This window comes from Chiloscyllium plagiosum, unplaced genomic scaffold (genome assembly GCF_037043375.1).
Source record: "Chiloscyllium plagiosum isolate Xiang-an unplaced genomic scaffold, Cpla_swu_hap1 HiC_scaffold_36, whole genome shotgun sequence".
NCBI lineage: Eukaryota > Metazoa > Chordata > Chondrichthyes > Orectolobiformes > Hemiscylliidae > Chiloscyllium > Chiloscyllium plagiosum.
In genome coordinates this window covers 51,533,103-51,602,710 of record NW_028270174.1, presented here as the reverse complement: position 1 = coordinate 51,602,710, position 69,608 = coordinate 51,533,103, and positions in this window count along the sequence as shown.

The following is a 69,608-nucleotide window of genomic DNA, read 5'->3' as shown; positions in this document are numbered from 1 at the left end:
TCGCGCTACACTGTCAGATAATCCACACGGGGGACGTGCTGCCCAGTTGGCGGGTCAGTACTGAGAGATTTCTGCACTGTCAGATGGTCAGTACTGATGGAGTGCTGCACTGTCAAAGATCAGTACTGAGGAGTGCCGCATTGTCAGAGGGTCAGTACTGAGGGAGTGCTCCACTGTCCCTGGTTCAGTACTGAGGGAGTGCTGTGCTGTCACAGAGTCAGTACTGAGGGAGTGCTGCATTGTCAGAGGGTCAGTACTGAGGGAGTGCTGCACTGTCTGAGGGTCAGTACTGAGGGAGTGGCGCACTGTCAGTGGGTCAGTACTGAGTGAGTACTGAGAGAGTGCTGCATTGTCAGAGGGTCAGTACAAAAGATGTGCTGAACTATCGGAGGTTGAGTACTGATGGAGTGCTGCATTGTCAGAGGGTCAGTAGTGAGGGAGTTCAGCACTGTCAATGGGTCAGTGCTGAGGGAGTGCTGCATTGTCAGATGGTCAGTACTGAGGGAGTGCTGCACTGCCAGAGGGTCAGTGCTGGGGGAGTGCTGCACTGTCAGTGAGTCAGTCCTGAGCGAGTGCTGCACTGTCAGTGGGTTAGTACTGAGGGAGTGCTGCATTGTCAGATGGTCAGTACTGAGGGAGTGCTCCACTGTCAGTGGGTCAGGACTGAGGGAGTGCTGTGCTGTCACAGAGTCAGTACTGAGGGAGTGCTGCATTGTCAGAGGGTCAGTACTGAGGGAGTGCTGCACTGTCTGAGGGTCAGTACTGAGGGAGTGGCGCACTGTCAGTGGGTCAGTACTGAGTGAGTGCTGCACTGTCAGTGGGTCAGTACTGAGAGAGTGCTGCATTGTCAGTGGGTCAGTACTGAGTGACTGCTGCACTGTCAGAGCGACAGTACTGAGGGAGTGCTGCACTGTCAGAGGTTCAGTACTGGCATAGCGCTAATCTGTCAGATAATCCGTACAGGGGACGTTCTGCCCAGTTGGAGGGTCAGGACTGAGAGATTTCTGCACTTTCAGATGGTCAGTACTGATGGAGCGCTGCACTGTCAGAGGATCAGTACTGAGGGAGTGCTGCACTATCAGAGGGTCAGTACAGAGGGAGTATTAGACTGTCAGAGTGTCAGTACTGAGGGAGTGCCGCATTGTCAGAGGATCAGTCCTGTGGGAGTGCTGAACTCTCAGGGGGTCAGTACTGAAGGAGTGCCGCAGTGTCAGAGTGTCAGTGCTGAGTGATTGCTCCACTGTCAGAGTGTCAGTACTGAGGGAGTGTTGCACTGTCAGTGGATCAGTGGTGAGTGAGTGCTCCACTGTCAGAGGGTCAGTGCTGAGGGAATGCTGCACAGTCAGAGGGTCAGTACTGAGGGAGTGCTGCACTTCAGTGTGTCAGTATCGAGGGAGTATTACACTGTCAAGGATCAGTACTGAGGGAGTGCCGCACTGTCAGAGGGTCAGTACTGCGGGAGTGCTGCACTGTCAGAGGGTCAGTACTGATGGAGTTCCGCAGTGTCAGAGGGTCAGTATTGAGGGAGTGTTGCACTGTCAGAGGGTGAGTACTGAGTGAGTGCTGCACTGTCAGAGAGTCAGTAGTGAGGGAGTGCTGCACTATTAGAGGGTCAGTACTGAGGGAGTGCTGCACTGTCAGAGGGTCAATGCAGAAGGAGTTCAACACTGTCAGAGGGTCAGTACTGAGGGAGTGCCGCACTGTGAGATGGTCAGTACTGAGGGAGTGTTGCACTGTCAGAGGGTCAGTACTGAGGGAGTGCTGCACTGTCAGAGGATCAGTACTGAGTGAGTGCCGCACTGTCGATTGGTCAGTAGTGAGGGAGTGTTGCACTGTCAGTGGGTCAGTACTGAGGCAGTATGCACTGTCAGAGAGTCAGAACTGAGGGAGTGGCGCACTGTCAGTGGGTCAGTACTGAGTGAGTGCTGCACTGTCAGAGGGTCAGTACTGAGGGAGTGCTGCTCTGTCAGTGGGTCAGTACTGAGAGAGCGCTGCATTGTCAGTGGGTCAGTACTGAGGGACTGCTGCACTGTTAAAGCGACAGGACTGAAAGTGTGCTGCACTGTCAGAGTGTCAGTACTGAGGGAGTGCCGCATTGTCAGAGGTTCAGTACTGTGGGAGTGCTGCACTCTCAGGGGGACAGTACTGAAGGAGTGCCGCAGTGTCAGAGGGTCAGTGCTGAGTGAGTGCTCCACTGTCAGAGTGTCAGTACTGAGGGAGTGTTGCACTGTCAGAGGATCAGTGGTGAGTGAGTGCTCCACTGTCAGAGGGTCAGTGCTGAGCGAATGCTGCACAGTCAGAGAATCAGTACTGAGGGAGTGCTGCACTTCAGTGTGTCAGTATCGACGGAGTGTTACACTGTCAGAGGGTCAGCACTGAGGGAGTTCCGCACTGTCAGAGGGTCAGTATTGAGGGAGTGTTGCACTGTCAGAGGGTGAGTACTAAGGGAGTGCTGCACTGTCAGAGAGTCAGTAGTGAGGGAGTGCTGCACTATTAGAGGGTCAGTACTGTGGGAGTGCTGCACTGTCAGAGGGTCAGTACTGTGGGAGTGCTGCACTGTCAGAGGGTCAATGCAGAAGGATTTTTACACGATCAGAGGGTCAGTACTGAGGGAGTGCTGCACTGTCAGAGAGTCAGTACTGTGGGAGTGCTGCACTGTCAGAGGGTCAGTACCTGATGGAGTGTATCACTGTCAGACAGTCAATACTGAGGGAGTGCCGCACTGTCAGAGGGTCAGTACTGAGGGAGTGCTGCACTGTCAGAGGGTCAGTACTGAGGGAGTGCTGCACTGTCAGAGAGTCAGTAGTGAGGGAGTGCTGCAGTATTAGAGGGTCAGTACTGTGGGAGTGCTGCACTGTCAGAGGGTCAATGCAGAAGGATTTTTACACTATCAGAGGGTCAGTACTGAGGGAGTGCCTCACTGTCAGATGGTCAGTACTGAGGGAGTGCCGCATTGTCAGAGGGTCAGTACTGTGGGAGTGCTGCACTGTCAGGTGGGCAGTACTGAGGGAGTGCTGCATTGTCAGAGTGTCAGTACAGTGGGAGTGCTGCACTTTCAGAGTGTCAGTTCTGAAGAAATGCTGCACTGTCAGAGTGTCAGTGCTGAGTGAGTGCTCCACTGTCAGAGTGTCAGTACTGAGGGAGTGTTGCACTGTCTGAGTGAGTAGATTAGATGATTAGATTAGATTAGATTAGATTAGATTAGTACTGCACTGACAGAGGGTCAGTACCTGATGGAGTGTCTCACTGTCAGAAGGTCAATACTGAGGGAGTGGCGCACTGTCAGAGGGTCAGTAGTGAGGGAGTGCTGCGCTGTCAGAGGGTCAAAACTGAGCGATTGCCACACTGTCAGAGGGTCAGTACAAAGAGAGCACCGCACTGTTAGAGGGTCAGTGCTGAGGGAATGCTGCACAGTCAGAGGGTCAGTACTGAGGGAGTGCTGGACTGTAAGAGGATCAGTACTGAGGGAGTGCAGCACTGTCAGTGGGTCAGTGCTGAGGGAGTTTTGCGTTGTCAGAGAGTCAGTACTGAGGGAGTGCTGCATTGTCAGAGGGTCAGTACTGAGGGAGTGCTGCACTGTCAGAGGGTCAGTACCTGATGGAGTGTTTAACTGTCAGAAGGTCAATACTGAGGGAGTGCCGCACTGTCAGAGGATCAGCAGTGAGGGAGTGCTGCACTGTCAGAGGGTCAGTACTGAGGGAGTGCTGCACTCTCAGTGTGTCAGTATTGAGCGAGAGCTGCACTGTCAGTGGGTTAGTACTGAGGGAGTGCTGCATTGTCAGAGGGTCAGTACTGAGGGACTGCTGCACTGTCAGAGCGACAGTATTGAGGGAGTGCTGCACTGTCAGAGGGTCAGTACTGACATAGCGCTACACTGTCAGATAATCCATACGGGGGACGTGCTGTCCAGTTGGAGGGTCAGTACTGAGAGACTTCTGCACTGTCAGATGGTCAGTACTGATGGAGTGCTGCACTGTCAAAGATCAGTCCGGAGGGAGTGCTGCACTGTCAGAGGATCAGTACAGTGGGAGTGCAGCACTGTCAGAGTGTCAGTACTGAGGGAGTGCCGCATTGTCAGAGGATCAGTACTGTGGGAGTGCTGCACTGTCAGGTGGGCAGTACTGAGGGAGTGCTGCATTGTCAGAGTGTCAATACAGTGGGAGTGCTGCACTGTCAGAGTGTCAGTTCTGAAGAAATGCTGCACTGTCAGAGTGTCAGTGCTGAGGGAATGATGCACAGTCAGAGGGTCAGTAATGAGGGAGTGCTGCACTCCAGTGGGTCAGTATCGAGGGAGTGTACACTGTCAGAGGGTCAGTACTGAGGGAGTGCCGCACTGTCAGAGTGTCAGTGCTGAGGGAGTGTTGCACTGTCAGAGGGTCAGTGCTGACTGAGTGCTCCACTGTCAGAGTGTCAGTGCTGAGGGAGTGCTGAACTGTCAGAGAGTCAGTAGTGAGGGAGTGCTGCACTATTAGAGGGTCAGTACTGAGGGATTGCTGCACTGTCAGAGGGTCAATGCAGAAGGAGTTCTACACTGTCAGAGGTTTAGTACTGAGGGAGTGCCCCACTGTCAGAGGGTCAGTTCTGAGGGAGTGCCGCACTGTCAGAGGGTCAGTACCGAGGGAGTGCTGCACTGTCAGAGGGTCAGTAGTGAGGGAATGCTTCACTGTCAGAGGGACAGTACTGAGGGAGGGCTGCACTGTCAGAGGATAAGTATTAAGGGAGTGCTGCACTGTCAAAGTGTCAGGAGTGAGGGAGGGTTGCACTGTTAGAGGGTCAATTCTGAGGGAGTGCCACACTGTCAGAGGGTCAGTACTGAGGGAGGACCGTACTGTCAGAGGGTCAGTGCTGAGGGAATACTGCACAGTCAGAGGGTCAGTACTGAGTGAGTGCTGCACTGTCAGAGGGTCAGTACTGAGGGAGTGTTGCACTGTCAGTGGATCAGTGGTGAGTGAGTGCTCCACTGTCAGAGGGTCAGTGCTGAGGGAATGCTGCACAGTCAGAGGGTCAGTACTGAGGGAGTGCTGCACTTCAGTGTGTCAGTATCGAGGGAGTATTACACTGTCAAGGATCAGTACTGAGGGAGTGCCGCACTGTCAGAGGGTCAGTACTGCGGGAGTGCTGCACTGTCAGAGGGTCAGTACTGATGGAGTTCCGCAGTGTCAGAGGGTCAGTATTGAGGGAGTGTTGCACTGTCAGAGGGTGAGTACTGAGTGAGTGCTGCACTGTCAGAGAGTCAGTAGTGAGGGAGTGCTGCACTATTAGAGGGTCAGTACTGAGGGAGTGCTGCACTGTCAGAGGGTCAATGCAGAAGGAGTTCAACACTGTCAGAGGGTCAGTACTGAGGGAGTGCCGCACTGTGAGATGGTCAGTACTGAGGGAGTGTTGCACTGTCAGAGGGTCAGTACTGAGGGAGTGCTGCACTGTCAGAGGATCAGTACTGAGTGAGTGCTGCACTGTCAGAGGGTCAGTACTGAGGGAGTGCTGCTCTGTCAGTGGGTCAGTACTGAGAGAGCGCTGCATTGTCAGTGGGTCAGTACTGAGGGACTGCTGCACTGTTAAAGCGACAGGACTGAAAGTGTGCTGCACTGTCAGAGTGTCAGTACTGAGGGAGTGCCGCATTGTCAGAGGTTCAGTACTGTGGGAGTGCTGCACTCTCAGGGGGACAGTACTGAAGGAGTGCCGCAGTGTCAGAGGGTCAGTGCTGAGTGAGTGCTCCACTGTCAGAGTGTCAGCACTGAGGGAGTGTTGCACTGTCAGAGGATCAGTGGTGAGTGAGTGCTCCACTGTCAGAGGGTCAGTGCTGAGCGAATGCTGCGCAGTCAGAGAATCAGTACTGAGGGAGTGCTGCACTTCAGTGTGTCAGTATCGACGGAGTGTTACACTGTCAGAGGGTCAGTACTGAGGGAGTGCCGCACTGTCAGAGTGTCAGTACTGAGGGAGTGCTGCACTGTCAGAGGGTCAGCACTGAGGGAGTTCCGCACTGTCAGAGGGTCAGTATTGAGGGAGTGTTGCACTGTCAGAGGGTGAGTACTAAGGGAGTGCTGCACTGTCAGAGAGTCAGTAGTGAGGGAGTGCTGCACTATTAGAGGGTCAGTACTGTGGGAGTGCTGCACTGTCAGAGGGTCAGTACTGTGGGAGTGTTGCACTGTTAAATGGTCATTACTGAGGGAGTGTTGCACTGTGAGGGGGTCAGTACTGAGGGAGTGTTTTACTGTCAGAGGGTCATTGCTGAGGGTGTGTTGCACTGTCAGAGTGTCAGTACTGAGGGAGTGCTGCACTGTAAGAGGGTCAGTACTGAGGGATTACTGCACTGTAAGAGGGTCAGTACTGAGGGATTACTGCACTGTCAGAGGGTCAGTACTTGATGGAGTGTTTCACTGTCAGAAGGTCAATTCTGAGGGAGTGCCGCACTGTCAGAGGGTAAGTATTAAGGGAGTGCTGCACTGTCAAAGGGTCAGTAGTGAGAGAGGGTTGCACTGTCAAAGGATCAATACTGAGGGATTGCCACACTGTCAGAGGGTCAGTACTGAGAGAGGAACGCACTGTCAGAGGGTCAGTGCTGAGGGAATGCTGCACAGTCAGAGGGTCAGTACTGAGGGAGTGCTGGACTGTCAGAGGGTCAGTTCAGAGGGAGTGCTGCACTGTCAGAGGTTCAGTACTGAGGGAGTGCTGCAATGTTAGAGGGTCAGTACTGAGGGAGTGCTGCACTGTCAGAGGGTCAGTAGTGAGGGAGTGCTGCACTGTCAGAGGGACAGTACTGAGGGAGGGCTGCACTGTCAGAGGGTCAGTAGTGAGGGAGTGCTGCACCGTCAAAGGGTCAGTACTGAGGGAGGACCGTACTGTCAGAGGGTCAGTGCTGAGTGAGTGCTCCACTGTCAGAGTGTCAGTGCTGAGGGAGTGCTGCACTGTCAGAGAGTCAGGAGTGAGGGAGTGCTGCAATATTAGAGGGTCAGTACTGAGGGAGTGCTGCACAGTCAGAGGGTCAATGCAGGAGGAGTTCTACACTGTCAGAGGTTCATTACTGAGGGAGTGCCCCACTGTCAGAGGGTCAGTACTGATGGAGTGCTGCACTGTCAAAGATCAGTACTGAGGAGTGCTGCACTGTCAGAGGGTCAGTACTGAGGGAGTGCCGCATTGTCAGAGGGTCAGTACTGTGGGAGTGCTGCACTGTCAGGGTGTCAGTGCTGAGTGAGTGCTCCACTGTAAGAGTGTCAGTACTGAGGGAGTGTTGCACTGTCAGAGGGTCAGTGGTGCGTGAGTGCTCCACTGTCAGAGGGTCAGTGCTGAGGGAATGCTGCACAGTCAGAGGGTCAGTACTGAGGGAGTCCTGCACTTCAGTGTGTCAGTATCGAGGGAGTGTTACACTGTCAGAGGGTCAGTACTGAGGGAGTGCCGCACTGTCAGAGGGTCAGTACTGAGGGAGTGCTGCACTGTCAGAGGGTCAGTACTGAGGGAGTTGCGCACTGTCAGAGGGTCAGTAGTGAGGGAGTGCTGCGCTGTCAGAGGGTCAATACTGAGGGATTGCCACACTGTCAGAGAGTCAGTACTGAGGGAGTGCTGCATTGTCAGAGGGTCAGTACTGAGGGAGTGCTGCACTGTCAGAGGGTCAGTACCTGATGGAATGTTTCACTGTCAGAAGGTCAAGACTGAGGGAGTGCCGCACTGTCAGAGGGTCAGCAGTGAGGGAGTGCTGCACTGTCAGAGGGTCAGTACTGAGGGAGTGCTGCACTCTCAGTGTGTCAGTATTGAGCGAGTGCTGCACTGTCAGTGGGTTAGTACTGAGAGAGCGCTGCATTGTCAGTGGGTCAGTACTGAGGGACTGCTGCACTGTCAGAGCGACAGTATTGAGGGAGTTCTGCACTGTCAGAGGGTCAGTACTGACATAGCGCTACACTGTCAGATAATCCATACGGGGGACGTGCTGTCCAGTTGGAGGGTCAGTACTGAGAGACTTCTGCACTGTCAGATGGTCAGTACTGATGGAGTGCTGCACTGTCAAAGATCAGTACTGAGGGAGTGCTGCACTGTCAGAGGGTCAGTACAGTGGGAGTGCTGCACTGTCAGAGTGTCAGTACTGAGGGAGTGCCGCATTGTCAGAGGGTCAGTACTGTGGGAGTGCTGCACTGTCAGGTGGGCAGTACTGAGGGAGTGCTGCATTGTCAGAGTGTCAGTACAGTGGGAGTGCTGCACTGTCAGAGTGTCAGTTCTGAAGAAATGCTGGACTGTCAGAGTGTCAGTGCTAGTGAGTAGATTAGATGATTAGATTAGATTAGATTAGATTAGTACTGCACTGACAGAGGGTCAGTACCTGATGGAGTGTCTCACTGTCAGAAGGTCAATACTGAGGGAGTGCCGCACTGTCAGAGGGTCAGTAGTGAGGGAGTGCTGCGCTGTCAGAGGGTCAGTACAAAGAGAGCACCGCACTGTCAGAGGGTCAGTGCTGAGGGAATGCTGCACAGTCAGAGGGTCAGTACTGAGGGAGTGCTGCATTGTCAGAGTGTCAGTACAGTGGGAGTGCTGCACTGTCAAAGGGTCAGTAGTGAGAGAGGGTTGCACTGTCAGAGGGTCAACACTGAGTGATTGCCACACTGTCAGAGGGTCAGTACTGAGAGAGGCCCGCACTGTCAGAGGGTCAGTGCTGAGGGAATGCTGCACAGTCAGAGGGTCAGTACTGAGGGAGTGCTGCAATGTTTGAGGGTCAGTACTGAGGGAGTGCTGCACTGTCAGAGGGTCAGTAGTGAGTGAGTGTTGCACTGTCAGAGGGTTATTACTGAGGGAGTGTTGCACTGTCAGAGGGTCAGTACTGAGGGAGTGCTGCACTGTCAGAGGGTCAGTACTGAGGGAGTGTTGCACTGTCAGAGGTTCATTACTGAGGGAGTGTTGCACTGTCAGAGGGTCAGTACTGAGGGAGTGCTGCAATGTTTGAGGGTCAGTACTGAGGGAGTGCTGCACTGTCAGAGGGTCAGTACTGAGGGAGGACCGTACTGTCAGAGGGTCAGTGCTGACGGAATGCTGCACAGTCAGAGGGTCAGTACTGAGTGAGTGCTGGACTGTCAGGGGGTGAGTACACAGGGAGTGCTGAACTGTCAGAGGGTCAGTACTGAGGGAGTGTTGCACTGTCAGAGGGTCATTACTGAGGGAGGGCTGCACTGTCAGAGGGTAAGTATTAAGGGAGTGCTGCATTGTCAGATGGTCAGTACTGTGGAAGTGCTGCACTGTCACAGGGTCAGTACTGAGGGAGTGCTGCACTGCCAGAGGATCAGTGCTGAAGTAGTGCTGCACTCTCAGTGTGTCAGTATTGAGCGAGTGCTGCACTGTCAGTGGGTTAGTACTGAGGGAGTGCTGCATTGTCAGAGGGTCAGTACTGAGGGAGTGCTGCACTGTCAGTGGGTCAGTACTGAGGGAGTGCTGCGTAGTCAGAGAGTCAGTACTCAGGGAGTGCTGCATTGTCAGAGGGTCAGTACTGAGGGAGTGCTGCACTGTCAGAGGGTCAGTACTGACGGAGTGCTGTTTTATCAGTGGGTCAGTACTGAGAGAGTGCTGCATTGTCAGTGGGTCAGTACTGAGGGACTGCTGCACTGTCAGAGCGACAGTATTGAGGGAGTGCTGCACTGTCAGAGGGTCAGTACTGACATAGCGCTACACTGTCAGATAATCCATACGGTGGACGTGCTGCCCAGTTGGAGGGTCAGTACTGAGAGATTTCTGCATTGTCAGAGGGTCAGCACTGAGGGAGTGCTGCACTGTCAGAGGGTCAGTACTGACGGAGTGCTGTTTTGTCAGTGGGTCAGTACTGAGAGAGCGCTGCATTGTCAGTGGGTCAGTACTGAAGGAGTGCCGCACTGTCAGAGGGTCAGTACTGAGGGAGTGCTGCACTGTCAGTGGGTCAATTCTGAGTGAGTGCTCCACTGTCAGAGTGTCAGTACTGAGGGAGTGTTGCACTGTCAGAGGGTCAGTGGTGAGTGAGTGCTCCACTGTCAGAGGGTCAGTGCTGAGGGAATGCTGCACAGTCAGAGGGTCAGTACTGAGGGAGTGCTGCACTTCAGTGTGTCAGTATCGAGGGAGTGTTACACTGTCAGAGGGTCAGTACTGAGGGAGTGCCGCACTGTCAGAGGGACAGTACTGAGGGGGGGCTGCACTGTCAGTGGGTCAGTGCTGAGTGAGTTCTCCACTGTCAGTTTGTCAGTACTGAGGGAGTGTTGCACTGTCAGAGGGTCAGTGATGAGTGAGTGCTCCACTGTCAGAGGGTCAGTGCTGAGGGAATGCTGCACAGTCAGAGGGTCAGTACTGAGGGAGTGCTGCACTTCAGTGTGTCAGCATCGAGGGAGTGTTACACTGTCAGAGGGTCAGTACTGAGGGAGTGCCGCACTGTCAGAGGGACAGTACTGAGTGAGGGCTGCACTGTCAGAGGGTATGTATTAAGGGAGTGCTGCACCGTCAAAGGGTCAGTAGTGAGGGAGGATTACACTGTCAGAGGGTCAATACTGATGGAGTGCTGCATTGTCAGATGGTCAGTACTGTGGAAGTGCTGCACTGTCAGAGGGTCAGTACTGAGGGAGTGCTGCACTGCCAGAGAGTCAGTGCTGAGGGAGTGCTGCACTCTCAGTGGGTCAGTATTGAGCGAGTGCTGCACTGTCAGTAGGTTAGTACTGAAGGAGTGCTGCATTGTCAGAGGGTCAGTACTGAGGGCGTGCTTCACTGTCAGAGGGTCAGTACTGACGGAGTGCTGTTTTGTCAGAGGGTCAGTACTGACGGAGTGCTTCACTGTCAGAGTGTCAGTACTGACGGAGTGCTGTTTTGTCAGTGGGTCAGTACTGAGGGACTGCTGCACTGTCAGAGCGACAGTATTGAGGGAGTGCTGCACTGTCAGAGGGTCAGTACCGACATAGCGCTACACTGTCAGATAATCCATATGGGGGACGTGCTGCCCAGTTGGAGGGTCAGTACCGAGAGATTTCTGCACTGTCAGATGGTCAGTACTGATGGAGTGCTGCACTGTCAAAGATCAGTACTGAGGAGTGCTGCACTGTCAGAGTGTCAGTACTGAGGGAGTGCCGCATTGCCAGAGGGTCAGTGCTATGGGAGTTCTGCACTGTCAGAGGGTCAGTGCTGAGTGAGTGTTGCACTGTAAGAGTGTCAGTACTGAGGGAGTGTTGCACTGTCAGAGGGTCAATGGTGCGTGAGTGCTCCACTGTCAGAGGGTCTGTGCTGAGGGAATGCTGTACAGTCAGAGGGTCAGTACTGAGGGAGTGCTGCACTTCAGTGTGTCAGTATCGAGGGAGTGTTCACTGTCAGAGGGTCAGTACTGAGGGAGTGCCGCACTGTCAGAGGGTCAGTACTGAGGGAGTGCTGCACTGTCAGAGGGTCAGTACTGGGGGAGTTCCGCACTGTCAGAGGGTCAGTATTGAGGGAGAGTTGCACTGTCAGAGGGTGAGTATTGAGTGAGTGCTGCACTGTCAGAGAGTCAGTCGTGAGGGAGTGCTGCACTATTAGGGGGTCAGTACAGAGGGAGTGCTGCACTGTCAGAGGGTCAATGCAGAAGGAGTTCTACACTGTCAGAGGGTCAGTACTGAGGGAGTGCCGCACTGTCAGAGGGTCAGTACTGAGGGAGTGTTGCACTGTCAGAGGGTCATTATTGAGGGAGTGCTGCACTGTCAGAGGGTCAGTAGTGAGGGAGTGCTGCACTGTCAGAGGGACAGTACTGAGGGAGGGCTGCACTGTCAGAGGATAAGTATTAAGGGAGTGCTGCACTGTCAAAGGGTCAGTAGTGAGGGAGGGTTGCACTGTCAGAGGGTCAATACTGAGGGAGTGCCAGACTGTCAGAGGGTCAGTACTGAGGGAGGACCATACTGTCAGAGGGTCAGTGCTGAGGGAATACTGCACAATCAGAGGGTCAGTACTGAGTGAGTGCTGGACTGTCAGAGGGTCAGTACAGAGGGAGTGCTGCACTTTAAAAGGTCAGTACTGAGGGAGTGTTGCACTGTCAGATGGTCATTACTGAGGGAGTGCTGTTTTGTCAGTGGGTCAGTACTGAGAGAGCGCTGCTTTGTCAGTGGGTCAGTACTGAGGGACTGCTGCACTGTCAGAGCCACAGTATTGAGGGAGGGCTGCACTGTCAGAGGGTCAGTACTGACATAGCGCTACACTGTCAGATAATCCATACGCTGGACGTGCTGCCCAGTTGGAGGGTCAGTACTGAGAGATTTCTGCATTGTCAGAGGGTCAGCACTGAGGGAGTGCTGCACTGTCAGAGGGTCAGTACTGACGGAGTGCTGTTTTGTCAGTGGGTCAGTACTGAAGGAGTGCCGCACTGTCAGAGGGTCAGTACTGTGGGAGTGCTGCACTGTCAGTGGGTCAATTCTGAGTGAGTGCTCCACTGACAGAGTGTCAGTATTGAGGGAGTGTTGCACTGTCAGAGGGTCAGTGGTGAGTGAGTGCTCCACTGTCAGAGGGTCAGTGCTGAGGGAATGCTGCACAGTCAGAGGGTCAGTACTGAGGGAGTGCTGCACTTCAGTGTGTCAGTATCGAGGGAGTGTTACACTGTCAGAGGGTCAGTACTGAGGGAGTGCCGCACTGTCAGAGGGACAGTACTGAGTGAGGGCTGCACTATCAGAGGGTAAGGATTAAGGGAGTGCTGCACTGTCAAAGGGTCAGTATTGAGGGAGGATTACACTGTCAGAGGGTCAATACTGATGGAGTGCCACACTGTCAGAGGGTCAGTACTGAGGGAGTGCTGCACTGTCAGAGGGTCAGTATTAAGGGAGTGCTGCATTGTCAGATGGTCAGTACTGTGGAAGTGCTGCACTGTCAGAGGGTCAGTACTGAGGGAGTGCTGCACTGCCAGAGGGTCAGTGCTGAGGGAGTGCTGCACTCTCAGTGGGTCAGTATTGAGCGAGTGCTGCACTGTCAGTGGGTTAGTACTGAAGGAGTGCTGCACTGTCAGAGGGTCAGTACTGACGGAGTGCTTCACTGTCAGAGTGTCAGTACTGACGGAGTGCTGTTTTGTCAGTGGGTCAGTACTGAGGGAGTGCTGCACTGTCAGAGCGACAGTATTGAGGGAGTGCTGCACTGTCAGAGGGTCAGTACTGACATAGCGCTACACTGTCAGATAATCCATATGGGGGACGTGCTGCCCAGTTGGAGGGTCAGTACTGAGAGATTTCTGCACTGTCAGATGGTCAGTACTGATGGAGTGCTGCACTGTCAAAGATCAGTACTGAGGAGTGCTGCACTGTCAGAGTGTCAGTACTGAGGGAGTGCCGCATTGTCAGAGGGTCAGTGCTATGGGAGTGCTGCACTGTCAGGGGGTCAGTGCTGAGTGAGTGCTCCACTGTAAGAGTGTCAGTACTGAGGGAGTGTTGCACTGTCAGAGGGTCAGTGGTGCGTGAGTGCGCCACTGTCAGAGGGTCTGTGCTGAGGGAATGCTGGACAGTCAGAGGGTCAGTACTGAGGGAGTGCTGCACTTCAGTGTGTCAGTATCGAGGGAGTGTTCACTGTCAGAGGGTCAGTACTGAGGGAGTGCCGCACTGTCAGAGGGTCAGTACTGGGGGAGTTCCGCACTGTCAGAGAGTCAGTCGTGAGGGAATGCTGCAATATTAGAGGGTCAGTACTGAGGGAGTGCTGCACTGTCAGAGGGTCAATGCAGAAGGAGTTCTACACTGTCAGAGGGTCAGTACTGAGGGAGTGCCGCACTGTCAGAGGGTCAGTACTGAGGGAGTGCCGCACTGTCAGAGGGTCAGGACTGAGGGAGTGTTGCACTGTCAGAGGGTCATTATTGAGGGAGTGCTGCACTGTCAGAGGGTCAGTAGTGAGGGAGTGCTGCACTGTCAGAGGGACAGTACTGAGGGAGGGCTGCAATGTCAGAGGGTCAGTACCGTGGGAGTGCTGCACTGTCAGAGTGTCATTACTGAGGGTTTGCCGCATTGTCAGAGGGTCAGTACAAAGAGAGCACCGCACTGTTTAGAGGGTCAGTACTGAGGGAGGACCGTACTGTCAGAGGGTCAGTGCTGAGGGAATACTGCACAGTCAGAGGGTCAGTACTGAGTGAGTGCTGGACTGTCAGAGGGTCAGTACAGAGGGAGTGCTGCACTTTAAAAGGTCAGTACTGAGGGAGTGTTGCACTGTCAGATGGTCATTACTGAGGGAGTGTTGCCCTGTGAGAGGGTCAGTACTAAGGGAGTGTTTTACTGTCAGAGGGTCATTACTGAGGGAGTGTTGCACTGTCAGAGTGTCAGTACTGAGGGAGTGCTGCACTGTAAGAGGGTCAGTACTGAGGGATTACTGCACTGTCAGAGGGTCAGTACTTGATGGAATGTTTCACTGTCAGAAGGTCAATACTGAGGGAGTGCCGCACTGTCAGAGGGTCAGTAGTGAGGGAGTGTTGCACTGTCGGAGGGTCAGTACAGAGGGAGTTCTGCACTGTCAGAGGGTAAGTATTAAGGGAGTGCTACACTGTCAAAGGGTCAGTAGTGAGAGAGGGTTGCACTGTCAGAGGGTCAATACTGAGGGATTGCCACACTGTCAGAGGGTCAGTACTGAGAGAGAAACGCACTGTCAGAGGGTCAGTGCTGAGGGAATGCTGCACAGTCAGAGGGTCAGTACGGAGGGAGTGCTGGACTGTCAGAGGGTCAGTTCAGAGGGAGTGCTGCACTGTCAGAGGGTCAGTACTGAGGGAGTGTTGCACTGTCAGAGGGTCAGTACAGAGGGAGTGCTGCACTTTAAAAGGTCAGTACTGAGGGAGTGTTGCACTGTCAGATGGTCATTACTGAGGGAGTGCTGTTTTGTCAGTGGGTCAGTACTGAGAGAGCGCTGCATTGTCAGTGGGTCAGTACTGAGGGACTGCAGCACTGTCAGAGCGACAGTATTGAGGGAGCGCTGCACTGTCAGAGGGTCAGTACTGACATAGCGCTACACTGTCAGATAATCCATACGCTGGACGTGCTGCCCAGTTGGAGGGTCAGTACTGAGAGATTTCTGCATTGTCAGAGGGTCAGCACTGAGGGAGTGCTGCACTGTCAGAGGGTCAGTACTGACGGAGTGCTGTTTTGTCAGTGGGTCAGTACTGAGAGAGCGCTGCATTGTCAGTGGGTCAGTACTGAAGGAGTGCCGCACTGTCAGAGGGTCAGTACTGTGGGAGTGCTGCACTGTTAGTGGGTCAATTCTGAGTGAGTGCTCCACTGTCAGAGTGTCAGTACTGAGGGAGTGCTGCACTGTCAGAGGGTCAGTGGTGAGTGAGTGCTCCACTGTCAGAGGGTCAGTGCTGAGGGAATGCTGCACAGTCAGAGGGTCAGTACTGAGGGAGTGCTGCACTTCAGTGTGTCAGTATCGAGGGAGTGTTACACTGTCAGAGGGTCAGTACTGAGGGAGTGCCGCACTGTCAGAGGGACAGTACTGAGTGAGGGCTGCACTCTCAGAGGGTAAGGATTAAGGGAGTGCTGCACCGTCAAAGGGTCAGTAGTGAGGGAGGATTACACTGTCAGAGGGTCAATACTGATGGAGTGCCACACTGTCAGAGGGTCAGTACTGAGGGAGTGCTGCACTGTCAGAGGGTCAGTATTAAGGGAGTGCTGCATTGTCAGATGGTCAGTACTGTGGAAGTGCTGCACTGTCAGAGGGTCAGTACTGAGGGAGTGCTGCACTGCCAGATGGTCAGTGCTGAGGGAGTGCTGCACTCTCAGTGGGTCAGTATTGAGCGAGTGCTGCACTGTCAGTGGGTTAGTACTGAAGGAGTGCTGCATTGTCAGAGGGTCAGTACTGAGGGCGTGCTTCACTGTCAGAGGGTCAGTACTGACGGAGTGCTGTTTTGTCAGAGGGTCAGTACTGACGGAGTGCTTCACTGTCAGAGTGTCAGTACTGACGGAGTGCTGTTTTGTCAGTGGGTCAGTACTGAGGGACTGCTGCACTGTCAGAGCGACAGTATTGAGGGAGTGCTGCACTGTCAGAGGGTCAGTACTGACATAGCGCTACACTGTCAGATAATCCATATGGGGGACGTGCTGCCCAGTTGGAGGGTCAGTACTGAGAGATTTCTGCACTGTCAGATGGTCAGTACTGATGGAGTGCTGCACTGTCAAAGATCAGTACTGAGGAGTGCTGCACTGTCAGAGTGTCAGTACTGAGGGAGTGCCGCATTGTCAGAGGGTCAGTGCTATGGGAGTGCTGCACTGTCAGGGGGTCAGTGCTGAGTGAGTGCTCCACTGTAAGAGTGTCAGTACTGAGGGAGTGTTGCACTGTCAGAGGGTCAGTGGTGCGTGAGTGCGCCACTGTCAGAGGGTCAGTGCTGAGGGAATGCTGCACAGTCAGAGGGTCAGTACTGAGGGAGTGCTGCACTTCAGTGTGTCAGTATCGAGGGAGTGTTCACTGTCAGAGGGTCAGTACTGAGGGAGTGCCGCACTGTCAGAGGGTCAGTACTGGGGGAGTTCCGCACTGTCAGAGAGTCAGTCGTGAGGGAGTGCTGCAATATTAGAGGGTCAGTACTGAGGGAGTGCTGCACTGTCAGAGGGTCAATGCAGAAGGAGTTCTACACTGTCAGAGGGTCAGTACTGAGGGAGTGCCGCACTGTCAGAGGGTCAGTACTGAGGGAGTGCCGCACTGTCAGATGGTCAGGACTGAGGGAGTGTTGCACTGTCAGAGGGTCATTATTGAGGGAGTGCTGCACTGTCAGAGGGTCAGTAGTGAGGGAGTGCTGCACTGTCAGAGGGACAGTACTGAGGGAGGGCTGCAATGTCAGAGGGTCAGTACAGTGGGAGTGCTGCACTGTCAGAGTGTCAGTACTGAGGGTTTGCCGCATTGTCAGAGGGTCAGTACAAAGAGAGCACCGCACTGTTTAGAGGGTCAGTACTGAGGGAGGACCGTACTGTCAGAGGGTCAGTGCTGAGGGAATACTGCACAGTCAGAGGGTCAGTACTGAGTGAGTGCTGGACTGTCAGAGGGTCAGTACAGAGGGAGTGCTGCACTTTAAAAGGTCAGTACTGAGGGAGTGTTGCACTGTCAGATGGTCATTCCTGAGGGAGTGTTGCCCTGTGAGAGGGTCAGTACTAAGGGAGTGTTTTACTGTCAGAGGGTCATTACTGAGGGAGTGTTGCACTGTCAGAGTGTCAGTACTGAGGGAGTGCTGCACTGTACGAGGGTCAGTACTGAGGGATTACTGCACTGTCAGAGGGTCAGTACTTGATGGAATGTTTCACTGTCAGAAGGTCAATACTGAGGGAGTGCAGCACTGTCAGAGGGTCAGTAGTGAGGGAGTGTTGCACTGTCGGAGGGTCAGTACAGAGGGAGTGCTGCACTGTCAGAGGGTAAGTATTAAGGGAGTGCTACACTGTCAAAGGGTCAGTAGTGAGAGAGGGTTGCACTGTCAGAGGGTCAATACTGAGGGATTGCCACACTGTCAGAGGGTCAGTACTGATGGAGTCCTGCACTGTCAGAGGGTCAGTATTAAGGGAGTGCTGCATTGTCAGAGGGTCAGTACTGTGGAAGTGCTGCACTGTCAGAGGGTCAGTACTGAGGGAGTGCTGCACTGCCAGAGGGTCAGTGCTGAGGGAGTGCTGCACTCTCAGTGGGTCAGTATTGAGCGAGTGCTGCACAGTCAGTTGGTTAGTACTGACGGAGTGCTGTTTTGTCAGAGGGTCAGTACTGACGGAGTGCTTCACTGTCAGAGTGTCAGTACTGACGGAGTGCTGTTCTGTCAGTGGGTCAGTACTGAGGGACTGCTGCACTGTCAGAGCGACAGTATTGAGGGAGTGCTGCACTGTCAGAGGGTCAGTACTGACATAGCGCTACACTGTCAGATAATCCATATGGGGGACGTGCTGCCCAGTTGGAGGGTCAGTACTGAGAGATTTCTGCACTGTCAGATGGTCAGTACTGATGGAGTGCTGCACTGTCAAAGATCAGTACTGAGGAGTGCTGCACTGTCAGAGAGTCAGTACTGAGGGAGTGCCGCATTGTCAGAGGGTCAGTGCTGTGGGAGTGCTGCACTGTCAGGGGGTCAGTGCTGAGTGAGTGCTCCACTGTAAGAGTGTCAGTACTGAGGGAGTGTTGCACTGTCAGAGGGTCAGTGGTGCGGGAGTGCTCCACTGTCAGAGGGTCAGTGCTGAGGGAATGCTGCACAGTCAGAGGGTCAGTACTGAGGGAGTGCTGCACTTCAGTGTGTCAGTATCGAGGGAGTGTTAACTGTCAGAGGGTCAGTACTGAGGGAGTTCCGTACTGTCAGAGGGTCAGTATTGAGTGAGTGCTGCACTGTCAGAGAGTCAGTCGTGAGGGAGTGCTGCACTATTAGAGGGTCAGTACTGAGGGAGTGCTTTACTGTCAGAGGGTCAATGCAGAAGGAGTTCTACACTGTCAGAGGGTCAGTACTGAGGGAGTGTTGCACTGTCAGAGGGTCAGTACTGAGGGAGTGCTGCACTGTCAGAGGATAAGTACTGAGGGAGTGCCGCACTGTCGATTCGTCAGTAGTGAGGGAGTGTTGCACTGTCAGTGGGTCAGTACTGAGTGAGTAGATTAGAAGATTAGATTAGATTAGATTAGATTAGATTAGTACTGCACAGAGAGAGGGTCAGTATCTGATGGAGTGACTCACTGTCAGAAGGTCAATACTGAGGGAGTGCTGCACTGTCAGAGGGTCAGTAGTGAGGGAGTGCTGCGCTGTCAGAGGGTCAATACTGAGGGATTGCCACACTGTCAGAGGGCCAGTACTAAGAGAGCACGGCACTGTCAGAGGGTCAGTGCTGAGGGAATGCTGCAGTCAGATGGTCAGTACTGAGGGAGTGCTGCATTGTCAGAGGGTCAGTACTGAGGGAGTGCTGCACTGTCAGAGGGTCAGTACCTGATGGAGTGTTTCACTGTCAGAAGGTCAATACTGAGGGAGTGCCGCACTGTCAGAGGGTCAGCAGTGAGGGAGTGCTGCACTGTCAGAGGGTCAGTACTGAGGGAGTGCTGCACTCTCAGTGTGTCAGTATTGAGCGAGTGCTGCACTGTCAGTGGGTTAGTACTGAGGGAGTGCTGCATTGTGAGACGGTCAGTACTGAGAGAGTGCTGCACTGTCAGAGGTTCAGTACTGACGGAGTGCAGTTTTGTCAGTGGGTCAGTACTGAGAGAGCGTTGCATTGTCAGTGGGTCAGTACTGAGGGACTGCTGCACTGTCAGAGCGACAGTGTTGAGGGAGTGCTGCACTGTCAGAGGGTCAGTACTGACATAGCGCTACACTGTCAGATAATCCATACGGGGGACGTGCTGTCCAGTTGGAGGGTCAGTACTGAGAGACTTCTGCACTGTCAGATGGTCAGTACTGAGGGAGTGCTGCACTGTCAGAGGGTCAGTACAGTGGGAGTGCTGCACTGTCAGAGTGTCAGTACTGAGGGAGTGCCGCATTGTCAGAGGGTCAGTACTGTGGGAGTGCTGCACTGTCAGGTGGGCAGTACTGAGGGAGTGCTGCATTGTCAGAGTGTCAGTTCTGAAGAAATGCTGCACTGTCAGAGTGTCAGTGCTGAGTGAGTGCTCCACTGTCAGAGTGTCAGTACTGAGGGAGTGCTGGACTGTCAGAGGATCAGTACTGAGTGAGTGCTGCACTGTCAGTGGGTCAGAGATGAGGGAGTTTTGCGTTGTCAGAGAGTCAGAGGGTCAATACTGAGGGAGTGCCGCACTGTCAGAGGGTCAGTACTGAGGGAGTGCCGCACTGTCAGAGGGTCCGTACTGAGGGAGTGTTGCACTGTCAGAGGGTCATTATTGAGGGAGTGCTGCACTGTCAAAGGGTCAGTAGTGAGGGAGTGCTGCACTGTCAGAGGGACAGTACTGAGGGAGGGCTGCACTGTCAGAGGATAAGTATTAAGGGAGTGCTGCACTGTCAAAGGGTCAGTAATGAGGGAGGGTTGCACTGTCAGAGGGTCAATACTGAGGGATTGCCACACTGTCAGAGGGTCAGTAATGAGAGAGGACCGCACTGTCAGAGGGTCAGTGCTGAGGGAATGCTGCACAGTCAGAGGGTCAGTACTGAGGGATTGCTGGACTGTCAGAGGGTCAGTTCAGAGGGAGTGCTGCACTGTCAGAGGGTCAGTACTGAGGGAGTGTTGCACTGTCAGAGGGTCAGTACTGAGGGAGTGTTGCACTGTCAGAGGGTCAGTATTAAGGGAGTGCTGCAATGTTTGAGGGTCAGTACTGAGGGAGTGCTGCACTGTCAGATGGTCAGTAGTGAGGGAGTTCTGCACTGTCAGAGGGACAGTACTGAGGGAGGGCTGCACTGTCAGAGGGTAAGTATTAAGTGAGTGCTGCACCATCAAAGGGTCAGTACTGAGGGAGGACCGTACTGTCAGAGGGTCAGTGCTGACGGAATGCTGCACAGTCAGAGGGTCAGTACTGAGTGAGTGCTGGACTGTCAGAGGGTCAGTACACAGGGAGTGCTGCACTGTCAGAGGGTCAGTACTGAGGGAGTGTTGCACTGTCAGAGGGTCATTACTGAGGGAGGGCTGCACTGTCAGAGGGTAAGTATTAAGGGAGTGCTGCATTGTCAGATGGTAAGTACTGTGGAAATGCTGCACTGTCACAGGGTCAGTACTGAGGGAGTGCTGCACTGCCAGAGGGTCAGTGCTGAAGGAGTGCTGCACTCTCAGTGTGTCAGTATTGAGCGAGTGCTGCACTGTCAGTGGGTTAGTACTGAGGGAGTGCTGCATTGTCAGAGGGTCAGTACTGAGGGAGTGCTGCACTGTCAGTGGGTCAGTACTGAGGGAGTGCTGCGTTGTCAGAGAGTCAGTACTCAGGGAGTGCTGCATTGTCAGAGGGTCAGTACTGAGGGAGTGCTGCACTGTCAGAGGGTCAGTACTGACGGAGTGCTGTTTTATCAGTGGGTCAGTACTGAGAGAGTGCTGCATTGTCAGTGGGTCAGTACTGAGGGACTGCTGCACTGTCAGAGCGACAGTATTGAGGGAGTGCTGCACTGTCAGAGGGTCAGTACTGACATAGCGCTACACTGTCAGATAATCCATACGGTGGACGTGCTGCCCAGTTGGAGGGTCAGTACTGAGAGATTTCTGCATTGTCAGAGGGTCAGCACTGAGGGAGTGCTGCACTGTCAGAGGGTCAGTACTGACGGAGTGCTGTTTTGTCAGTGGGTCAGTACTGAGAGAGCGCTGCATTGTCAGTGGGTCAGTACTGAAGGAGTGCCGCACTGTCAGAGGGTCAGTACTGTGGGAGTGCTGCACTGTCAGAGAGTCAGTGGTGAGTGAGTGCTCCACTGTCAGAGGGTCAGTGCTGAGGGTATGCTGCACAGTCAGATGGTCAGTACTGAGGGAGTGCTGCACTTCAGTGTGTCAGTATCGAAAGAGTGTTACACTGTCAGAGGGTCAGTACTGAGGGAGTGCCGCACTGTCAGAGGGACAGTACTGAGGGAGGGCTGCACTGTCAGTGGGTCAGTGCTGAGTGAGTGCTCCACTGTCAGTTTGTCAGTACTGAGGGAGTGTTGCACTGTCAGAGGGTCAGTGGTGAGTGAGTGCTCCTCTGTCAGAGGGTCAGTGCTGAGGGAATGTTGCACAGTCAGATGGTCAGTACTGAGGGAGTGCTGCACTTCAGTGTGTCAGTATCGAGGGAGTGTTACACTGTCAGAGGGTCAGTACTGAGGGAGTGCCGCACTGTCAGAGGGACAGTACTGAGGGAGGGCTGCACTGTCAGAGGGTAAGTATTAAGGGAGTGCTGCACCGTCAAAGGGTCAGTAGTGAGGGAGCATTACACTGTCAGAGGGTCAATACTGATGGAGTGCCACACTGTCAGAGGGTCAGTACTGAGGGAGTCCTGCACTGTCAGAGGGTCAGTATTAAGGGAGTGCTGCATTGTCAGATGGTCAGTTCTGTGGAAGTGCTGCACTGCCAGAGGGTCAGTGCTGAGGGAGTGCTGCACTGTCAGAGGGTCAGTATTGAGCGAGTGCTGCACTGTCAGTGGGTTAGTACTGAAGGAGTGCTGCATTGTCAGAGGGTCAGTACTGAGGGCGTGCTTCACTGTCAGAGGGTCAGTACTGATGGAGTGCTGTTTTGTCAGAGGGTCAGTACTGATGGAGTGCTTCACTGTCAGAGTGTCAGTACTGAGAGATTTCTGCACTGTCAGATGGTCAGTACTGATGGAGTGCTGCACTGTCAAAGATCAGTACTGAGGAGTGCTGCACTGTCAGAGGGTCAGTACTGAGGGAGTGCCGCGTTGTCAGAGGGTCAGTGCTGTGGGAGTGCTGCACTGTCAGGGGGTCAGTGCTGAGTGAGTGCTCCACTGTAAGAGTGTCAGTACTGAGGGAGTGTTGCACTGTCAGAGGGTCAGTGGTGCGGGAGTGCTCCACTGTCAGAGGGTCAGTGCTGAGGGAATGCTGCACAGTCAGAGGGTCAGTACTGAGGGAGTGCTGCACTTCAGTGTGTCAGTATCGAGGGAGTGTTAACTGTCAGAGGGTCAGTACTGAGGGAGTGCCGCACTGTCAGAGGGTCAGTACTGAGGGAGTGCTGCACAGTCATAGGGTCAGTACTGAGGGAGTTCCGCACTGTCAGAGGGTCAGTATTGAGGGAGTGTTGCACTGTCAGAGGGTGAGTACTGAGTGAGTGCTGCACTGTCAGTCAGTCGTGAGGGAGTGCTGCACTATTAGAGGGTCAGTACTGAGGGAGTGCTGCACTGTCAGAGGGTCAATGCAGAACGAGTTCTCCACTGTCAGAGGGTCAGTACTGAGGGAGTGTTGCACTGTCAGAGGGTCAGGACTGAGGGAGTGCTGCACTGTCAGAGGATAAGTACTGAGGGAGTGCCGCACTGTCGATTCGTCAGTAGTGAGGGAGTGTTGCACTGTCAGTGGGTCAGTACTGAGTGAGTAGATTAGAAGATTAGATTAGATTAGATTAGATTAGATTAGATTAGATTAGATTAGATTAGTACTGCACAGAGAGAGGGTCAGTACCTGATGGAGTGACTCACTGTCAGAAGGTCAATACTGAGGGAGTGCTGCACTGTCACAGGGTCAGTAGTGAGGGAGTGCTGCACTGTCAGAGGGTCAATACTGAGGGATTGCCACACTGTCAGAGGGCCAGTACTAAGAGAGCACGGCACTGTCAGAGGGTCAGTGCTGAGGGAATGCTGCAGTCAGATGGTCAGTACTGAGGGAGTGCTGCATTGTCAGAGGGTCAGTACTGAGGGAGTGCTGCACTGTCAGAGGGTCAGTACCTGATGGAGTGTTTCACTGTCAGAAGGTCAATACTGAGGGAGTGCCGCACTGTCAGAGGGTCAGCAGTGAGGGAGTGCTGCACTGTCAGAGGGTCAGTACTGAGGGAGTGCTGCACTCTCAGTGTGTCAGTATTGAGCGAGTGCTGCACTGTCAGTGGGTTAGTACTGAGGGAGTGCTGCATTGTGAGACGGTCAGTACTGAGAGAGTGCTGCATTGTCAGTGGGTCAGTACTGAGGGACTGCTGCACTGTCAGAGCGACAGTATTGAGGGAGTGCTGCACTGTCAGAGGGTCAGTACTGACATAGCGCTACACTGTCAGATAATCCATGCGGGGGACGTGCTGTCCAGTTGGAGGGTCAGTACTGAGAGACTTCTGCACTGTCAGATGGTCAGTACTGATGGAGTGCTGCACTGTCAAAGATCAGTACTGAGGGAGTGCTGCACTGTCAGAGGGTCAGTACAGTGGGAGTGCTGCACTGTCAGAGTGTTAGTACTGAGGGAGTGCCGCATTGTCAGAGGGTCAGTACTGTGGGAGTGCTGCACTGTCAGGTGGGCAGTACTGAGGGAGTGCTGCATTGTCAGAGTGTCAGTACAGTGGGAGTGCTGCATTGTCAGAGTGTCAGTTCTGAAGAAATGCTGCACTGTCAGAGTGTCAGTGCTGAGTGAGTGCTCCACTGTCAGAGTGTCAGTACTGAGGGAGTGCTGGACTATCAGAGGATCAGTACTGAGTGAGTGCTGCACTGTCAGTGGGTCAGAGATGAGGGAGTTTTGCGTTGTCAGAGAGTCAGAGGGTCAATACTGAGGGAGTGCCGCACTGTCAGAGGGTCAGCAGTGAGGGAGTGCTGCACTGTCAGAGGGTCAGTACTGAGGGAGTGCTGCACTCTCAGTGTGTCAGTATTGAGCGAGTGCTGCACTGTCAGTGGGTTAGTACTGAGGGAGTGCTGCATTGTCAGAGGGTCAGTACTGAGAGAGTGCTGCACTGTCAGAGGGTCAGTACTGATGGAGTGCTGTTTTGTCAGTGCGTCAGTACTGAGAGAGCGCTGCATTGTCAGTGGGTCAGTACTGACATAGCGCTACACTGTCAGATAATCCATACGGGGGACGTGCTGTCCAGTTGGAGGGTCAGTACTGAGAGACTTCTGCACTGTCAGATGGTCAGTACTGATGGAGTGCTGCACTGTCAAAGATCAGTACTGAGGGAGTGCCGCATTGTCAGAGGGTCAGTACAAAGAGAGCACCGCACTGTCAGAGGGTCAGTACTGAGGGAGGACCGTACTGTCAGAGGGTCAGTGCTGAGGGAATACTGCACAGTCAGAGGGTCAGTACTGAGTGAGTGCTGGACTGTCAGAGGGTCAGTACAGAGGGAGTGCTGCACTTTAAAAGGTCAGTACTGAGGGACTGTTGCACTGTCAGATGGTCATTACTGAGGGAGTGTTGCACTGTCAGAGTGTCAGTACTGAGGGAGTGCTGCACTGTAAGAGGGTCAGTACTGAGGGATTACTGCACTGTCAGAGGCTCAGTACTTGATGGAATGTTTCACTGTCAGAAGGTCAATACTGAGGGAGTGCCGCACTGTCAGAGGGTCAGTAGTGAGGGAGTGTTGCACTGTCAGAGGGTCAGTACAGAGGGAGTGCTGCACTGTCAGAGGGTAAGTATTAAGGGAGTGCGACACTGTCAAAGGGTCAGTAGTGAGAGAGGGTTGCGCTGTCAGAGGGTCAATACTGAGGGATTGCCACACTGTCAGAGGGTCAGTACTGAGAGAGGACCGCACTGTCAGAGGGTCAGTGCTGAGGGAATGCTGCACAGTCAGAGGGTCAGTACTGAGGGAGTGCTGGACTGTCAGAGGGTCAGTTCAGAGGGAGTGCTGCACTGTCAGAGGGTCAGTACTGAGGGAGTGTTGCACTGTCAGAGGGTCATTCCTGAGGGAGTGTTGCACTGTCAGAGGGTCAGTACTGATGGAGTGCTGCAATGTTTGAGGGTCAGTACTGAGGGAGTGCTGCACTGTCAGAGTGTCAGTAGTGAGGGAATGCTGCACTGTCAGAGGGACAGGACAGAGGGAGGGCTGCACTGTCAGAGGGTAAGTATTTAGGGAGTGCTGCACCATCAAAGGGTCAGTACTGAGGGAGGACCGTACTGTCAGAGGGTCAGTGCTGACGGAATACTGCACAGTCAGAGGGTCAGTACTGAGTGAGTGCTGGACTGTCAGAGGGTCAGTACACAGGGAGTGCTGCACTGTCAGAGGGTCAGTACTGAGGGAGTGTTGCACTGTCAGAGGGTCATTACTGAGGGAGTGCTGCGTTGTCAGAGAGTCAGTACTCAGGGAGTGCTGCATTGTCAGAGGGTCAGTGCTGAAGGAGTGCTTCACTCTCAGTGTGTCAGTATTGAGCGAGTGCTGCACTGTCAGTGGGTTAGTACTGAGGGAGTGCTGCATTGTCAGTGGGTCAGTACTGAGGGAGTGCTGCGTTGTCAGAGAGTCAGTACTCAGGGAGTGCTGCATTGTCAGAGGGTCAGTACTGAGGGAGTGCTGTTTTGTCAGTGGGTCAGTACTGAGAGAGTGCTGCATTGTCAGTGGGTCAGTACTGAGGGACTGCTGCACTGTCAGAGCGACAGTATTGAGGGAGTGCTGCACTGTCAGAGGGTCAGTACTGACATAGCGCTACACTGTCAGATTATCCATACGGTGGACGTGCTGCCCAGTTGGAGGGTCAGTACTGAGAGATTTCTGCATTGTCAGAGGGTCAGCACTGAGGGAGTGCTGCACTGTCAGAGAGTCAGTACTGACGGAGTGCTGTTTTGTCAGTGGGTCAGTACTGAAGGAATTCCGCACTGTCAGAGGGTCAGTACTGTGGGAGTGCTGCACTGTCAGAGAGTCAGTGGTGAGTGAGTGCTCCACTGTCAGAGGGTCAGTGCTGAGGGAATGCTGCACTGTCAGAGGGACAGTACTGAGGGAGGGCTGCACTGTCAGTGGGAAGGTGCTGAGTCAGTGCTCCACTGTCAGTTTGTCAGTACTGAGGGAGTGTTGCACTGTCAGAGGGTCAGTGGTGAGTGAGTGCTCCACTGTCAGAGGGTCAGTGCTGAGGGAATGCTGCACAGTCAGAGGGTCAGTACTGAGGGAGTGCTGCACTTCAGTGTGTCAGTATCGAGGGAGTGTTACACTGTCAGAGGGTCAGTAATGAGGGAGTGCCGCACTGTCAGAGGGACAGTACTGAGGGAGGGCTGCACTGTCAGAGGGTAAGTATTAAGGGAGTGCTGCACTGTCAAAGGGTCAGTAGTGAGGGAGTGCTGCATTGTCAGATGGTCAGTCCTGTGGAAGTGCTGCACTGTCAGAGGGTCAGTACTGAGGGAGTGCTGTACTGCCAGAGGGTCAGTGCTGAGGGAGTGCTGCACTCTCAGTGGGTCAGTATTGAGCGAGTGCTGCCTTGTCAGTGGGTTAGTACTGAAGGAGTGCTGCATTGTCAGAGGGTCAGTACTGAGGGCGTGCTTCACTGTCAGAGGGTCAGTACTGACGGAGTGCTGTTTTGTCTGAGGGTCAGTACAGACGGAGTGCTTCACTGTCAGAGTGTCAGTACTGACGGAGTGCTGTTTTGTCAGTGGGTCAGTACTGAAGGACTGCTGCACTGTCAGAGCGACAGTATTGAGGGAGTGCTGCACTGTCAGAGGGTCAGTACTGACATAGCGCTACACTGTCAGATAATCCATATGGGGGACGTGCTGCCCAGTTGGAGGGTCAGTACTGAGAGATTTCTGCACTGTCAGATGGTCAATGCTGATGGAGTGCTGCACTGTCAAAGATCAGTACTGAGGAGTGCTGCACTGTCAGAGGGTCAGTACTGAGGGAGTGCCGCATTGTCAGAGGGTCAGTGCTGACGGAATGCTGCACAGTCAGAGGGTTAGTACTGAGTGAGTGCTGGACTGTCAGAGGGTCAATACACAGGGAGTGCTGCACTGTCAGAGGGTCAGTACTGACGGAGTTCTGTTTTGTCAGTGCGTCAGTACTGAGAGAGCGCTGCATTGTCAGAGGGTCAGTACTGACATAGCGCTACACTGTCAGATAATCCATACGGGGGACGTGCTGTCCAGTTGGAGGGTCAGTACTGAGAGACTTCTGCACTGTCAGATGGTCAGTACTGATGGAGTGCTGCACTGTCAAAGATCAGTACTGAGGGAGTGCTGCAATGTCAGAGGGTCAGTACAGTGGGAGTGCTGCACTGTCAGAGTGTCAGTACTGAGGGAGTGCTGCACTGTCAGAGAGTCAGTGGTGAGTGAGTGCTCCACTGTCAGAGGGTCAGTGCTGAGGGAATGCTGCACAGTCAGAGGGTCAGTGGTGAGTGAGTGCTCCACTGTCAGAGGGTCAGTGCTGAGGGAATGCTGCACAGTCAGAGGGTCAGTATTGAGGGAGTGCTGCACTTCAGTGTGTCAGTATCGAAAGAGTGTTGCACTGTCAGGGGGTCAGTGCTGAGGGGGTGCCGCACTGTCAGAGGGACAGTACTGAGGGAGGGCTGCACTGTCAGTGGGAAGGTGCTGAGTCAGTGCTCCACTGTCAGTTTGTCAGTACTGAGGGTGTGTTGCACTGTCAGAGGGTCAGTGGTGAGTGAGTGCTCCACTGTCAGAGGGTCAGTGCTGTGGGAATGCTGCACAGTCAGAGGGTCAGTACTGAGGGAGTGCTGCACTTCAGTGTGTCAGTATCGAGGGAGTGTTACACTGTCAGAGGGTCAGTAATGAGGGAGTGCCGCACTGTCAGAGGGACAGTACTGAGGGAGGGCTGCACTGTCAGAGGATAAGTATTAAGGGAGTGCTGCACTGTCAAAGGGTCAGTAGTGAGGGAGCATTACACTGTCAGAGGGTCAATACTGATGGAGTGCCACACTGTCAGAGGCTCAGTACTGAGGGAGTGCTGCACTGTCAGAGGGTCAGTATTAAGGGAGTGCTGCATTGTCAGATGGTCAGTCCTGTGGAAGTGCTGCACTGTCAGAGGGTCAGTACTGAGGGAGTGCTGCACTGCCAGAGGGTCAGTGCTGAGGGAGTGCTGCACTCTCAGTGGGTCAGTATTGAGCGAGTGCTGCCTTGTCAGTGGGTTAGTACTGAAGGAGTGCTGCATTGTCAGAGGGTCAGTACTGAGGGCGTGCTTCACTGTCAGAGGGTCAGTACTGACGGAGTGCTGTTTTGTCAGTGGTTCAGTACTGACGGAGTGCTTCACTGTCAGAGTGTCAGTACTGATGGAGTGCTGTTTTGTCAGTGGGTCAGTACTGAGGGACTGCTGCACTGTCAGAGCGACAGTATTGAGGGAGTGCTGCACTGTCAGAGGGTCAGTACTGACATAGCGCTACACTGTCAGATAATCCATATGGGGGACGTGCTGCCCAGTTGGAGGGTCAGTATTGAGAGATTTCTGCACTGTCAGATGGTCAATGCTGATGGAGTGCTGCACTGTCAAAGATCAGTACTGAGGAGTGCTGCACTGTCAGAGGGTCAGTACTGAGGCAGTGCCGCATTGTCAGAGGGTCAGTGCTGACGGAATGCTGCACAGTCAGAGGGTCAGTACTGAGTGAGTGCTGGACTGTCAGAGGGTCAGTACACTGGGAGTGCTGCACTGTCAGAGGGTCAGTACTGACGGAGTGCTGTTTTGTCAGTGCGTCAGTACTGAGAGAGCGCTGCATTGTCAGTGGGTCAGTACTGACATAGCGCTACACTGTCAGATAATCCATACGGGGGACGTGCTGTCCAGTTGGAGGGTCAGTACTGAGAGACTTCTGCACAGTCAGATGGTCAGTACTGATGGAGTGCTGCACTGTCAAAGATCAGTACTGAGGGAGTGCTGCAATGTCAGAGGGTCAGTACAGTGGGAGTGCTGCACTGTCAGAGAGTCAGTGGTGAGTCAGTGCTCCACTGTCAGAGGGTCAGTGCTGAGGGAATGCTGCACAGTCAGAGGGTCAGTGGTGAGTGAGTGCTCCACTGTCAGAGGGTCAGTGCTGAGGGAATGCTGCACAGTCAGAGGGTCAGTATTGAGGGAGTGCTGCACTTCAGTGTGTCAGTATCGAAAGAGTGTTACACTGTCAGGGGGTCAGTGCTGAGGGGGTGCCGCACTGTCAGAGGGACAGTACTGAGGGAGGGCTGCACTGTCAGTGGGAAGGTGCTGAGTCAGTGCTCCACTGTCAGTTTGTCAGTACTGAGGGAGTGTTGCACTGTCAGATGGTCAGTGGTGAGTGAGTGCTCCACTGTCAGAGGGTCAGTGCTGAGGGAACGCTGCACAGTCAGAGGGTCAGTACTGAGGGAGTGCTGCACTTCAGTGTGTCAGTATCGAGGGAGTGTTACACTGTCAGAGGGTCAGTAATGAGGGAGTGCCGCACTGTCAGAGGGACAGTACTGAGGGAGGGCTGCACTGTCAGAGGGTAAGTATTAAGGGAGTGCTGCACTGTTAAAGGGTCTGTAGTGAGGGAGGATTACACTGTCAGAGGGTCAATACTGATGGAGTGCCACACTGTCAGAGGCTCAGTACTGAGGGAGTGCTGCACTGTCAGAGGGTCAGTATTAAGGGAGTGCTGCATTGTCAGATGGTCAGTCCTGTGGAAGTGCTGCACTGTCAGAGGGTCAGTACTGAGGGAGTGCTGCACTGCCAGAGGGTCAGTGCTGAGGGAGTGCTGCACTCTCAGTGGGTCAGTATTGAGCGAGTGCTGCCTTGTCAGTGGGTTAGTACTGAAGGAGTGCTGCATTGTCAGAGGGTCAGTACTGAGGGCGTGCTTCACTGTCAGAGGGTCAGTACTGACGGAGTGCTGTTTTGTCAGAGGGTCAGTACAGACGGAGTGCTTCACTGTCAGAGTGTCTGTACTGACGGAGTGCTGTTTTGTCAGTGGGTCAGTACTGAGGGACTGCTGCACTGTCAGAGCGACAGTAGTGAGGGAGTGCTGCACTGTCAGAGGGTCAGTACTGATATAGCGCTACACTGTCAGATAATCCATATGGGGGACGTGCTGCCCAGTTGGAGGGTCAGTTCTGAGAGATTTCTGCACTGTCAGATGGTCAATGCTGATGGAGTGCTGCACTGTCAAAGATCAGTACTGAGGAGTGCTGCACTGTCAGAGGGTCAGTACTGAGGGAGTGCCGCATTGTCAGAGGGTCAGTGCTGACGGAATGCTGCACAGTCAGAGGGTCAGTACTGAGTGAGTGCTGGACTGTCAGAGGGTCAGTACACAGGGAGTGCTGCACTGTCAGAGGGTCAGTACTGACGGAGTGCTGTTTTGTCAGTGCGTCAGTACTGAGAGAGCGCTGCATTGTCAGTGGGTCAGTACTGACATAGCGCTACACTGTCAGATAATCCATACGGGGGACGTGCTGTCCAGTTGGAGGGTCAGTACTGAGAGACTTCTGCACTGTCAGATGGTCAGTACTGATGGAGTGCTGCACTGTCAAAGATCAGTACTGAGGGAGTGCTGCAATGTCAGAGGGTCAGTACAGTGGGAGTGCTGCACTGTCAGAATGTCAGTACTGAGGGAGTGCCGCATTGTCAGAGGGTCAGTACAAAGAGAGCACCGCACTGTCAGAGGGTCAGTACTGAGGGAGGACCGTACTGTTAGAGGGTCAGTGCTGAGGGAATACTGCACAGTCAGAGGGTCAGTACTGAGTGAGTGCTGGACTGTCAGAGGGTCAGTACAGAGGGAGTGCTGCACTTTAAAAGGTCAGTACTGAGGGAGTGTTGCACTTTCTGATGGTCATTACTGAGGGAGTGTTGCCCTGTGAGAGGGTCAGTACTAAGGGAGTGTTTTACTGTCAGAGGGTCATTACTGAGGGAGTGTTGCACTGTCAGAGTGTCAGTACTGAGGGAGTGCTGCACTGTAAGAGGGTCAGTACTGAGGGATTACTGCACTGTCAGAGGGTCAGTACTTGATGGAATGTTTCACTGTCAGAAGGTCAATACTGAGGGAGTGCCGCACTGTCAGAGGGTCAGTAGTGAGGGAGTGTTGCACTGTCAGAGGGTCAGTACAGAGGGAGTGCTGCACTGTCAGAGGGTAAGTATTAAGGGAGTGCGACACTGTCAAAGGGTCAGTAGTGAGAGAGGGTTGCACTGTCAGAGGGTCAATACTGAGGGATTGCCACACTGTCAGAGGGTCAGTACTGAGAGAGGACCGCACTGTCAGAGGGTCAGTGCTGAGGGAATGCTGCACAGTCAGAGGGTCAGTACTGAGGGAGTGCTGGACTGTCAGAGGGTCAGTTCAGAGGGAGTGCTGCACTGTCAGAGGGTCAGTACTGAGGGAGTGTTGCACTGTCAGAGGGTCAGTACTGAGGGAGTGCTGCAATGTTTGAGGGTCAGTACTGAGGGAGTGCTGCACTGTCAGAGGGTCAGTAGTGAGGGAGTGCTGCACTGTCAGAGGGACAGGACAGAGGGAGGGCTGCACTGTCAGAGGGTAAGTATTTAGGGAGTGCTGCACCATCAAAGGGTCAGTACTGAGGGAGGACCGTACTGTCAGAGGGTCAGTGCTGACGGAATGCTGCACAGTCAGAGGGTCAGTACTGAGTGAGTGCTGGACTGTCAGAGGGTCAGTACACAGGGAGTGCTGCACTGTCAGAGGGTCAGTACTGAGGGAGTGTTGCACTGTCAGAGGGTCATTACTGAGGGAGGGCTGCACTGTCAGAGGGTAAGTATTAAGGGAGTGCTGCATTGTCAGATGGTCAGTACTGTGGAAGTGCTGCACTGTCACAGGGTCAGTACTGAGGGAGTGCTGCACTGCCAGAGGGTCAGTGCTGAAGGAGTGCTTCACTCTCAGAGTGTCAGTATTGAGCGAGTTCTGCACTGTCAGTGGGTTAGTATCGAGGGAGTGCTGCATTGTCAGAGGGTCAGTACTGAGGGAGTGCTGCACTGTCAGTGGGTCAGTACTGAGGGAGTGCTGCGTTGTCAGAGAGTCAGTTCTCAGGGAGTACTGCATTGTCAGAGGGTCAGTACTGAGGGAGTATTGCACTGTCAGAGGGTCAGTACTGAGGGAGTGCTGCGTTGTCAGAGAGTCAGTACTCAGGGAGTGCTGCATTGTCAGAGAGTCAGTACTCAGGGAGTGCTGCACTGTCAGAGGGTCAGTACTGACGGAGTGCTGTTTTGTCAGTGTGTCAGTACTGAGAGAGTGCTGCATTGTCAGTGGGTCAGTACTGAGGGACTGCTGCACTGTCAGAGCGACAGTATTGAGGGAGTGCTGCACTGTCAGAGGGTCAGTACTGACATAGCGCTACACTGTCAGATAATCCATACGGTGGACGTGCTGCCCAGTTGGAGGGTCAGTACTGAGAGATTTCTGCATTGTCAGAGGGTCAGCACTGAGGGAGTGCCGCACTTTCAGAGGGTCAGTACTGTGGGAGTGCTGCACTGTCAGAGAGTCAGTGGTGAGTGAGTGCTCCACTGTCAGAGGGTCAGTGCTGAGGGAATGCTGCACAGTCAGAGGGTCAGTGGTGAGTGAGTGCTCCACTGTCAGAGGGTCAGTGCTGAGGGAATGCTGCACAGTCAGAGGGTCAGTACTGAGGGATTGCTGCACTTCAGTGTGTCAGTATCGAAAGAGTGTTACACTGTCAGGGGGTCAGTACTGAGGGGGTGCTGCACTGTCAGAGGGACAGTCCTGAGGGAGGGCTGCACTGTCAGTGGAAAGGTGCTGAGTGAGTGCTCCACTGTCAGTTTGTCAGTACTGAGGGAGTGTTGCACTGTCAGAGGGTCAGTGGTGAGTGAGTGCTCCACTGTCAGAGGGTCAGTGCTGAGGGAATGCTGCACAGTCAGAGGGTCAGTACTGAGGGAGTGCTGCACTTCAGTGTGTCAGTATCGAGGGAGTGTTACACTGTCAGAGGGTCAGTAATGAGGGAGTGCCGCACTGTCAGAGGGACAGTACTGAGGGAGGGCTGCACTGTCAGAGGGTAAGTATTAAGGGAGTGCTGCACTGTCAGAGGGTCAATACTGATGGAGTGCCACACTGTCAGAGGCTCAGTACTGAGGGAGTGCTGCACTGTCAGAGGGTCAGTATTAAGGGAGTGCTGCATTGTCAGATGGTCAGTCCTGTGGAAGTGCTGCACTGTCAGAGGGTCAGTACTGAGGGAGTGCTACACTGCCAGAGGGTCAGTGCTGAGGGAGTGCTGCACTCTCAGTGGGTCAGTATTGAGCAAGTGCTGCCTTGTCAGTGGGTTAGTACTGAAGGAGTGCTGCATTGTCAGAGGATCAGTACTGAGGGCGTGCTTCACTGTCAGAGGGTCAGTACTGACGGAATGCTGTTTTGTCAGAGGGTCAGTACTGACGGAGTGCTTCACTGTCAGAGTGTCAGTACTGACGGAGTGCTGTTTTGTCAGTGGGTCAGTACTGAGGGACTGCTGCACTGTCAGAGCGACAGTATTGAGGGAGTGCTGCACTGTCAGAGGGTCAGTACTGACATAGCGCTACACTGTCAGATAATCCATATGGGGGACGTGCTGCCCAGTTGGAGGGTCAGTACTGAGAGATTTCTGCACTGTCAGATGGTCAGTACTGATGGAGTGCTGCACTGTCAAAGATCAGTACTGAGGAATGCTGCACTGTCAGAGGGTCAGTACTGAGGGAGTGCCGCATTGTCAGAGGGTCAGTGCTGTGGGAGTGCTGCACTGTCAGGGGGTCAGTGCTGAGTGAGTGCTCCATTGTAAGAGTGTCAGTACACAGGGAGTGTTGCACTGTCAGAGGGTCAGTGGTGCGGGAGTGCTCCACTGTCAGAGGGTCAGTGCTGAGGGAATGCTGCACAGCCAGAGGGTCAGTACTGAGGGAGTGCTGCACTTCAGTGTGTCAGTATCGAGGGAGTGTTAACTGTCATAGGGTCAGTACTGAGGGAGTGCCGCACTGTCAGAGGGTCAGTACTGAGGGAGGTCCGCACTGTCAGAGGGTCAGTATTGAGGGAATGTTGCACTGTCAGAGGGTGAGTACTGAGTGAGTGCTGCACTGTCAGAGAGTCAGTCGTGAGGGAGTGCAGCACTATTAGAGGGTCAGTACTGAGGGAGTGCTGCACTGTCAGAGGGTCAATGCAGAAGGAGTTCTACACTGTCAGAGGGTCAGTACTGAGGGAGTGTTGCACTGTCAGAGGGTCAGTACTGAGGGAGTGCTGCACTGTCAGAGGATAAGTACTGAGGGAGTGCCGCACTGTCGATTCGTCAGTAGTGAGGGAGTGTTGCACTGTCACTGGGTCAGTACTGAGTGAGTAGATTAGATGATTAGATTAGATTAGATTAGATTAGATTAGATTAGATTAGTACTGCACAGAGAGAGGGTCAGTACCTGATGGAGTGACTCACTGTCAGAAGGTCAATACTGAGGGAGTGCTGCACTGTCAGAGGGTCAGTAGTGAGGGAGTGCTGCGCTGTCAGAGGGTCAATACTGAGGGATTGCCACACTGTCAGAGGGCCAGTACTAAGAGAGCACGGCACTGTCAGAAGGTCAATACTGAGGGAGTGCTGCATTGTCAGAGGGTCAGTACTGAGGGAGTGCTGCACTGTCAGAGTGTCAGTACCTGATGGAGTGTTTCACTGTCAGAAGGTCAATACTGAGGGAGTGCCGCACTGTCAGAGGGTCAGCAGTGAGGGAGTGCTGCACTGTCAGAGAGTCAGTACTGAGGGAGTGCTGCACTCTCAGTGTGTCAGTATTGAGCGAGTGCTGCACTGTCAGTGGGTTAGTACTGAGGGAGTGCTGCACTGTCAGAGGGTCAGTACTGAGGGAGTGCTGCACTCTCAGTGTGTCAGTATTGAGCGAGTGCTGCACTGTCAGTGGGTTAGTACTGAGGGAGTGCTGCATTGTGAGACGGTCAGTACTGAGAGAGTGCTGCACTGTCAGAGGTTCAGTACTGACGGAGTGCAGTTTTGTCAGTGGGTCAGTACTGAGAGAGCGCTGCATTGTCAGTGGGTCAGTACTGATGGACTGCTGTTTTGTCAGTGCGTCAGTACTGAGAGAGCGCTGCATTGTCAGAGGGTCAGTACTGACATAGCGCTACACTGTCAGATAATCCATACGGTGGACGTGCTGCCCAGTTGGAGGGTCAGTACTGAGAGATTTCTGCATTGTCAGAGGGTCAGCACTGAGGGAGTGCCGCACTTTCAGAGGGTCAGTACTGTGGGAGTGCTGCACTGTCAGAGAGTCAGTGGTGAGTGAGTGCTCCACTGTCAGAGGGTCAGTACTGATGGAGTGCTGCACTGTCAAAGATCAGTACTGAGGGAGTGCTGCAATGTCAGAGGGTCAGTACAGTGGGAGTGCTGCACTGTCAGAGTGTCAGTACTGAGGGAGTGCCGCATTGTCAGAGGGTCAGTACAAAGAGAGCACCGCACTGTCAGAGGGTCAGTACTGAGGGAGGACCGTACTGTCAGAGGGTCAGTGCTGAGGGAATACTGCACAGTCAGAGGGTCAGTACTGAGTGAGTGCTGGACTGTCAGAGGGTCAGTACAGAGGGAGTGCTGCACTTTAAAAGGTCAGTACTGAGGGAGTGTTGCACTGTCAGATGGTCATTACTGAGGGAGTGTTGCCCTGTGAGAGGGTCAGTACTAAGCGAGTGTTTTACTGTCAGAGGGTCATTACTGAGGGAGTGTTGCACTGTCAGAGTGTCAGTACTGAGGGCGTGCTGCACTGTAAGAGGGTCAGTACTGAGAGATTACTGCACTGTCAGAGGGTCAGTACTTGATGGAATGTTTCACTGTCAGAAGGTCAATACTGAGGGAGTGCCGCACTGTCAGAGGGTCAGTACAGAGGGAGTGCTGCACTGTCAGAGGGTAAGTATTAAGGGAGTGCTACACTGTCAAAGGGTCAGTAGTGAGAGAGGGTTGCACTGTCAGAGGGTCAATACTGAGGGATTGCCACACTGTCAGAGGGTCAGTACTGAGAGAGGACCGCACTTTCAGAGGGTCAGTGCTGAGGGAATGCTGCACAGTCAGAGGGTCAGTACTGAGGGAGTGCTGGACTGTCAGAGGGTCAGTTCAGAGGGAGTACTGCACTGTCAGAGGGTCAGTACTGAGGGAGTGTTGCACTGTCAGAGGGTCATTACTGAGGGAGTGTTGCACTGTCAGAGGGTCAGTACTGAGGGAGTGCTGCAATGTTTGAGGGTCTGTACTGAGGGAGTGCTGCACTGTCAGAGGGTCAGTAGTGAGGGAGTGCTGCACTGTCAGAGGGACAGGACTGAGGGAGGGCTGCACTGTCAGAGGGTAGGTATTTAGGGAGTGCTGCACCATCAAAGGGTCAGTACTGAGGGAGGACCGTACTGTCAGAGGGTCAGTGCTGACGGAATGCTGCACAGTCAGAGGGTCAGTACTGAGTGAGTGCTGGACTGTCAGAGGGTCAGTACACAGGGAGTGCTGCACTGTCAGAGGGTCAGTACTGAGGGAGTGTTGCACTGTCAGAGGGTCATTACTGAGGGAGGGCTGCACTGTCAGAGGGTAAGTATTAAGGGAGTGCTGCATTGTCAGATGGTCAGTACTGTGGAAGTGCTGCACTGTCACAGGGTCAGTACTGAGGGAGTGCTGCACTGCCAGAGGGTCAGTGCTGAAGGAGTGCTGCACTCTCAGTGTGTCAGTATTGAGCGAGTGCTGCACTGTCAGTGGGTTAGTACTGAGGGAGTACTGCATTGTCAGAGGGTCAGTACTGAGGGAGTGCTGCACTGTCAGTGGGTCAGTACTGAAGGAGTGCCGCACTGTCAGAGGGTCAGTACTGTGGGAGTGCTGCACTGTCAGTGGGTCAATTCTGAGTGAGTGCTGCATTGTCAGAGTGTCAGTACTGAGGGAGTGTTGCACTGTCAGAGGGTCAGTGGTGAGTGAGTGCTCCACTGTCATAGGGTCAGTGCTGAGGGACTGCTGCACTGTCAGAGCGACAGTATTGAGGGAGAGCTGCACTGTCAGAGGTTCAGTACTGACAAAGCGCTACACTGTCAGATAATCCATACGGTGGACGTGCTGCCCAGTTGGAGGGTCAGTACTGAGAGATTTCTGCATTGTCAGAGGGTCAGCACTGAGGGAGTGCTGCACTATCAGATGGTCAGTACTGACGGAGTGCTGTTTTGTCAGTGGGTCAGTACTGAGAGAGCGCTGCATTGTCAGTGGGTCAGTACTGAAGGAGTGCCGCACTGTCAGAGGGTCAGTACTGTGGGAGTGCTGCACTGTCAGTGGGTCAATTCTGAGTGAGTGCTCCACTGTCAGAGTGTCAGTACTGAGGGAGTGTTGCACTGTCAGAGGGTCAGTGTTGAGTGAGTGCTCCACTGTCAAAGGGTCAGTGCTGAGGGAATGCTGCACAGTCAGAGGGTCAGTACTGAGGGACTGCTGCACTGTCAGAGCGACAGTATTGAGGGAGTGCTGCAATGTCAGAGGGTCAGTACAGTGGGAGTGCTGCACTGTCAGAGTGTCAGTACTGAGGGAGTGCCGCATTGTCAGAGGGTCAGTACAAAGAGAGCACCGCACTGTCAGAGGGTCAGTACTGAGGGAGGACCGTACTGTCAGAGGGTCAGTGCTGAGGGAATACTGCACAGTCAGAGGGTCAGTACTGAGTGAGTGCTGGACTGTCAGAGGGTCAGTACAGAGGGAGTGCTGCACTTTAAAAGGTCAGTACTGAGGGAGTGTTGCACTGTCTGATGGTCATTACTGAGGGAGTGTTGCCCTGTGAGAGGGTCAGTACTAAGGGAGTGTTTTACTGTCAGAGGGTCATTACTGAGGGAGTGTTGCACTGTCAGAGTGTCAGTACTGAGGGAGTGCTGCACTGTAAGAGGGTCAGTACTGAGGGATTACTGCACTGTCAGAGGGTCAGTACTTGATGGAATGTTTCACTGTCAGAAGGTCAACACTGAGGGAGTGCCGCACTGTCAGAGGGTCAGTAGTGAGGGAGTGTTGCACTGCCAGAGGGTCAGTACAGAGGGAGTGCTGCACTGTCAGAGGGTAAGTATTAAGGGAGTGCTACACTGTCAAAGGGTCAGTAGTGAGAGACTGCTGCACTGTCAGAGCGACAGTATTGAGGGAGTGCTGCACTGTCAGAGGGTCAGTACTGACATAGCGCTACACTGTCAGATAATCCATATGGGGGACGTGCTGTCCAGTTGGAGGGTCAGTACTGAGAGACTTCTGCACTGTCAGATGGTCAGTACTGATGGAGTGCTGCACTGTCAAAGATCAGTACTGAGGGAGTGCTGCACTGTCAGAGGGTCAGTACAGTGGGAGTGCTGCACTGTCAGAGTGTTAGTACTGAGGGAGTGCCGCATTGTCAGAGGGTCAGTACTGTGGGAGTGCTGCACTGTCAGGTGGGCAGTACTGAGGGAGTGCTGCATTGTCAGAGTGTCAGTACAGTGGGAGTGCTGCATTGTCAGAGTGTCAGTTCTGAAGAAATGCTGCACTGTCAGAGTGTCAGTGCTGAGTGAGTGCTCCACTGTCAGAGTGTCAGTACTGAGGGAGTGCTGGACTGTCAGAGGATCAGTACTGAGTGAGTGCTGCACTGTCAGTGGGTCAGAGATGAGGGAGTTTTGCGTTGTCAGAGAGTCAGAGGGTCAATACTGAGGGAGTGCCGCACTGTCAGAGGGTCAGCAGTGAGGGAGTGCTGCACTGTCAGAGGGTCAGTACTGAGGGAGTGCTGCACTCTCAGTGTGTCAGTATTGAGCGAGTGCTGCACTGTCAGTGGGTTAGTACTGAGGGAGTGCTGCATTGTCAGAGGGTCAGTACTGAGAGAGTGCTGCACTGTCAGAGGGTCAGTACTGACGGAGTGCTGTTTTGTCAGTGCGTCAGTACTGAGAGAGCGCTGCATTGTCAGTGGGTCAGTACTGACATAGCGCTACACTGTCAGATAATCCATACGGGGGACGTGCTGTCCAGTTGGAAGGTCAGTACTGAGAGACTTCTGCACTGTCAGATGGTCAGTACTGATGGAGTGCTGCACTGTCAAAGATCAGTACTGAGGGAGTGCTGCAATGTCAGAGGGTCAGTGCAAAGAGAGCACCGCACTGTCAGAGGGTCAGTACTGAGGGAGTGTTGCACTGTCAGAGGGTCATTACTGAGGGAGGGCTGCACTGTCAGAGGGTAAGTATTAAGGGAGTGCTGCATTGTCAGATGGTCAGTACTGTGGAAGTGCTGCACTGTCACAGGGTCAGTACTGAGGGAGTGCTGCACTGCCAGAGGGTCAGTGCTGAAGGAGTGCTGCACTCTCAGTGTGTCAGTATTGAGCGAGTGCTGCACTGTCAGTGGGTTAGTACTGAGGGAGTGCTGCATTGTCAGAGGGTCAGTACTGAGGGAGTGCTGAACTGTCAGTGGGTCAGTACTGAGGGAGTGCTGCGTTGTCAGAGAGTCAGTACTCAGGGAGTGCTGTTTTGTCAGTGGGTCAGTACTGAGAGAGTGCTGCATTGTCAGTGGGTCAGTACTGAGGGACTGCTGCACTGTCAGAGCGACAGTATTGAGGGAGTGCCGCACTGTCAGAGGGTCAGTACTGAGGGAGTGTTGCACTGTCAGAGGGTCAGTGGTGAGTGAGTGCTCCACTGTCAAAGAGTCAGTGCTGAGGGAATGCTGCACAGTCAGAGGGTCAGTACTGAGGGAGTGCTGCACTTAAGTGTGTCAGTCTCGAAAGAGTGTTACACTGTCAGAGGGTCAGTACTGAGGGAGTGCCGCACTGTCAGAGGGACAGTACTGAGGGAGGGCTGCACTGTCAGTGGGAAGGTGCTGAGTGAGTGCTCCACTGTCAGTTTGTCAGTACTGAGGGAGTGTTGCACTGTCAGAGGGTCAGTGGTGAGTGAGTGCTCCACTGTCAGAGGGTCAGTGCTGAGGGAATGCTGCACAGTCAGAGGGTCAGTACTGAGGGAGTGCTGCACTTCAGTGTGTCAGTATCGAGGGAGTGTTACACTGTCAGAGGGTCAGTAATGAGGGAGTGCCGCACTGTCAGAGGGACAGTACTGAGGGAGGGATGCACTGTCAGAGGGTAAGTATTAAGGGAGTGCTGCACCGTCAAAGGGTCAGTAGTGAGGGAGGATTACACTGTCAGAGGGTCAATACTGATGGAGTGCCACACTGTCAGAGGCTCAGTACTGAGGGAGTGCTGCACTGTCAGAGGGTCAGTATTAAGGGAGTGCTGCATTGTCAGATGGTCAGTACTGTGGAAGTGCTGCACTGTCAGAGGGTCAGTACTGAGGGAGTGCTGCACTGCCAGAGGGTCAGTGCTGAGGGAGTGCTGCACTCTCAGTGGGTCAGTATTGAGCGAGTGCTGCCTTGTCAGTGGGTTAGTACTGAAGGAGTGCTGCATTGTCAGAGGGTCAGTACTGAGGGCGTGCTTCACTGTCAGAGGGTCAGTACTGACGGAGTGCTGTTTTGTCAGTGGGTCAGTACTGACGGAGTGCTTCACTGTCAGAGTGTCAGTACTGACGGAGTGCTGTTTTGTCAGTGGGTCAGTACTGAGGGACTGCTGCACTGTCAGAGCGACAGTATTGAGGGAGTGCTGCACTGTCAGAGGGTCAGTACTGACATAGCGCTACACTGTCAGATAATCCATATGGGGGACGTGCTGCCCAGTTGGAGGGTCAGTACTGAGAGATTTCTGCAGTGTCAGATGGTCAGTACTGATGGAGTGCTGCACTGTCAAAGATCAGTACTGAGGAGTGCTGCACTGGCAGAGGGTCAGTGCTGTGGGAGTGCTGCACTGTCAGGGTGTCAGTGCTGAGTGAGTGCTCGACTGTAAGAGTGTCAGTACTGAGGGAGTGTGGCACTGTCAGAGGGTCAGTGGTGTGTGAGTGCTCCACTGTCAGAGGGTCAGTGCTGAGGGAATGCTGCACAGTCAGAGGGTCAGTACTGAGGGAGTGCTGCACTTCAGTGTGTCAGTATCGAGGGAGTGTTCACTGTCAGAGGGTCAGTACTAAGGGAGTGTTTTACTGTCAGAGGGTCATTACTGAGGGAGTGTTGCACTGTCAGAGTGTCAGTACTGAGGGAGTGCTGCACTGTAAGAGGGTCAGTACTGAGGGATTACTGCACTGTCAGAGGGTCAGTACTTGATGGAATGTTTCACTGTCAGACGGTCAATACTGAGGGAGTGCCGCACTGTCAGAGGGTCAGTAGTGAGGGAGTGTTGCACTGTCAGAGGGTCAGTACAGAGGGAGTGCTGCACTGTCAGAGGGTAAGTATTAAGGGAGTGCTACACTGTCAAAGGGTCAGTAGTGAGAGAGGGTTGCACTGTCAGAGGGTCAATACTGAGGGATTGCCACACTGTCAGAGGGTCAGTACTGAGAGAGGACCGCACTGTCAGAGGGTCAGTGCTGAGGGAATGCTGCACAGTCAGAGGGTCAGTACTGAGGGAGTGCTGGACTGTCAGAGGGTCAGTTCAGAGGGAGTGCTGCACTGTCAGAGGGTCAGTACTGAGGGAGTGTTGCACTGTCAGAGGGTCAGTACTGAGGGAGTGTTGCACTGCCAGAGGGTCAGTGCTGAGGGAGTGCTGCACTCTCAGTGGGTCAGTATTGAGCGAGTGCTGCCTTGTCAGTGGGTTAGTACTGAAGGAGTGCTGCATTGTCAGAGGGTCAGTACTGAGGGCGTGCTTCACTGTCAGAGGGTCAGTACTGACGGAGTGCTGTTTTGTCAGTGGGTCAGTACTGACGGAGTGCTTCACTGTCAGAGTGTCAGTACTGACGGAGTGCTGTTTTGTCAGTGGGTCAGTACTGAGGGACTGCTGCACTGTCAGAGCGACAGTATTGAGGGAGTGCTGCACTGTCAGAGGGTCAGTACTGACATAGCGCTACACTGTCAGATAATCCATATGGGGGACGTGCTGCCCAGTTGGAGGGTCAGTACTGAGAGATTTCTGCAGTGTCAGATGGTCAGTACTGATGGAGTGCTGCACTGTCAAAGATCAGTACTGAGGAGTGCTGCACTGGCAGAGGGTCAGTGCTGTGGGAGTGCTGAACTGTCAGGGTGTCAGTGCTGAGTGAGTGCTCGACTGTAAGAGTGTCAGTACTGAGGGAGTGTGGCACTGTCAGAGGGTCAGTGGTGCGTGAGTGCTCCACTGTCAGAGGGTCAGTGCTGAGGGAATGCTGCACAGTCAGAGGGTCAGTACTGAGGGAGTGCTGCACTTCAGTGTGTCAGTATCGAGGGAGTGTTCACTGTCAGAGGGTCAGTACTAAGGGAGTGTTTTACTGTCAGAGGGTCATTACTGAGGGAGTGTTGCACTGTCAGAGTGTCAGTACTGAGGGAGTGCTGCACTGTAAGAGGGTCAGTACTGAGGGATTACTGCACTGTCAGAGGGTCAGTACTTGATGGAATGTTTCACTGTCAGACGGTCAATACTGAGGGAGTGCCGCACTGTCAGAGGGTCAGTAGTGAGGGAGTGTTGCACTGTCAGAGGGTCAGTACAGAGGGAGTGCTGCACTGTCAGAGGGTAAGTATTAAGGGAGTGCTACACTGTCAAAGGGTCAGTAGTGAGAGAGGGTTGCACTGTCAGAGGGTCAATACTGAGGGATTGCCACACTGTCAGAGGGTCAGTACTGAGAGAGGACCGCACTGTCAGAGGGTCAGTGCTGAGGGAATGCTGCACAGTCAGAGGGTCAGTACTGAGGGAGTGCTGGACTGTCAGAGGGTCAGTTCAGAGGGAGTGCTGCACTGTCAGAGGGTCAGTACTGAGGGAGTGTTGCACTGTCAGAGGGTCAGTACTGAGGGAGTGTTGCACTGTCAGAGGGTCAGTACTGAGGGAGTGCTGCAATGTTTGAGGGTCAGTACTGAGTGAGTGCTGCACTGTCAGAGGGTCAGTAGTGAGGGAGTGCTGCACTGTCAGAGGGACAGGACTGAGGGAGTGTTGCACTGTCAGAGGGTAAGTATTTAGGGAGTGCTGCACCATCAAAGGGTCAGTACTGAGGGAGGACCGTACTGTCAGAGGGTCAGTGCTGACGGAATGCTGCACAGTCAGAGGGTCAGTACTGAGTGAGTGCTGGACAGTCAGAGGGTCAGTACACAGGGAGTGCTGCACTGTCAGAGGGTCAGTACTGAGGGAGTGTTGCACTGTCAGAGGGTCATTACTGAGGGAGGGCTGCACTGTCAGAGGGTAAGTATTAAGGGAGTGCTGCATTGTCAGATGGTCAGTACTGTGGAAGTGCTGCACTGTCACAGGGTCAGTACTGAGGGAGTGCTGCACTGCCAAAGGGTCAGTGCTGAAGGAGTGCAGCACTCTCAGTGTGTCAGTATTGAGCGAGTGCTGCACTGTCAGTGGGTTAGTACTGAGGGAGTGCTGCATTGTCAGAGGGTCAGTACTGAGGGAGTGCTGCACTGTCAGTGGGTCAGTACTGAGGGAGTGCTGCGTTGTCAGAGAGTCAGTACTCAGGGAGTGCTGCATTGTCAGAGGGTCAGTACTGAGGGAGTGCTGCACTGTCAGAGGGTCAGTACTGACGGAGTGCTGTTTTGTCAGTGGGTCAGTACTGAGAGAGTGCTGCATTGTCAGTGGGTCAGTACTGAGGGACTGCTGCACTGTCAGAGCGACAGTATTGAGGGAGAGCTGCACTGTCAGAGGGTCAGTCCTGACAAAGCGCTACACTGTCAGATAATCCATACGGTGGACGTGCTGCCCAGTTGGAGGGTCAGTACTGAGAGATTTCTGCATTGTCAGAGGGTCAGCAATGAGGGAGTGCTGCACTGTCAGAGGGTCAGTACTGACGGAGTGCTGTTTTGTCAGTGGGTCAGTACTGAGAGAGCGCTGCATTGTCAGTGGGTCAGTACTGAAGGAGTGCCGCACTGTCAGAGGGTCAGTACTGTGGGAGTGCTGCACTGTCAGTGGGTCAATTCTGAGTGAGTGCTCCACTGTCAGAGTGTCAGTACTGAGGGAGTGTTGCACTGTCAGAGGGTCAGTGGTGAGTGAGTGCTCCACTGTCAAAGGGTCAGTGCTGAGGGAATGCTGCACATTCAGAGGGTCAGAACTGAGGGAGTGCTGCACTTCAGTGTGTCAGTATCGAAAGAGTGTTACACTGTCAGAGGGTCAGTACTGAGGGAGTGCCGCACTGTCAGAGGGACAGTACTGAGGGAGGGCTGCACTGTCAGTGGGAAGGTGCTGAGTGAGTGCTCCACTGTCAGTTTGTCAGTACTGAGGGAGTGTTGCACTGTCAGAGGGTCAGTGGTGAGTGAGTGCTCCACTGTCAGAGGGTCAGTGCTTAGGGAATGCTGCACAGTCAGAGGGTCAGTACTGAGGGAGTGCTGCACTTCAGTGTGTCAGTATCGAGGGAGTGCTGCACTGTCAGTGGGTCAGTACTGAGGGACTGCTGCACTGTCAGAGCGACAGTATTGAGGGAGTGCTGCACTGTCAGAGGGTCAGTACTGACATAGCGCTACACTGTCAGATAATCCATATGGGGGACGTGCTGCCCAGTTGGAGGGTCAGTACTGAGAGATTTCTGCAGTGTCAGATGGTCAGTACTGATGGAGTGCTGCACTGTCAAAGATCAGTACTGAGGAGTGCTGCACTGTCAGAGGGTCAGTGCTGTGGGAGTGCTGCACTGTCAGGGTGTCAGTGCTGAGTGAGTGCTCGACTGTAAGAGTGTCAGTACTGAGGGAGTGTGGGACTGTCAGAGGGTCAGTGGTGCGTGAGTGCTCCACTGTCAGAGGGTCAGTGCTGAGGGAATGCTGCACAGTCAGAGGGTCAGTACTGAGGGAGTGCTGCACTTCAGTGTGTCAGTATCGAGGGAGTGTTCACTGTCAGAGGGTCAGTACTGAGGGAGTGCCGCACTGTCAGAGGGTCAGTACTGAGGGAGTGCTGCACTGTCAGAGGGTCAGTACTCGGGGAATTCCGCACTGTCAGAGTGTCAGTATTGAGGGAGTGTTGCACTGTCAGAGGGTGAGTACTGAGTGAGTGCTGCACTGTCAGAGAGTCAGTCGTGAGGGAGTGCTGCACTATTAGAGGGTCAGTACTGAGGGAGTGCTGCACTGTCAGAGGGTCAATGCAGAAGGAGTTCTACACTGTCAGAGGGTCAATACTGAGGGAGTGCCGCACTGTCAGAGGGTCAGTACTGAGGGAGTGCCGCACTGTCAGAGGGTCAGTACTGAGGGAGTGTTGCACTGTCAGAGGGTCATTATTGAGGGAGTGCTGCACTGTCAGAGGGTCAGTAGTGAGGGATTGCCACACTGTCAGAGGGTCAGTAATGAGAGAGGACCGCACTGTCAGAGGGTCAGTGCTGAGGGAATGCTGCACAGTCAGAGGGTCAGTACTGAGGGATTGCTGGACTGTCAGAGGGTCAGTTCAGAGGGAGTGCTGCACTGTCAGAGGGTCAGTACTGAGGGAGTGTTGCACTGTCAGAGGGTCATTACTGAGGGAGTGTTGCACTGTCAGAGGGTCAGTACTGAGGGAGTGCTGCAATGTTTGAGGGTCAGTACTGAGGGAGTGCTGCACTGTCAGAGGGTCAGTAGTGAGGGAGTTCTGCACTGTCAGAGGGACAGTACTGAGGGAGGGCTGCACTGTCAGAGGGTAAGTATTAAGGGAGTGCTGCACCATCAAAGGGTCAGTACTGAGGGAGGACCGTACTGTCAGAGGGTCAGTGCTGACGGAATGCTGCACAGTCAGAGGGTCAGTACTGAGTGAGTGCTGGACTGTCAGAGGGTCAGTACACAGGGAGTGCTGCACTGTCAGAGGGTCAGTACTGAGGGAGTGTTGCACTCTCAGAGGGTCATTACTGAGGGAGGGCTGCACTGTCAGAGGGTAAGTATTAAGGGAGTGCTGCATTGTCAGATGGTAAGTACTGTGGAAATGCTGCACTGTCACAGGCTCAGTACTGAGGGAGTGCTGCACTGCCAGAGGGTCAGTGCTGAAGGAGTGCTGCACTCTCAGTGTGTCAGTATTGAGCGAGTGCTGCACTGTCAGTGGGTTAGTACTGAGGGAGTGCTGCATTGTCAGAGGGTCAGTACTGAGGGAGTGCTGCACTGTCAGTGGGTCAGTACTGAGGGAGTGCTGCACTGTCAGAGAGTCAGTACTCAGGGAGTGCTGCATTGTCAGAGGGTCAGTACTGAGGGAGTGCTGCACTGTCAGAGGGTCAGTACTGACGGAGTGCTGTTTTATCAGTGGGTCAGTACTGAGAGAGTGCTGCATTGTCAGTGGGTCAGTACTGAGGGACTGCTGCACTGTCAGAGCGACAGTATTGAGGGAGTGCTGCACTGTCAGAGGGTCAGTACTGACATAGCGCTACACTGTCAGATAATCCATACGGTGGACGTGCTGCCCAGTTGGAGGGTCAGTACTGAGAGATTTCTGCATTGTCAGAGGGTCAGCACTGAGGGAGTGCTGCACTGTCAGAGGGTCAGTACTGACGGAGTGCTGTTTTGTCAGTGGGTCAGTACTGAGAGAGCGCTGCATTGTCAGTGGGTCAGTACTGAAGGAGTGCCGCACTGTCAGAGGGTCAGTACTGTGGGAGTGCTGCACTGTCAGAGAGTCAGTGGTGAGTGAGTGCTCCACTGTCAGAGGGTCAGTGCTGAGGGAATGCTGCACAGTCAGAGGGTCAGTGGTGAGTGAGTGCTCCACTGTCAGAGGGTCAGTGCTGAGGGTATGCTGCACAGTCAGAGGGTCAGTACTGAGGGAGTGCTGCACTTCAGTGTGTCAGTATCGAGGGAGTGTTACACTGTCAGAGGGTCAGTACTGAGGGAGTGCCGCACTGTCAGAGGGTCAGTACTGAGGGAGGGCTGCACTGTCAGAGGGTAAGTATTAAGGGAGTGCTGCACCGTCAAAGGGTCAGTAGTGAGTGAGGATTACACTGTCAGAGGGTCAATACTGATGGAGTGCCACACTGTCAGAGGCTCAGTACTGAGGGAGTGCTGCACTGTCAGAGGGTCAGTATTAAGGGAGTGCTGCATTGTCAGATGGTCAGTACTGTGGAAGTGCTGCACTGTCAGAGGGTCAGTACTGAGGGAGTGCTGCACTGCCAGAGGGTCAGTGCTGAGGGAGTGCTGCACTCTCAGTGGGTCAGTATTGAGCGAGTGCTGCACTGTCAGTGGGTTAGTACTGAAGGAGTGCTGCATTGTCAGAGGGTCAGTACTGAGGGCGTGCTTCACTGTCAGAGTGTCAGTACTGACGGAGTGCTGTTCTGTCAGTGGGTCAGTACTGAGGGACTGCTGCACTGTCAGAGCGACAGTATTGAGGGAGTGCTGCACTGTCAGAGGGTCAGTACTGACATAGCGCTACACTGTCAGATAATCCATATGGGGGACGTGCTGCCCAGTTGGAGGGTCAGTACTGAGAGATTTCTGCAGTGTCAGATGGTCAGTACTGATGGAGTGCTGCACTGTCAAAGATCAGTACTGATGGAGTGCTGCACTGTCAAAGATCAGTACTGAGGAGTGCTGCACTGTCAGAGAGTCAGTACTGAGGGAGTGCCGCATTGTCAGAGGGTCAGTGCTGTGGGAGTGCTGCACTGTCAGGGGGTCAGTGCTGAGTGAGTGCTCCACTGTAAGAGTGTCAGTACTGAGGGAGTGCCGCATTGTCAGAGGGTCAGTGCTGTGGGAGTGCTGCACTGTCAGGGGGTCAGTGCTGAGTGAGTGCTCCACTGTAAGAGTGTCAGTACTGAGGGAGTGTTGCACTGTCAGAGGGTCAGTGGTGCGGGAGTGCTCCACTGTCAGAGGGTCAGTGCTGAGGGAATGCTGCACAGTCAGAGGGTCAGTACTGAGGGAGTGCTGCACTTCAGTGTGTCAGTATCGAGGGAGTGTTAACTGTCAGAGGGTCAGTACTGAGGGAGTGCCGCACTGTCAGAGGGTCAGTACTGAGGGAGTGCTGCACAGTCAGAGGGTCAGTACTGAGGGAGTTCCGCACTGTCAGAGGGTCAGTATTGAGTGAGTGTTGCACTGTCAGAGGGTGAGTACTGAGTGAGTGCTGCACTTCAGAAAGTCAGTCGTGAGGGAGTGCTGCACTATTAGAGGGTCAGTACTGAGGGAGTGCTGCACTGTCAGAGGGTCAATGCAGAAGGAGTTCTACACCGTCAGAGGGTCAGTACTGAGGGAGTGTTGCACTGTCAGAGGGTCAGTACTGAGGGAGTGCAGCACTGTCAGAGGATAAGTACTGAGGGAGTGCCGCGCTGTCGATTCGTCAGTCGTGCGGGAGTGTTGCACTGTCAGTGGGTCAGTACTGAGTGAGTAGATTAGATGATTAGATTAGATTAGATTAGATTAGATTAGATTAGATTAGATTAGATTAGATTAGTACTGCACAGAGAGAGGGTCAGTACCTGATGGAGTGACTCACTGTCAGAAGGTCAATACTGAGGGAGTGCTGCACTGTCAGAGGGTCAGTAGTGAGGGAGGGGTGCGCTGTCAGAGGGTCAATACTGAGGGATTGCCACACTGTCAGAGGGCCAGTACTAAGAGAGCACGGCACTGTCAGAGGGTCAGTGCTGAGGGAATGCTGCAGTCAGATGGTCAGTACTGAGGGAGTGCTGCATTGTCAGAGGGTCAGTACTGAGGGAGTGCTGCACTGTCAGAGGGTCAGTACCTGATGGAGTGTTTCACTGTCAGAAGGTCAATACTGAGGGAGTGCCGCACTGTCAGAGGGTCAGCAGTGAGGGAGTGCTGCACTGTCAGAGGGTCAGTACTGAGGGAGTGCTGCACTCTCAGTGTGTCAGTATTGAGCGAGTGCTGCACTGTCAGTGGGTTAGTACTGAGGGAGTGCTGCATTGTGAGACGGTCAGTACTGAGAGAGTGCTGCACTGTCAGAGGTTCAGTACTGACGGAGTGCAGTTTTGTCAGTGGGTCAGTCCTGAGAGAGCGCTGCATTGTCAGTGGGTCAGTACTGAGGGACTGCTGCACTGTCAGAGCGACAGTATTGAGGGAGTGCTGCACTGTCAGAGTGTCAGTACTGAGGGAGTGCTGCACTGTAAGAGGGTCAGTACTGAGGGATTACTGCACTGTCAGAGGGTCAGTACTTGATGGAATGTTTCACTGTCAGAAGGTCAATACTGAGGGAGTGCCGCACTGTCAGAGGGTCAGTAGTGAGGGAGTGTTGCACTGCCAGAGGGTCAGTACAGAGGGAGTGCTGCACTGTCAGAGGGTAAGTATTAAGGGAGTGCTACACTGTCAAAGGGTCAGTAGTGAGAGACTGCTGCACTGTCAGAGCGACAGTATTGAGGGAGTGCTGCACTGTCAGAGGGTCAGTACTGACATAGCGCTACACTGTCAGATAATCCATACGGGGGACGTGCTGTCCAGTTGGAGGGTCAGTACTGAGAGACTTCTGCACTGTCAGATGGTCAGTACTGATGGAGTGCTGCACTGTCAAAGATCAGTACTGAGGGAGTGCTGCACTGTCAGAGGGTCAGTACAGTGGGAGTGCTGCACTGTCAGAGTGTTAGTACTGAGGGAGTGCCGCATTGTCAGAGGGTCAGTACTGTGGGAGTGCTGCACTGTCAGGTGGGCAGTACTGAGGGAGTGCTGCATTGTCAGAGTGTCAGTACAGTGGGAGTGCTGCATTGTCAGAGTGTCAGTTCTGAAGAAATGCTGCACTGTCAGAGTGTCAGTGCTGAGTGAGTGCTCCACTGTCAGAGTGTCAGTACTGAGGGAGTGCTGGACTGTCAGAGGATCAGTACTGAGTGAGTGCTGCACTGTCAGTGGGTCAGAGATGAGGGAGTTTTGCGTTGTCAGAGAGTCAGAGGGTCAATACTGAGGGAGTGCCGCACTGTCAGAGGGTCAGCAGTGAGGGAGTGCTGCACTGTCAGAGGGTCAGTACTGAGGGAGTGCTGCACTCTCAGTGTGTCAGTATTGAGCGAGTGCTGCACTGTCAGTGGGTTAGTACTGAGGGAGTGCTGCATTGTCAGAGGGTCAGTACTGAGAGAGTGCTGCACTGTCAGAGGGTCAGTACTGACGGAGTGCTGTTTTGTCAGTGCGTCAGTACTGAGAGAGCGCTGCATTGTCAGTGGGTCAGTACTGACATAGCGCTACACTGTCAGATAATCCATACGGGGGACGTGCTGTCCAGTTGGAGGGTCAGTACTGAGAGACTTCTGCACTGTCAGATGGTCAGTACTGATGGAGTGCTGCACTGTCAAAGATCAGTACTGAGGGAGTGCTGCAATGTCAGAGGGTCAGTACAGTGGGAGTGCTGCACTGTCAGAGTGTCAGTACTGAGGGAGTGCCGCATTGTCAGAGGGTCAGTACAAAGAGAGCACCGCACTGTCAGAGGGTCAGTACTGAGGGAGGACCGTACTGTCAGAGGGTCAGTGCTGAGGGAATACTGCACAGTCAGAGGGTCAGTACTGAGTGAGTGCTGGACTGTCAGAGGGTCAGTACAGAGGGAGTGCTGCACTTTAAAAGGTCAGTACTGAGGGAGTGTTGCACTGTCTGATGGTCATTACTGAGGGAATGTTGCCCTGTGAGAGGGTCAGTACTAAGGGAGTGTTTTACTGTCAGAGGGTCATTACTGAGGAAGTGTTGCACTGTCAGAGTGTCAGTACTGAGGGAGTGCTGCACTGTAAGAGGGTCAGTACTGAGGGATTACTGCACTGTCAGAGGGTCAGTACTTGATGGAATGTTTCACTGTCAGAAGGTCAATACTGAGGGAGTGCCGCACTGTCATAGGGTCAGTAGTGAGGGAGTGTTGCACTGCCAGAGGGTCAGTACAGAGGGAGTGCTGCACTGTCAGAGGGTAAGTATTAAGGGAGTGCTACACTGTCAAAGGGTCAGTAGTGAGAGACTGCTGCACTGTCAGAGCGACAGTATTGAGGGAGTGCTGCACTGTCAGAGGGTCAGTACTGACATAGCGCTACACTGTCAGATAATCCATACGGGGGACGTGCTGTCCAGTTGGAGGGTCAGTACTGAGAGACTTCTGCACTGTCAGATGGTCAGTACTGATGGAGTGCTGCACTGTCAAAGATCAGTACTGAGGGAGTGCTGCACTGTCAGAGGGTCAGTACAGTGGGAGTGCTGCACTGTCAGAGTGTTAGTACTGAGGGAGTGCCGCATTGTCAGAGGGTCAGTACTGTGGGAGTGCTGCACTGTCAGGTGGGCAGTACTGAGGGAGTGCTGCATTGTCAGAGTGTCAGTACAGTGGGAGTGCTGCATTGTCAGAGTGTCAGTTCTGAAGAAATGCTGCACTGTCAGAGTGTCAGTGCTGAGTGAGTGCTCCACTGTCAGAGTGTCAGTACTGAGGGAGTGCTGGACTGTCAGAGGATCAGTACTGAGTGAGTGCTGCACTGTCAGTGGGTCAGAGATGAGGGAGTTTTGCGTTGTCAGAGAGTCAGAGGGTCAATACTGAGGGAGTGCCGCACTGTCAGAGGGTCAGCAGTGAGGGAGTGCTGCACTGTCAGAGGGTCAGTACTGAGGGAGTGCTGCACTCTCAGTGTGTCAGTATTGAGCGAGTGCTGCACTGTCAGTGGGTTAGTACTGAGGGAGTGCTGCATTGTCAGAGGGTCAGTACTGAGAGAGTGCTGCACTGTCAGAGGGTCAGTACTGACGGAGTGCTGTTTTGTCAGTGCGTCAGTACTGAGAGAGCGCTGCATTGTCAGTGGGTCAGTACTGACATAGCGCTACACTGTCAGATAATCCATACGGGGGACGTGCTGTCCAGTTGGAGGGTCAGTACTGAGAGACTTCTGCACTGTCAGATGGTCAGTACTGATGGAGTGCTGCACTGTCAAAGATCAGTACTGAGGGAGTGCTGCACTGTCAGAGGGTCAGTACAGTGGGAGTGCTGCACTGTCAGAGTGTTAGTACTGAGGGAGTGCCGCATTGTCAGAGGGTCAGTACTGTGGGAGTGCTGCACTGTCAGGTGGGCAGTACTGAGGGAGTGCTGCATTGTCAGAGTGTCAGTACAGTGGGAGTGCTGCACTGTCAGAGTGTCAGTGCTGAGTGAGTGCTCCACTGTCAGAGTGTCAGTACTGAGGGAGTGCTGGACTGTCAGAGGATCAGTACTGAGTGAGTGCTGCACTGTCAGTGGGTCAGAGATGAGGGAGTTTTGCGTTGTCAGAGAGTCAGAGGGTCAATACTGAGGGAGTGCCGCACTGTCAGAGGGTCAGCAGTGAGGGAGTGCTGCACTGTCAGAGGGTCAGTACTGAGGGAGTGCTGCACTCTCAGTGTGTCAGTATTGAGCGAGTGCTGCACTGTCAGTGGGTTAGTACTGAGGGAGTGCTGCATTGTCAGAGGGTCAGTACTGAGAGAGTGCTGCACTGTCAGAGGGTCAGTACTGACGGAGTGCTGTTTTGTCAGTGCGTCAGTACTGAGAGAGCGCTGCATTGTCAGTGGGTCAGTACTGACATAGCGCTACACTGTCAGATAATCCATACGGGGGACGTGCTGTCCAGTTGGAAGGTCAGTACTGAGAGACTTCTGCACTGTCAGATGGTCAGTACTGATGGAGTGCTGCACTGTCAAAGATCAGTACTGAGGGAGTGCTGCAATGTCAGAGGGTCAGTACAAAGAGAGCACCGCACTGTCAGAGGGTCAGTACTGAGGGAGGACCGTACTGTCAGAAGGTCAGTGCTGAGGGAATACTGCACAGTCAGAGGGTCAGTACTGAGTGAGTGCTGGACTGTCAGAGGGTCAGTACAGAGGGAATGCTGCACTTTGAAAGGTCAGTACTGAGGGAGTGTTGCACTGTCAGATGGTCATTAATGACGGAGTGTTGCCCTGTGAGAGGGTCAGAACTAAGGGAGTGTTTTACTGTCAGAGGGTCATTACTGAGGGAGTGTTGCACTGTCAGAGTGTCAGTACTGAGGGAGTGCTGCACTGTAAGAGGGTCAGTACTGAGGGATTACTGCACTGTCAGAGGGTCAGTACTTGATGGAATGTTTCACTGTCAGAAGGTCAATACTGAGGGAGTGCCGCACTGTCAGAGGGTCAGTAGTGAGGGAGTGTTGCACTGTCAGAGGGTCAGTACAGAGGGAGTGCTGCACTGTCAGAGGGTAAGTATTAAGGGAGTGCTACACTGTCAAAGGGTCAGTAGTGAGAGAGGGTTGCACTGTCAGAGGGTCAATACTGAGGGATTGCCACACTGTCAGTGGGTCAGTACTGAGAGAGGACCGCACTGTCAGAGGGTCAGTGCTGAGGGATTGCTGCACTGTCAGAGGGTCAGTACTGAGGGAGTGCTGGACTGTCAGAGGGTCAGTTCAGAGGGAGTGCTGCACTGTCAGAGGGTCAGTACTGAGGGAGTGTTGCACTGTCAGAGGGTCAGTACTGAGGGAGTGCTGCAATGTTTGAGGGTCAGTACTGAGGGAGTGTTGCACTGTCAGAGGGTCAGTACTGAGGGAGTGCTGCAATGTTTGAGGGTCAGTACTGAGGGAGTGCTGCACTGTCAGAGGGTCAGTAGTGAGGGAGTGCTGCACTGTCAGAGGGACAGGACTGAGGGAGGGCTGCACTGTCAGAGGGTAAGTATTTAGGGAGTGCTGCACCATCAAAGGGTCAGTACTGAGGGAGGACCGTACTGTCAGAGGGTCAGTGCTGACGGAATGCTGCACAGTCAGAGGGTCAGTACTGAGTGAGTGCTGGACTGTCAGAAGGTCAGTACACAGGGAGTGCTGCATTGTCAGATGGTCAGTACTGTGGAAGTGCTGCACTGTCACAGGGTCAGTACTGAGGGAGGGCTGCACTGTCAGAGGGTCAGTGCTGAAGGAGTGCTGCACTCTCAGTGTGTCAGTATTGAGCGAGTGCTGCACTGTCAGTGGGTTAGTACTGAGGGAGTGCTGCATTGTCAGAGGGTCAGTACTGAGGGAGTGCTACACGGTCAGTGGGTCAGTACTGAGGGAGTGCCGCGTTGTCAGAGAGTCAGTACTCAGGGAATGCTGCATTGTCAGAGGGTCAGTACTGAGGGAGTGCTGCACTGTCAGAGGGTCAGTACTGACGGAGTGCTGTTTTGTCAGTGGGTCAGTACTGAGAGAGTGCTGCATTGTCAGTGGGTCAGTACTGAGGGACTGCTGCACTGTCAGAGCGACAGTATCGAGGGAGTGCTGCACTGTCAGAGGGTCAGTACTGACATAGCGCTACACTGTCAGATAATCCATACGGTGGACGTGCTGCCCAGTTGGAGGGTCAGTACTGAGAGATTTCTGCATTGTCAGAGGGTCAGCACTGAGGGAATGCTGCACTGCAGAGGGTCAGTACTGACGGAGTGCTGTTTTGTCAGTGGGTCAGTACTGAGAGAGCGCTTATTGTCAGTGGGTCAGTACTGAAGGAGTGCCGCACTGTCAGAGGGTCAGTACTGTGGGAGTGCTGCACTGTCAGTGGGTCAATTCTGAGTGAGTGCTCCACTGTCAGAGTGTCAGTACTGAGGGAGTGTTGCACTGTCAGAGGGTCAGTGGTGAGTGAGTGCTCCACTGTCAAAGGGTCAGTGCTGAGGGAATGCTGCACAGTCAGAGGGTCAGTACTGAGGGAGTGCTGCACTTCAGTGTGTCAGTATCGAGGGAGTGTTACACTGTCCGAGGGTCAGTACTGAGGGAGGGCTGCACTGTCAGTGGGAAGGTGCTGAGTGAGTGCTCCACTGTCAGTTTGTCAGTACTGAGGGAGTGTTGCACTGTCAGAGGTTCAGTGGTGAGTGAGTGCTCCACTGTCAGAGGGTCAGTGCTTAGGGAATGCTGCACAGTCAGAGGGTCAGTACTGAGGGAGTGCTGCACTTCAGTGTGTCAGTATCGAGGGAGTGTTACACTGTCAGAGGGTCAGTAATGAGGGAGTGCCGCACTGTCAGAGGGACAGTACTGAGGGAGGGCTGCACTGTCAGAGGGTAAGTATTAAGGGAGTGCTGCACCGTCAAAGGGTCAGTAGTGAGGGAGGATTACACTGTCAGAGGGTCAATACTGATGGAGTGCCACACTCTCAGAGGCTCAGTACTGAGGGAGTGCTGCACTGTCAGAGGGTCAGTATTAAGGGAGTGCTGCATTGTCAGATGGTCAGTACTGTGGAAGTGCTGCACTGTCAGAGGGTCAGTACTGAGGGAGTGCTGCACTGCCAGAGGGTCAGTGCTGAGGGAGTGCTGCACTCTCAGTGGGTCAGTATTGAGCGAGTGCTGCCTTGTCAGTGGGTTAGTACTGAAGGAGTGCTGCATTGTCAGAGGGTCAGTACTGAGGGCGTGCTTCACTGTCAGAGGGTCAGTACTGACGGAGTGCTGTTTTGTCAGAGTGTCAGTACTGACGGAGTGCTTCACTATCAGAGTGTCAGTACTGACGGAGTGCTGTTTTGTCAGTGGGTCAGTACTGAGGGACTGCTGCACTGTCAGAGCGACAGTATTGAGGGAGTGCTGCACTGTCAGAGGGTCAGTACTGACATAGCGCTACACTGTCAGATAATCCATATGGGGGACGTGCTGCCCAGTTGGAGGGTCAGTACTGAGAGATTTCTGCAGTGTCAGATGGTCAGTACTGATGGAGTGCTGCACTGTCAAAGATCAGTACTGAGGAGTGCTGCACTGTCAGAGGGTCAGTGCTGTGGGAGTGCTGCACTGTCAGGGGGTCAGTGCTGAGTGAGTGCTCGACTGTAAGAGTGTCAGTACTGAGGGAGTGTGGGACTGTCAGAGGGTCAGTGGTGCGTGAGTGCTCCACTGTCAGAGGGTCAGTGCTGAGGGAATGCTGCACAGTCAGAGGGTCGGTACTGAGGGAGTGCTGCACGTCAGTGTGTCAGTATCGAGGGAGTGTTCACTGTCAGAGGGTCAGTACTGAGGGAGTGCCGCACTGTCAGAGGGTCAGTACTGAGGGAGTGCTGCACTGTCAGAGGGTCAGTACTCGGGGAGTTCCGCACTGTCAGAGGGTCAGTATTGAGGGAGTGTTGCACTGTCAGAGGGTGAGTACTGAGTGAGTGCTGCACTGTCAGAGAGTCAGTCGTGAGGGAGTGCTGCACTATTAGAGGGTCAGTACTGAGGGAGCGCTGCACTGTCAGAGGGTCAATGCAGAAGGAGTTCTACACTGTCAGAGGGTCAGTACTGAGGGAGTGCCGCACTGTCAGAGGGTCAGTACTGAGGGAGTGCCGCACTGTCAGAGGGTCAGTACTGAGGGAGTGTTGCACTGCACTGTCAGAGGGTCATTATTGAGGGAGTGCTGCACTGTCAGAGGGTCAGTAGTGAGGGAGTGCTGCACTGTCAGAGGGACAGTACTGAGGGAGGGCTGCACTGTCAGAGAATAAGTATTAAGGGAGTGCTGCACTGTCAAAGGGTCAGTAGTGAGGGAGGGTTGCACTGTCAGAGGGTCAATACTGAGGGATTGCCACACTGTCAGAGGGTCAGTAATGAGAGAGGACCGCACTGTCAGAGGGTCAGTGCTGAGGGAATGCTGCACAGTCAGAGGGTCAGTACTGAGGGATTGCTGGACTGTCAGAGGGTCAGTTCAGAGGGAGTGCTGCACTGTCAGAGGGTCAGTACTGAGGGAGTGTTGCACTGTCAGAGGGTCATTACTGAGGGAGTGTTGCACTGTCAGAGGGTCAGTACTGAGGGAGTGCTGCAATGTTTGAGGGTCAGTACTGAGGGAGTGCTGCACTGTCAGAGGGTCAGTAGTGAGGGAGTTCTGCACTGTCAGAGGGACAGTACTGAGGGAGGGCTGCACTGTCAGAGGGTAAGTATTAAGGGAGTGCTGCACCATCAAAGGGTCAGTACTGAGGGAGGACCGTACTGTCAGAGGGTCAGTGCTGACGGAATGCTGCACAGTCAGAGGGTCAGTACTGAGTGAGTGCTGGACTGTCAGAGGGTCAGTACACAGGGAGTGCTGCACTGTCAGAGGGTCAGTACTGAGGGAGTGTTGCACTCTCAGAGGGTCATTACTGAGGGAGGGCTGCACTGTCAGAGGGTAAGTATTAAGGGAGTGCTGCATTGTCAGATGGTAAGTACTGTGGAAATGCTGCACTGTCACAGGCTCAGTACTGAGGGAGTGCTGCACTGCCAGAGGGTCAGTGCTGAAGGAGTGCTGCACTCTCAGTGTGTCAGTATTGAGCGAGTGCTGCACTGTCAGTGGGTTAGTATTGAGGGAGTGCTGCATTGTCAGAGGGTCAGTACTGAGGGAGTGCTGCACTGTCAGTGGGTCAGTACTGAGGGAGTGCTGCACTGTCAGAGAGTCAGTACTCAGGGAGTGCTGCATTGTCAGAGGGTCAGTACTGAGGGAGTGCTGCACTGTCAGTGGGTCAGTACTGAGGGAGTGCTGCACTGTCAGAGAGTCAGTACTCAGGGAGTGCTGCATTGTCAGAGGGTCAGTACTGAGAGAGTGCTGCACTGTCAGAGGGTCAGTACTGACGGAGTGCTGTTTTATCAGTGGGTCAGTACTGAGAGTGCTGCATTGTCAGTGGGTCAGTACTGAGGGACTTCTGCACTGTCAGAGCGACAGTATTGAGGGAGTGCTGCACTGTCAGAGGGTCAGTACTGACATAGCGCTACACTGTCAGATAATCCATACGGTTGACATGCTGCCCATTTGGAGGGTCAGTACTGAGAGATTTCTGCATTGTCAGAGGGTCAGCACTGAGGGAGTGCTGCACTGTCAGAGGGTCAGTACTGACGGAGTGCTGTTTTGTCAGTGGGTCAGTACTGAGAGAGCGCTGCATTGTCAGTGGGTCAGTACTGAAGGAGTGCCGCACTCTCAGAGAGTCAGTGGTGAGTGAGTGCTCCACTGTCAGAGGGTCAGTGCTGAGGGAATGCTGCACAGTCAGAGGGTCAGTGGTGAGTGAGTGCTCCACTGTCAGAGGGTCAGTGCTGAGGGTATGCTGCACAGTCAGAGGGTCAGTACTGAGGGAGTGCTGCACTTCAGTGTGTCAGTATCGAAAGAGTGTTACACTGTCAGAGGGTCAGTACTGAGGGAGTGCCGCACTGTCAGAGGGTCAGTACTGTGGGAGTGCTGCACTGTCAGTGGGTCAGTGCTGAGTGAGTGCTCCACTGTCAGTTTGTCAGTACTGAGGGAGTGTTGCACTGTCAGAGGGTCAGTGGTGAGTGAGTGCTCCACTGTCAGAGGGTCAGTGCTGAGGGAATGTTGCACAGTCAGAGGGTCAGTACTGAGGGAGTGCTGCACTTCAGTGTGTCAGTATCGAGGGAGTGTTACACTGTCAGAGGGTCAGTACTGAGGGAGTGCCGCACTGTCAGAGGGACAGTACTGAGGGAGGGCTGCACTGTCAGAGGGAAAGTATTAAGGGAGTGCTGCACCGTCAAAGGGTCAGTAGTGATTGAGGATTACACTGTCAGAGGCTCAGTACTGAGGGAGTGCTGCACTGTCAGAGGGTCAGTATTAAGGGAGTGCTGCATTGTCAGATGGTCAGTACTGTGGAAGTGCTGCACTGTCAGAGGGTCAGTACTGAGGGAGTGCTGCACTGCCAGAGGGTCAGTGCTGAGGGAGTGCTGCACTCTCAGTGGGTCAGTATTGAGCGAGTGCTGCACTGTCAGTGGATTAGTACTGAAGGAGTGCTGCATTGTCAGAGGGTCAGTACTGAGGGCGTGCTTCACTGTCAGAGTGTCAGTACTGACGGAGTGCTGTTCTGTCAGTGGGTCAGTACTGAGGGACTGCTGCACTGTCAGAGCGACAGTATTGAGGGAGTGCTGCACTGTCAGAGGGTCAGTACTGACATAGCGCTACACTGTCAGATAATCCATATGGGGGACGTGCTGCCCAGTTGGAGGGTCAGTACTGAGAGATTTCTGCACTCTCAGATGGTCAGTACTGATGGAGTGCTGCACTGTCAAAGATCAGCACTGAGGAGTGCTGCACTGTCAGAGGGTCATTACTGAGGGAGTGCCGCATTGTCAGAGGGTCAGTGCTGTGGGAGTGCTGCACTGTCAGGGGGTCAGTGCTGAGTGAGTGCTCCACTGTAAGAGTGTCAGTACTGAGGGAGTGTTGCACTGTCAGAGGGTCAGTGGTGCGGGAGTGCTCCACTGTCAGAGGGTCAGTGCTGAGGGAATGCTGCACAGTCAGAGGGTCAGTACTGAGGGAGTGCTGCACTTCAGTGTGTCAGTATCGAGGGAGTGTTAACTGTCAGAGGGTCAGTACTGAGGGAGTGCCGCACTGTCAGAGGGTCTGTACTGAGGGAGTGCTGCACAGTCAGAGGGTCAGTAGTGAGGGAGTTCCGCACTGTCAGATGGTCAGTATTGAGGGAGTGTTGCACTGTCAGAGGGTGAGTACTGAGTGAGTGCTGCACTGTCAGAGAGTCAGTCGTGAGGGAGTGCTGCACTATTAGAGGGTCAGTACTGAGGGAGTGCTGCACTGTCAGAGGGTCAATGCAGAAGGAGTTCTACACTGTCAGAGGGTCAGTACTGAGGGAGTGTTGCACTGTCAGAGGGTCAGTACTGAGGGAGTGCAGCACTGTCAGAGGATAAGTACTGAGGGAGAGCCGCGCTCTCGATTCGTCAGTAGTGAGGGAGTGTTGCACTGTCAGTGGATCAGTACTGAGTGAGTTGATTAGATGATTAGATTAGATTAGATTAGATTAGATTAGATTAGATTAGTACTGCACAGAGAGAGGGTCAGTACCTGATGGAGTGACTCACTGTCAGAAGGTCAATACTGAGGGAGTGCTGCACTGTCAGAGGGTCAGTAGAGAGGGAGTGCTGCGCTGTCAGAGGGTCAATACTGAGGGATTGCCACACTGTCAGAGGGCCAGTACTAAGAGAGCACGGCACTGTCAGAGGGTCAGTGCTGAGGGAATGCTGCAGTCAGATGGTCAGTACTGAGGGAGTGCTGCATTGTCAGAGGGTCAGTACTGAGGGAGTGCTGCACTGTCAGAGGGTCAGTACCTGATGGAGTGTTTCACTGTCAGAAGGTCAATACTGAGGGAGTGTCGCACTGTCAGAGGGTCAGCAGTGAGGGAGTGCTGCACTGTCAGAGGGTCAGTACTGAGGGAGTGCTGCACTCTCAGTGTGTCAGTATTGAGCGAGTGCTGCACTGTCAGTGGGTTAGTACTGAGGGAGTGCAGCATTGTGAGACGGTCAGTACTGAGAGAGTGCTGCACTGTCAGAGGTTCAGTACTGAGGGACTGCTGCACTGTCAGAGCGACAGTATTGAGGGAGTGCTGCACTGTCAGAGGGTCAGTACTGACATAGCGCTACACTGTCAGATAATCCATACAGGGGACGTGCTGTCCAGTTGGAGGGTCAGTACTGAGAGACTTCTGCACTGTCAGATGGTCAGTACTGATGGAGTGCTGCACTGTCAAAGATCAGTACTGAGGGAGTGCTGCACTGTCAGAGGGTCAGTACAGTGGGAGTGCTGCACTGTCAGAGTGTTAGTACTGAGGGAGTGCCGCATTGTCAGAGGGTCAGTACTGTGGGAGTGCTGCACTGTCAGTGGGTTAGTACTGAGGGAGTGCTGCATTGTGAGACGGTCAGTACTGAGAGAGTGCTGCACTGTCAGAGGTTCAGTACTGACGGAGTGCAGTTTTGTCAGTGGGTCAGTACTGAGAGAGTGCTGCATTGTCAGTGGGTCAGTACTGAGGGACTGCTGCACTGTCAGAGCGACAGTATTGAGGGAGTGCTGCACTGTCAGAGGGTCAGTACTGACATAGCGCTACACTGTCAGATAATCCATACAGGGGACGTGCTGTCCAGTTGGAGGGTCAGTACTGAGAGACTTCTGCACTGTCAGATGGTCAGTACTGATGGAGTGCTGCACTGTCAAAGATCAGTACTGAGGGAGTGCTGCACTGTCAGAGGGTCAGTACAGTGGGAGTGCTGCACTGTCAGTGTGTTAGTACTGAGGGAGTGCCGCATTGTCAGAGGGTCAGTACTGTGGGAGTGCTGCACTGTCAGGTGGGCAGTACTGAGGGAGTGCTGCATTGTCAGAGTGTCAGTACAGTGGGAGTGCTGCATTGTCAGAGTGTCAGTTCTGGAGAAATGCTGCACTGTCAGAGTGTCAGTGCTGAGTGAGTGCTGCACTGTCAGTGGGTCAGAGATGAGGGAGTTTTGCGTTGTCAGAGAGTCAGAGGGTCAATACTGAGGGAGTGCCGCACTGTCAGAGGGTCAGCAGTGAGGGAGTGCTGCACTGTCAGAGGGTCAGTACTGAGGGAGTGCTGCACTCTCAGTGTGTCAGTATTGAGCGAGTGCTGCACTGTCAGTGGGTTAGTACTGAGGGAGTGCTGCATTGTCAGAGGGTCAGTACTGAGAGAGTGCTGCACTGTCAGAGGGTCAGTACTGACGGAGTGCTGTTTTGTCAGTGCGTCAGTACTGAGAGAGCGCTGCATTGTCAGTGGGTCAGTACTGACATAGCGCTACACTGTCAGATAATCCATACGGGGGACGTGCTGTCCAGTTGGAGGGTCAGTACTGAGAGACTTCTGCACTGTCAGATGGTCAGTACAGATGGAGTGCTGCACTGTCAAAGATCAGTACTGAGGGAGTGCTGCAATGTCAGAGGGTCAGTACAGTGGGAGTGCTGCACTGTCAGAGTGTCAGTACTGAGGGAGTGCCGCATTGTCAGAGGGTCAGTACAAAGAGAGCACCGCACTGTCAGAGGGTCAGTACTGAGGGAGGACCGTACTGTCAGAGGGTCAGTGCTGAGGGAATACTGCACAGTCAGAGGGTCAGTACTGAGTGAGTGCTGGACTGTCAGAGGGTCAGTACAGAGGGAGTGCTGCACTTTAAAAGGTCAGTACTGAGGGAGTGTTGCACTGTCAGATGGTCATTACTGAGGGAATGTTGCCCTGTGAGAGGGTCAGTACTAAGGGAGTGTTTTACTGTCAGAGGGTCAGTACTGAGGGAGTGCTGCACTGTAAGAGGGTCAGTACTGAGAGATTACTGCACTGTCAGAGGGTCAGTACTTGATGGAATGTTTCACTGTCAGAAGGTCAATACTGAGGGAGTGCCGCACTGTCAGAGGGTCAGTAGTGAGGGAGTGTTGCACTGTCAGAGGGTCAGTACACAGGGAGTGCTGCACTGTCAGAGGGTAAGTATTAAGGGAATGCTACACTGTCAAAGGGTCAGTCGTGAGATAGGGTTATACTGTCAGAGGGTCAATACTGAGGGATTGCCACACTGTCAGAAGGTTAGTACTGAGAGAGGACCGCACTGTCAGAGGGTCAGTGCTGAGGGAATGCTGCACAGTCAGAGGGTCAGTACTGAGGGAGTGCTGGACTGTCAGAGGGTCAGTTCAGAGGGAGTGCTGCACTGTCAGAGGGTCAGTACTGAGGGAGTGCCGCATTGTCAGAGGGTCAGTACTGAGGGAGTGCTGGACTGTCAGAGGGTCAGTTCAGAGGGAGTGCTGCACTGTCAGAGGGTCAGTACTGAGGGAGTGTTGCACTGTCTGAGGGTCATTACTGAGGGAGTGTTGCACTGTCAGAGGGTCAGTACTGAGGGAGTGCTGCAATGTTTGAGGGTCAGTACTGAGGGAGTGCTGCACTGTCAGAGGGACAGTAGTGAGGGAGTGCTGCACTGTCAGAGGAACAGGACTGAGGGAGGGCTGCACTGTCAGAGGGTAAGTATTTAGGGAGTGCTGCACCATCAAAGGGTCAGTACTGAGGGAGGACCGTACTGTCAGAGGGTCAGTGCTGACGGAATGCTGCACGGTCAGAGGGTCAGTACTGAGTGAGTGCTGGACTGTCAGAGGGTCAGTACACAGGGAGTGCTGCACTGTCAGAGGGTCAGTACTGAGGGAGTGTTGCACTGTCAGAGGGTCATTACTGAGGGAGGGCTGCACTGTCAGAGGGTAAGTATTAAGGGAGTGCTGCATTGTCAGATGGTCAGTACTGTGGAAGTGCTGCACTGTCACAGGGTCAGTACTGAGGGAGTGCTGCACTGCCAGAGGGTCAGTGCTGAGGGAGTGCTGCACTCTCAGTGGGTTAGTATTGAGGGAGTGCTGCATTGTCAGAGGGTCAGTTCTGAGGTAGTGCTGCACTGTCAGTGGGTCAGTACCGAGGGAGTGCTGCGTTGTCAGAGAGTCAGTACTCAGGGAGTGCTGCATTGTCAGAGGGTCAGTACTGAGGGAGTGCTGCACTGTCAGAGGGTCAGTACTGACGGAGTGCTGTTTTGTCAGTGGGTCAGTACTGAGAGAGTGCTGCATTGTCAGTGGGTCAGTACTGAGGGACTGCTGCACTGTCAGAGGGTCAGTACTGACATAGCGCTACACTGTCAGATAATCCATACGGTGGACGTGCTGCCCAGTTGGAGGGTCAGTACTGAGAGATTTCTGCATTGTCAGAGGGTCAGCACTGAGGGAGTGCTGCACTGTCAGAGGGTCAGTAAAGACGGAGTGCTGTTTTGTCAGTGGCTCAGTACTGAGAGAGCGCTGCATTGTCAGTGGGTCAGTACTAAAGGAGTGCCGCACTGTCAGAGGGTCAGTACTGTGGGAGTGCTGCACTGTCAGTGGGTCAATTCTGAGTGAGTGCTCCACTGTCAGAGTGTCAGTACTGAGGGAGTGTTGCACTGTCAGAGGGTCAGTGGTGAGTGAGTGCTCCACTGTCAGAGGGTCAGTGCTGAGGGAATGCTGCACAGTCAGAGGGTCAGTACTGAGGGAGTGCTGCACTTCAGTGTGTCAGTATCGAAAGAGTGTTACACTGTCAGAGGGTCAGTACTGAGGGATTGCCGCACTGTCAGAGGGTCAGTATTAAGGGAGTGCTGCATTGTCAGATGGTCAGTACTGTGGAAGTGCTGCACTGTCAGAGGGTCAGTACTGAGGGAGTGCTGCACTGCCAGAGGGTCAGTGCTGAGGGAGTGCTGCACTCTCAGTGGGTCAGTATTGAGCGAGTGCTGCACTGTCAGTGGGTTAGTACTAAAGGAGTGCTGCATTGTCAGAGTGTCAGTACTGAGGGCGTGCTTCACTGTCAGAGTGTCAGTACTGACGGAGTGCTGTTTTGTCAGAGTGTCAGTACTGACGGAGTGCTTCACTGTCAGAGTGTCAGTACTGACGGAGTGCTGTTTTGTCAGTGGGTCAGTACTGAGGGACTGCTGCACTGTCAGAGCGACAGTATTGAGGGAGTGCTGCACTGTCAGAGGGTCAGTACTGACATAGCGCTACACTGTCAGATAATCCATATGGGGGACGTGCTGCCCAGTTGGAGGGTCAGTACTGAGAGATTTCTGCAGTGTCAGATGGTCAGTACTGATAGATTGCTGCACTGTCAAAGATCAGTACTGAGGAGTGCTGCACTGTCAGAGGGTCAGTGCTGTGGGAGTGCTGCACTGTCAGGGTGTCAGTGCTGAGTGAGTGCTGCAATGTTTGAGGGTCAGTACTGAGGGAGTGTGGCACTGTCAGAGGGTCAGTGGTGCGTGAGTGCTCCACTGTCAGAGGGTCAGTGCTGAGGGAATGCTGCACTGTCAGAGGGTCAGTACTGAGGGAGTGCTGCACTTCAGTGTGTCAGTATCGAGGGAGTGTTCACTGTCAGAGGGTCAGTACTGAGGGAGTGCCGCACTGTCAGAGGGTCAATACTGAGGGAGTGCCGCACTGTCAGAGGGTCAGTACTCGGGGAGTTCCGCACTGTCAGAGGGTCAGTACTGAGGGAGTGTTGCACTGCACTGTCAGAGGGTCATTATTGAGGGAGTGCTGCACTGTCATAGGGTCAGTAGTGAGGGAGTGCTGCACTGTCAGAGGGTCAGTACTGAGGGAGGGCTGCACTGTCAGAGGATAAGTATTAAGGGAGTGCTGCACTGTCAAAGGGTCAGTAGTGAGGGAGGGTTGCACTGTCAGAGGGTCAATACTGAGGGATTGCTGCAATGTTTGAGGGTCAGTACTGAGGGAGTGCTGCACTGTCAGAGGGTCAGTAGTGAGGGAGTTCTGCACTGTCAGAGGGACAGTACTGAGGGAGGGCTGCACTGTCAGAGGGTAAGTATTAAGGGAGTGCTGCACCATCAAAGGGTCAGTACTGAGGGAGGACCGTACTGTCAGAGGGTCAGTGCTGACGGAATGCTGCACAGTCAGAGGGTCAGTACTGAGTGAGTGCTGGACTGTCAGAGGGTCAGTACACAGGGAGTGCTGCATTGTCAGATGGTAAGTACTGTGGAAATGCTGCACTGTCACAGGGTCAGTACTGAGGGAGTGCTGCACTGCCAGAGGGTCAGTGCTGAAGGAGTGCTGCACTCTCAGTGTGTCAGTATTGAGCGAGTGCTGCACTGTCAGTGGGTTAGTACTGAGGGAGTGCTGCATTGTCAGAGAGTCAGTACTCAGGGAGTGCTGCATTGTCAGATGGTCAGTACTGAGGGAGTGCTGCACTGTCAGAGGGTCAGTACTGACGGAGTGCTGTTTTATCAGTGGGTCAGTACTGACAGAGTGCTGCATTGTCAGTGGGTCAGTACTGAGGGACTGCTGCACTGTCAGAGCGACAGTATTGAGGGAGTGCTGCACTGTCAGAGGGTCAGTACTGACATAGCGCTACACTGTCAGATAATCCATACGGGGGACGTGCTGCCCAGTTGGAGGGTCAGTACTGAGAGATTTCTGCATTGTCAGAGGGTCAGCACTGAGGGAGTGCTGCACTGTCAGAGGGTCAGTACTGACGGAGTGCTGTTTTGTCAGTGGGTCAGTACTGAGAGAGCGCTGCATTGTCAGTGGGTCAGTACTGAAGGAGTGCCGCACTGTCAGAGGGTCAGTACTGTGGGAGTGCTGCACTGTCAGAGAGTCAGTGGTGAGTGAGTGCTCCACTGTCAGAGGGTCAGTGCTGAGGGAATGCTGCACAGTCAGAGGGTCAGTGATGAGTGAGTGCTCCACTGTCAGAGGGTCAGTGCTGAGTGTATGCTGCACAGTCAGAGGGTCAGTACTGAGGGAGTGCTGCACTTCAGTGTGTCAGTATCGAAAGAGTGTTACACTGTCAGAGGGTCAGTACTGAGGGAGTGCCGCACTGTCAGAGGGACAGTACTGAGGGAGGGCTGCACTGTCAGTGGGTCAGTGCTGAGTGAGTGCTCCACTGTCAGTTTGTCAGTACTGAGGGAGTGTTGCACTGTCAGAGGGTCAGTGGTGAGTGAGTGCTCCACTGTCAGAGGGTCAGTGCTGAGGGAATGTTGCACAGTCAGAGGGTCAGTACTGAGGGAGTGCTGCACTTCTGTGTGTCAGTATCGAGGGAGTGTTACACTGTCAGAGGGTCAGTACTGAGGGAGTGCCGCACTGTCAGAGGGACAGTACTGAGGGAGGGCTGCACTGTCAGAGGGTAAGTATTAAGGGAGTGCTGCACCGTCAAAGGGTCAGTAGTGAGGGAGGATTACACTGTCAGAGGGTCAATACTGATGGAGTGCCACACTCTCAGAGGGTCAGTACTGAGGGAGTCCTGCACTGTCAGAGGGTCAGTATTAAGGGAGTGCTGCATTGTCAGATGGTCAGTACTGTGGAAGTGCTGCACTGTCAGAGGGTCAGTACTGAGGGAGTGCTGCACTGCCAGAGGGTCAGTGCTGAGGGAGTGCTGCACTCTCAGTGGGTCAGTATTGAGCGAGTGCTGCGCTGTCAGAGGGTCAATACTGAGGGATTGCCACACTGTCAGAGGGCCAGTACTAAGAGAGCACGGCACTGTCAGAGGGTCAGTGCTGAGGGAATGCTGCAGTCAGATGGTCAGTACTGAGGGAGTGCTGCATTGTCAGAGGGTCAGTACTGAGGGAGTGCTGCACTGTCAGAGGGTCAGTACCTGATGGAGTGTTTCACTGTCAGAAGGTCAATACTGAGGGAGTGCCGCACTGTCAGAGGGTCAGCAGTGAGGGAGTGCTGCACTGTCAGACGGTCAGTACTGAGGGCGTGCTGCACTCTCAGTGTGTCAGTATTGAGCGAGTGCTGCACTGTCAGTGGGTTAGTACTGAGGGAGTGCTGCATTGTGAGACGGTCAGTACTGAGAGAGTGCTGCACTGTCAGAGGGTCAGTACTGAGGGAGTGCTGCACTGTCAGAGGGTCAGTACCTGATGGAGTGTTTCACTGTCAGAAGGTCAATACTGAGGGAGTGCCGCACTGTCAGTGGGTTAGAAATGAGGGAGTGCTGCATTGTCAGAGGGTCAGTACTGAGGGAGTGCTGCACTGTCAGAGGGTCAGTACTGACGGATTGCTGTTTTGTCAGTGGGTCAGTACTGAGAAAGCGCTGCATTGTCAGTGGGTCAGTACTGAGGGACTGCTGCACTGTCAGATGGTCAGTACTGATGGAGTGCTGCACTGTCAAAGATCAGTACTGAGGGAGTGCCGCATTGTCAGAGGATCAGTACAGTGGGAGTGCTGCACTGTCAGAGTGTCAGTTCTGAAGAAATGCTTCACTGTCAGAGTGTCAGTGCTGAGGGAATGATGCAAAGTCAGAGGGTCAGTAATGGGGGAGTGCTGCACTCCAGTGGATCAGTATCGAGGGAGTGTACACTGCCAGAGGGTCAGCACTGAGGGAGTGCCGCACTGTCAGAGTGTCAGTGCTGAGGGAGTGTTGCACTGTCAGAGGGTCAGTGCTGACTGAGTGCTCCACTGTCAGAGTGTCAGTGCTGAGGGAGTGCTGCACTGTCAGAGAGTCAGTAGTGAGGGAGTGCTGCACTATTTGAGGGTCAGTACTGAGGGAGTGCTGCACTGTCAGAGGGTCAATGCAGAAGGAGTTCTACACTGTCAGAGGTTCAGTACTGAGGGAGTGCCCCACTGTCAGAGGGTCAGTAGTGAGGGAGTGCCGCACTGTCAGAGGGTCAGTACTGAGGGAGTGTTGCACTGTCAGAGGGTCATTACTGAGGGAGTGCTGCACTGTCAGAGGGTCAGTAGTGAGGGAATGCTGCACTGTCAGAAGGACAGTACTGAGGGAGGGCTGCACTGTCAGAGGATAAGTATTAAGGGAGTGCTGCACTGTCAAAGGGTCAGTAGTGAGGGAGGGTTGCACTGTCAGAGGTCAATACTGAGGGAGTGCCACACTGTCAGAGGGTCAGTACTGAGGGAGGACCGTACCTGTCAGAGGGTCGGTGCTGAGGGAATACTGCACAGTCAGAGGGTCAGTACTGAGTGAGTGCTGCACTGTCAGAGGGTCAGTACTGAGGGAGTGTTGCTCTGTGAGAGGGTCAGTACTGAGGGAGTGTTTTACTGTCAGAGGGTCATTACTGAGGGAGTGTTGCACGGTCAGAGTGTCAGTACTGAGGGAGTGCTGCACTGTAAGAGGGTCAGTACTGAGGGATTACTGCACTGTCAGAGGGTCAGTATTTGATGGAGTGTTTCACTGTCAGAAGGTCAATACTGAGGGAGTGCCGCACTGTCAGAGGGTAAGTATTAAGGGAGTGCTGCACTGTCAAAGGGTCAGTAGTGAGAGAGGGTTGCACTGTCAAAGGATCAATACTGAGGGATTGCCACACTGTCAGAGGGTCAGTACTGAGAGAGGACCGCACTGTCAGAGGGTCAGTGCTGAGGGAATGCTGCACAGTCAGAGGGTCAGTACTGAGGGAGTGCTGGACTGTCAGAGGGTCAGTTCAGAGGGAGTGATGCACTGTCAGAGGGTCAGTACTGAGGGAGTGCTGCAATGTTAGAGGGTCAGTACTGAGGGAGTGCTGCACTGTCAGAGGGTCAGTAGTGAGGGAGTGCTGCACTGTCAGAGGGACGGTACTGAGGGAGGGCTGCACTGTCAGAGGGTAAGTATTAAGGGAGTGCTGAACCGTCAAAGGGTCAGTACTGAGGGAGGACCGTACTGTCAGAGGGTCAGTGCTGAGTGAGTGCTGCACTGTCAGAGTGTCAGTGCTGAGGGAGTGCTGCACTGTCAGAGAGTCAGTAGTGAGGGAGTGCTGCACTATTAGAGGGTCAGTACTGAGGGAGTGCTGCACTGTCAGAGGGTCAATGCAGGAGGAGTTCTACACTGTCAGAGGTTCAGTACTGAGGGAGTGCCCCACTGTCAGAGGGTCAGTTCTGAGGGAGTGCTGCACTGTCAGAGGGTCAGTACTGACATAGCGCTACACTGTCAGATAATCCATATGGGGGACGTGCTGCCCAGTTGGAGGGTCAGTACTGAGAGATTTCTGCACTGTCAGATGGTCAGTACTGATGGAGTGCTGCACTGTCAAAGATCAGTACTGAGGAGTGCTGCACTGTCAGAGGGTCAGTGCTGAGTGAGTGCTCCACTGTAAGAGTGTCAGTACTGAGGGAGTGTTGCACTGTCAGAGGGTCAGTGGTGCGTGAGTGCTCCACTGTCAGAGGGTCAGTGCTGAGGGAATGCTGCACAGTCAGAGGGTCAGTACTGAGGGAGTGCTGCACTTCAGTGTGTCAGTATCGAGGGAGTGTTACACTGTCAGAGGGTCAGGACTGAGGGAGTTCCGCACTGTCAGAGGGTCAGTATTGAGGGAGTGCCGCACTGTCGATTGGTCAGTAGTGAGGGAGTGTTGCACTGTCAGAGGTTCAGTACTGCGGGAGTGCTGCACTGTCAGAGGGTCAGTACTGATGGAGTTCCGCAGTGTCAGAGGGTCAGTATTGAGGGAGTGTTGCACTGTCAGAGGGTGAGTACTGAGTGAGTGCTGCACTGTCAGAGAGTCAGTCGTGAGGGAGTGCTGCACTATTAGAGGGTCAGTACTGAGGGAGTGCTGCACTGTCAGAGGGTCAATGCAGAAGGAGTTCTACACTGTCAGAGGGTCAGTACTGAGGGAGTGCCGCACTGTCAGATGGTCAGTACTGAGGGAGTGTTGCACTGTCAGAGGGTCAGTACTGAGGGAGTGCTGCACTGTCAGAGGATAAGTATTTAGGGAGTGCCGCACTGTCGA